This window comes from Vipera ursinii (assembly GCF_947247035.1).
Source record: "Vipera ursinii genome assembly, chromosome: 4".
NCBI classification, from domain to species: Eukaryota; Metazoa; Chordata; class Lepidosauria; order Squamata; family Viperidae; genus Vipera; species Vipera ursinii.
The window spans coordinates 80,393,385-80,465,473 of record NC_139514.1 but is presented as its reverse complement, the minus strand read 5'-3'; positions in this window follow the sequence as shown (position 1 = coordinate 80,465,473).

Sequence of the window (72,089 nt, the reverse complement as noted above, 5' to 3'; positions counted from 1 at the left end):
AACCAATAAAACAAGAAACTGGGAATACGCTATAATTCAACTGAAGTGTACCTGCCGATGGAAAACTTCACTGATGCAGATTTAGATAGGCAGAATTCCAACTCATTTGTCTTGGTGGATCTATATTCCATCAATTCTGAAAACAATGCCTTGGCTGCTTCTGAGCCAAATCAAGACACTGTGCCAGCTTGTAACACCAGCTTGTAAAGATAACTTCTTGTTTCCTCTTTGCCCATGCATTTAGAATGTTAGTTGAGGTGCTTTAATATGAGCTTTCTGTAAAAAGTGCATGACTACTAGCTTCAGGGTTGAATTCATTTGAGTTCTAGTTCAAAAATGCTTCTAGGTGCCTAGCTGTTTAAAAACTTAATTCAAGTTTATTTAGGTTGAATTGTTTTGAAATGGTTGCTAGTGTGTTTCATTTTATTTCTGTTTTAAATCAATACTTTAATATGATTGATTGATTTTATACTTTCAAGTTTATATATTACCTTGAAAGTCAGTTTGGGAGAACAATGATCAAGATATGTAGATAGTAAAATAGAAGCATTTTGAGATCAGTATCTTGAAATAAAAAGAACACCTTTATTTATTTATTTATTTATTTATTTAATTTGTATTTTATTGAGAATCAGAGACCCATTTTCAGTAAACAAACACTGCCATTCCCACAATCAATATCATAAGCAAGTTTAGATAAATCAATTATTCTCATAGATTATAATTGGGTAAACCAATGGTTCTAACTGTTATTTACAATTTCCTGTGTTTGTCTGATATATAATTACATATTTTTCCGACCTTGGAAGGATGGAAGGCTGAGTCAACCTTGAGCTGATAAGAATTGAACTGATGAGTTAGAAAAACTGAAGAAGGCTTGGTAGAAAGAAGTCCACACAAATGTTACTTGCTGATAGTAAGACTCTTTTATTAGCTGGAGCACAACATTAAAGTGAAGTTTACATTAAACTGAGTATCTCTGTTCAATAAGTACATAATCATTGTACATCAATCAGGATAATAATCTGCTGCTTGGACTAACATTGCTATTACTTTTGATCTAGAACTATGCTTTTCTCCCTAAAATGCAGCTGTAAAACTGCAACACTCTGGGCGGATAAGTAAGAAATACAGATTGATTGCATATGATATTTAGAAACAAAAAGCAGAATGCATGGCATGTAAATCTTTATACAACAAATCCAGATTAGAGACTGTGGAAAACCTCTAGGTAGCCTCAGTACGTGCCAGCATAGCTAGTAAGATTAGAGAGCTGCTCTTGAAATCTAATAGCTTATAAAATGCATTGATGGGAGAATATGGTTTGAGCCAGATAAATATTCTAAGCTCTGTGTCAGAAAAGAATGACTGGAAAATAGCTGGGCTGATGTGCTAAGAATAGGAAAGTAGAAATCTGATGATCTGTGAGTTATCACAAAAATCATATTTTTCTAAGAAGTTAGAACCAGAGGTATGTACAGTGCAAAAAAAAATATTTGATTTACCTGCGCATAGAAAAAATACTGTGCTCTACAATTTCTCTAGATTCATTTCAGAATGGAAAATTTCAAAATTTTAAAAGGGGTGGTGATTCCACTATTTATTTATTTAAGCAAATGCCTGCTCTGCTGTAATCAAAGTAAACTCTACAATATATATATAATAAGAATTAAATATCCATGGTTAGATTCAATGATCTCATATACAGGAGTAACATAAAATTCCCAATACAAAAACCATACAAATTCAGTTGTAACATTTTCTGAAAATCTAGCAAGGATGGGACAACTTTATCTTTGCTGCAAGGCTGTTCTACATCGTCAGTGCTGCCACAGAAAAGTACTTCAAGACCTTCTTAAATATGTGGGACTATAAGAAGTTGCTCCCTGGGAATTCTGATAGGTCTGGCTGATACTGGTTGAAACACGTGGTACTGTAGATATTGGATGCCTAGACATAAAGGGCTTTAAGTCAAAACCAGCACCTTAAACCAATCAGTAGCCAGTACAGCACTCTCAGAGCTGATATGCTTACAAAGGTGATTGCCTGTAAGCATATAGACCAATCCAATAAAACCTTGCATTTCTGTTACCTGGATGTGAACTTCAGGACAGTTGGGACTGCACATATACACATTCACACCACTTGGGTGCTCTTTAAGCTTCATTTGCTTTTGTTTTGTAAGCCATATACAATGGCTTACAAAAGAAAAGCAAATGAAGCTTAAAGAGTATACATCTGAAGTCCAGCGTCTCCATATAAATCTTTATTACTTTTAAGCAGTATCATACATTCCTAGCAATTATTTAGGAATAGCATGAAGATTGAACATGGGGTAAAATATTGTAATCTTTTCTTCTCTCTGGGTTGTGCAATTGGCCATAATATTGTTTTCATGCTGCAGGTATGCTAGGAAACCATGGGGCCTCAGAATACCTATTTGACCCAGTTGGATTATGAATGGGCCTCAGCTATATCATAGTTGGGCATTCATACAAATACACTAGTCAGGGCGCTACAATTGAAGAAAGGTGGAGAGCTATGGGAGAGCTGTTGCTATTCAGAAAATGCAGAGATATAATATTAGGCAGCAGTTGACAAACCTGACCAGATCTGAGTACCATTTTCCAAAATGGGAGATGATATACCTCCTTACATTTCCTCTGGGTTACTCATGTAACCCATAAGACAACATTCTGCACAACTTACAAAGCCAAGAAATAACACATCCATGGCAATGGGCAGCTTCCTTATGTAAACTAAAACAGTACATTTAGGTCTGCCAAGGAGCATCCAAAGCCAGAATCAACCCTCTGGTTGCTGCTTTTAAGGAAAGACCCTCTGCTGAACAACCTAACAGCTTTTCCTATGGGGCTGTACTCTTCCACAACCTACATTAAAGTAGCCATAAGTGTTAGGATATACTGCTACTGAGAGTCTTCATAAATCCTTCTGCATTATTTCAGTGAGTGAGTGCATAAGTGATGTATGTATGTATGCATGCATGCATGCATGTGTATTTCTTGGCTTATTCCAATCCTGAGAGGTTATGCAGTGTCCAGTCAGAGGAACTAAAGCAAGATGGCAAATATGAATATACACATACTTGTACACATTCGTGTGTGTGTGTGTGTGTGTGTGTGTGTGTGTGTGTGTGTGTGTGCATTTCATCTAAAGCATTGTATTTTTGGATTTAATCTGAGTCCAATCTGAAATTGTTCCACATTGCAGGCAGAGCAAACCATCTGGAGCAGACATGTCAAACACAAGGCCCGGGGGCCGGATCCGGCCCGCGAAGTGGTTTCATGCGGCCCGCGAAGCCATCCTGGAAACAGTGAGGGAACGGCCCCCACTGCCTTGGCCCTGGCCCAGAGACCCTCCTCCTGCCAGAGACCCTCAGATCTGTCCCACTCCTGCCCAGGCCCCCATAGGCACCCTTGATGCGAACGATATAGAGCTGGCCATGCCCACCCAGTAGGCCATATGCACTTTAGCCACACCCACCCAGTAGGCCACGCCCACCCAGGCCACACTCACCCGGCCCCCTGAGGGCAACCGCAATGCTGATGCGGCCCTCAATGAAATTGAGTTTGACACCCCTGATCTGGAGCATACAGTATCTGAAAGCAATTGTTCTATGCATGGACTAATTTGTGCATAGAGAGGTTTGCACATTACCAGTTAGGAATACATTTGCATATCTTAATATGGAGACTGGGGGTGGGAAGCATATCTCAGCCTTGTATTCAGCTGACCTCAAGCATTGTATCCATGGAGATTCTCAGTCATCCAGGTCGTGTTTGTCCCAAAGTTGCTTTTTCAAAAGGCAACTGGATTCTGCTTTTCCTTGAAGACATTTTGCTTCTCTTCTAAGAAGCTTCTTCAGTTCTGAAGAACTGAAGTTCAGAACTGAAGAAGCTTCTTGGTTGAGAAATGAAATATCTTCAAGGAAAAACAAAGTCCAGTTGCTTTTTGAAAAAGCACCTTTGGGAACTCAAGCATTGTAGTGATGCAAAATAAAATCTTAAATGTAGTGTTTCCTTGACTTCTTTTAAAATAAAGTTCTTTGTCTGAGGAGAGCAGATTGTTTGCATGTCTCCTACTCTTTAGTTTCTGATTGCAGAGACTGAGTTCCAGTGCTCAGAACACATACTGCAGTGGGATTGCAGTGCAGAGCTGCAGTGGGCCAGCTTTGCTTCCTGCTGGGGGTGTCTCACCCAACAGACTGTAGTGTGGAAGGAATCACGATTTAAAAGATTGTCTGTCTTGTAAAGTGCTATGGTAGCATGATGTACTTTTTACAAATGTAAAAAAAAATAAAGATTTTTTGACAAATATTATATTAAGAAATAAATTTATTAAACATGGCTTGGAGTTTAGTTTTGTAATATAATGACTCCTGAAACAAAGCAATTGTTGTATAATTGTTCTTACTGGAAATTTCCTTATCTCTCCCTGTTTCATACATATTCACATTCACCTGAACATACACATTCACATGTACACAACATACACTTGCAATATAATACAGCATAGCCTATAAAAATGAATGAAGTTGAGAATCCATATGAAAATTTCTGCAGGATTCAATCATTTTCACAGAAATCACTGTTGAGATTAATCAAAACACCACCCAATTTAAGAGAGTTCTGAAAATTAAAATAAATACTTCACAAAAGCAACAACTTTAGCTAAATAAGGAAAACCTATATAAACTGGGCAATATAGAAAATTGCTGCAATAAAGAACAAAAATTGCTGCAATAAAGAACCAATTGTTATAGTACAGTTTATTTTTTAAATACAGTTTTGGAACTTTTGAATAAACACAATCAGCTTCTATACCTTCACAAACTAATTTGTTCTTGATTTAATACTGTTGAAAAAAAAATTATCAGGTCCAGTCCAAGCCAGGAATAAATAAAATGGAGGCTGTTTGGAATGAAGGTTCTTGTTTATTTGGTTGCATGGTGACTTTATAGCGGGTGGCTGGATCCAAACCCAATTCCCTGACTCAAATGAATGGAGGCAGCATCTGGGTCAGTGTACTCTGATTCCAAAGGTTGCGGGGGTGTCATCTATGCAGGGCTGAAAGATATGAGGACAGGGTCCCCTCCCCCCCTTTGTGGGTGATTCTCCCAGGAGAGGCATTGCTGGTCAGACAGGAGGAAAGAAGAACAAAGGATAAGAATTGGAGAAGTGGAATGGGGGGGGAATAGTTTGAAGGCAGGTTTTGAAAAGACATTAAAGTTAACATTGCAGGTGTTAAGTAGACAGCTGAAACCCAATTAAACACAAACCGTAAATGCAAGAATGAAATGTTTCCTGCAAATGAACTTAAAACATTCCCTCCTGATAACTTTGGGTTGTTCTCAAAAGCACAGAGAGGGAAGAAAAAAAGAAGGGAACATAGTTCTGTTCACCCTGTTTTGCTGGCCAGGCAAATTAGGATGAAGGTATTTTCCTTTCTTTGCTTATTTTAACATTTTCTAACAGAATTTTAAATTCTTTTCTCTTTGAATTAGAGACATTTAACAGTTATATTTATCTAACACACAAAGACTTTGACATACACACAAAGACAAGGGAAAGAGAACAGAAAAGGAAAACAGAATTCTCAGGTTTTCACACCCTGAGAGTCATTCTTACCATAATCTCAGTTAACTCAAATTAGGGAAGGCACAAATCTTAGCAAACATATCATGTGCTTGCATAGAAGAGATGGAAGAAACCAACGGTCCTATATTTTATTTTCCTTTTAAGTACCTTTATTTAGTTTTCCAGCTTTGTCCCTGACCAAAGCCCATTCCTTACATATCTCCCTTGCTCACTTTCTCTTCATAACAGCTAGGATGGGCACTCGCCTCTCATCCCATGCCATGAGCAAGTCGCCTAGAGGGGATACTGTCATGACCTTTGAGCTAAGCTTCCCATGTTCCCCTTCTGATGTGGGGTCTTCCCTTGCAGCCCAAACCTGCTGCTCGCCTGTCAGTTTTCAGACAAAAAAAGAAATCTGGGAGGAATCTGGTTCCCTCACAGAGTATAGTCGCCTTCTTTCAAGGGAACACTGCCAATGGTTTTCGGACCAAAAAGGGGTCTGGGAGGACCTGCTGCTCCCCAACGCAGTGAGTACAGGCACCTCCTTCCAACAGCCTTTTCCTGTTCACACTTTTCTTGCTCACACTTTTCCTGCCCATGTTTTTCAGACTCAGGAAAGTCTGGGAGTACCTGCTGCACCTTTTAGCAGTGAGTATGGGCACCTCCTAATCCGGGCTTTGCTCACTGACTTCCCAGCTGGTTGCCCAAATCCAAACTCACTCATTTTTCCCTTCCCATCCATTTTCACACAGCCTCTCCCTTTTCCCTAACAAAATATCCTGTGCTCTGGCCAAACTCCCTTGCTTTCCAGAATATGTCATTTAAACACATCCTTTTTGTGGTTAGGAAAGGCCAGAAGGAGCAGGATCCAGCTGTGATTGGGAGAAGGGTCCTCTCACTCAAACACACAAATACACACATTTCCCCTTACTCCCCTGGTCTCTAAAAGTTAAAATTTAGAGGTACTCGCCTTTCTAAGCAGCCTTTGAGCTCAAAAACTAAAAGCTCTCTTTACTACCCTTGCTCCAAATGGGCAATATCTGGGAAAGCCACCCACACACACAAGGGATTTGCTGCTGGCAAGATGGAGGTTTACCCAAGCCTGGTCCATTGGTGAGGTTAGCTTGCAGTCCCATCTGGGGTTGTTGAAAGAAAAAATAATCAGGTCCAGTCCAAGCCAGGAATAAATTAAGTGGAAGCTGTTTGGAAAGAAGGTTCTTGTTTATTTGGTTGCCAGAAGCTTCAGTGACACAACATGTTCCTGGGGTGGCTGACAAAATGGAGCTGGGAGTGGTAGGTTTTTATACCTTCTTTTTTTAAAAAAAAAACAAGTTTTATTAATTTTCTAATTTTACATCCAAATATTTATGAAACAACGTGGTGATTGGATAATCAAAAGTCCAATAACAATTTTTTTGTACACAGGTCAAGGTAGATCAACAAAAATTCTCTCTTCAATTCTCTTAATCACAATATCAAAATCAAATTAATACATTTCTGGTTGTAGCAGAATCAATTTGAACAATTATCTATACATTTTCACATATACTTTTTCATGTCCTGTTTTTAAATTTTATCTAATTTCAATACAGTGCTCCAAATTAGCCTGTAGTATCTAAAAACCTTAATTTTCTGGTAACCCACATTTCCCCTATTTCATTATATAGTAATTATCATATCTGAAATACATACATTGTTCATTTAAGTGTATTCTTCTTATATTTCAAAAAAATATTCTATTTGTCATCTTTGCAATTCATCAATAATTAACAAAGTATGTTTTATTGTGTCATTCCAAGTTCTATAAATAATTCAAAGTTATGCTCTAGTAGCTAATTTTCATTCCCTTAAATATCTAGATCCTAAATATAAAATCAGTTTATATCTTTTAATAGTTCCCCTTCGCCCATTAAAAGAAAAATTAGGCTTTATTATTACAAATCCCAACATTTACAAAAAAGAAAAAAAACCCTATTTTTCAAATCTAACTCTAGCTTTCTTCTTGTGGCAGGCAGGCTTCCATATCATTGTCTTTAACTTCTCAAATGTGTCTCCCTTTCTTCCTACACATGTTGTTTGAATCTAGGGAGACCATCCAGTTATCTTTTTTTCAAAGAGAGTGACCCCTTTATAGTCATTAAATTTTCATTCTAATAAATCATATCTCCATGTTTGGCATAATACAGTTGTCATTAATTCAGTCTGGTCTTCCTCTCCTTTCAGTTCCATCTGGCTTAGGTAAGAGGTCATGTCTGGTGTTGTAGCTATTGTTTGGTTGGTTAAAGTCTTAATGTACTGTATTTGAAGGCCTTTAGCATCCTCCATCTTAGTATTGCTTTCTTCAGCTTCTGTTATTTATTGAATTGTAGGTTTTATAGTTGAAATCGAAGTTTGGGCATCAAGGCTTTCAGTGGATTGTACTTGTTGCTCTTTAGAGTTCCCTATTTTGTTGTTGATTTCCTCATCCTCTGTTAGTTTTTGGGTTGTCAGTTCGTCAATTGAAGTCACAGTCTCATTAGGTGAGTTTATGCTGTCAGATTTGTCTTAAAGTCTGGCTTTCATTTCTTCAGTCATTGCCAAAATTGTTTCAAGTATGAGTTTATAGTCATGGTGGAATATATTCTTCCATTTCTTTAGTATTTACAGATAGGCCTTTAGTGGAAGCTATTTTAATAAAAGTTACTAAATGTCCACCTCCACTATTCCTAAAAGTTGTTTTCAGTGCCAGGTGTTCTCAATTCTTATCTTTAAAGATAGTGTCAAGGACAAATCTGTTACAGCCAGATCTGAGAGTAAAAAAAGGTTTACATGCTATACCAGGTTTCACCACAAGATGTCCCTAATAGCATGTAAAATCCTTTTCCAGACTAATACAAGGCTTTTATCCAATTAATCCATTTTTAGCAGTAAATAGGGTAGTAGGTCCCCGCAGAAATAAGCAATAAATTTTTTTAGTGGCCCCAAAATTCCAGAAGTACAAATAAGGTTGCTTAGTTATTTAGCTTAGTCATTTGATTTCTTTTTCCCCAAGTAGGCAGTCGCTGATTTTTCAAGAAGGGGGGAGAAGATTTTCAGGAAAGTCCCACAGGGAAGTAATTAGGGAAGTAAGAAAGGTAAGGTCTCACCCCAATCCTCCAGATTGCTTCATTGTACTTGATAGTAATTTTGGCTTTCAGCAGGGAGTGGCTTAGTGATTGGCCATGTTCATCTTTGGGCTAGAGGAGCTGCTCCAGATCAAATGGAGGGCTGCCACCCTTCTGCGATTGCAGGGAGAGCCTCCTCATGGTGGTTGCCCCACCAGGGCGACTTTTGACTCTTTTCAGGGTTCTCCGAGGAAGAAAGACCGGACAGGAGGAAGAGGCTTCTTCCTGAACGTCCGCCGGTGCTGCACACGCAAACCAGAAGCCACCTTCTTTGGGCTTTGTATTTGACGTTCTTTCTGTTCCTTTGGCATGTACTTTGACCTGAGCTTGAATGTGTCTTTTGGTATTCTAATAGTGGTGGGATAATCCTATTGTGTCCTAAAGATCATGTCTTTAGATTTTGGGTGGGGGATGTAGATTTTAGGGGTTTTTGTCTTTCTAATCCCATCAGCTTCAAGCTTCCTGGCCCCAGTCTTCCTGAATGAATAACCAAATCTGCATTTCTAAAAACTGGTTTCTGCTTGGTGCAGAGAAACTTGCGGGGAGGATGGTTTCTGCCTAAGATTTTTCTATTATTCCTTTGAGGAAATGTAATATTCTTCCTTTTTAATATCCCCCAAAATATATCCTTCTCTCTCTCTCTCTCTCTCTCTCTCATTTTATTATGCTTAAGGTTGATGTTAGTAATATTGATATTAGTAGTGATACTTTGTAATCATCTTTGTTTAGGTGCAAGCAGCTTTGTAGGTGCTTTATATTGGGAAATTAGTTATATAAAAGCAAATGTTTCATGCTTTAGGTACAGGGGATTGCTTACATGAAAAGAGCATGGTGAGGGGAGGGGCAAAAGGAGTTATGGTAGAACCTGGGTTGTTGTGTATGAGTCATCATCTAGGAATTATTTTTCTGTACCTTTTGGTTCCTAGTACCAAGACCAGATCTCTTTGTTCTGGAAAGGTATAAAAGGTGGAAGACATCTTTCCTGGTTGTTGCCTTCATCTCTCTACCAGCCACGAAGAGAGATGTGGCCACCCAACTCTATTTTGATTAAAATGAAAGTTGTTTGCTTGCTGAAACCTCAGCTCAGGAGTTTCTTTTGGCTCTTTTAAATTCCTGAGTAATGCTGGGGCAATTGTGAGGCTCAGTGTAAAACCTTACAACCTATTAAAATTTAAGATAACTGATGATGATTTCTCTCTTGCACTCTTTCTATTTTTCCAATTGTCCAGATTTTGCTTACCTGGTGATTTTTGTGAGTAGTACAATAAAGCTGTTTGTCTTTTGAATTTTGGAAGATAAACAACATAGTTATTTCCATGCTTCAGATCAGAATCCCTGATGAATTTCCATAGTAATTAGCCCCATTAGTTTAAAACATTCAGATTTGGTTCGTTAAAAATTTACAATAAAAGAATAGCAATGTGAATTTAATGCAAATGAGGAACAGTGTAGATTTCTAAGTTCCCATCAGCCCTTTTTATCCTCTGTTCTTTTATAACATGCAATTCAAAATCTTTGTTTCACTTTTATGAAGTAGAAAACAATAATTTTTTTCCTCGAAATTAGAAAGATCTCTTTTTGAATAGTCACTAATGGGACATCATTTTGCACATAGAAAAAATTATCTGTCCAGGATGCTATTAGTCTGCATAATACAACAATTAGTTTCTCCATTTATTATCATGACTTGAAAGACTGGAACTAGTGATTTCAGGAATGAAAGCATGTTTTAATCAAGTCACAAGTTCAGAAGTCTGAACTTTATTATCGATTAAAAATATGAAAAGGGATTTTCTCAATAAAGCAAACCACATTTCCTTCTTTCTTTCTTTTTCTTTTATATATTCATTTAGGAATTTAATATGTCTGGATTTTACTTTATATTGTGCTTCCTTTTTATTACTTTTTATTACTTTGCTTTGTTCATAAACTCCATGATATAATTGCCTTTTCCTGGGACAAAGTGTGCTTTGGTAATAATTTGAGACACTGCTCATTTTTCATATTGAAAGAAAAATTATTAAAAGAGCTTGTAAAGTATGACCCTTATTCTTCTCTTAAAAATTTACTCTTTATGTAAAGGTTTTCTTTCTGTTCTTCACAATCTGAGCAAAATAATTTGGGAATATATATGGACAGGTTACTCTCATTCATTTAAGTAGATGGTGACCACATACAAACAAATATTATAAAACTATCTGAGATATATTGCAAGGTAGGCAGCTATAAAAAAGCCAACTTAGTAAATAAATTAATTAACTAATGACCTTTCCTGCATGCTGGTACAAAATGTTACCAAGATCTCCTGTACACATAGCACTATACAAAGAATAAGACAATAAATCACAGCTAATTTTCTTCCATTTTAAAAACACACACACAACTCTAACATTTCCAGGTTTCATTTGTCTAACACTAAGGCCACACACAGTCCCCCAAAAATGTTGTATTTGGTCCCCAGAAAGCCTTCAAAAATTGCCAATAAATTAATATTATATATATTTGAGGAATTATTATGTTACTATTATGGGCTATATATTAGAAACTATGATATATATTGCTCTTATTATTTGATTATTATATGTTAGGTTTTCAGTTGTATTTTTTGTTCAACTAAAACATGGTAAAATACCTTTTCATATATTTATATTTCCAGCATTGATTAGAAGTACCTATAATACATTTTAGATTTAGATAATTTCTCTGGTATTATCTACTAAGGATACACCATTTTGTAACAGGTCTCTCTTAAATTCTAACATAATGTGAATTTCAGTCCCTTTAGTCACATTTTCTCTCACTGGTCTATCTGTATATTATAACCAAATTCTTTATCCTTTTTATGCATCCTCCTCCTTCTCCTCCCCTCCCTCCCTCCCTCTCTTCCTTTCTCAATAGAAGCTTATACATTTAGCGATCACATGTTCATCATTTGTATATAATCCTGTCTTTTCTTTCTATTTAGAGTGCAATTTATCATGCCTCCCAAAAAGAGAAGGAGAAGCAGAGATGACATAATTGGCTAGAGACCAAATTGAAACATAGTAGTCAGCTAAGGTGATTTTTTTCTTCATGTTGTATCCATTGATATCCATTAATTAATACTGTTAATAGCGTTATTTTATGCATTGCTTTGCTTTTGGAATTAGACACATAACTATGAATGTACATGGTACTAAGCAAATATATCACATTTGAATGTATGACAATATCTTTGACCCCCACCCTTGTTTTTGACAATATAAAACTTAGATGAATTCCAGGTCTTTTGTCTCTTCATAATTGAGTGTAGGCTTTGTTTAGATAAATCAACTTTTAAAACAACCCTTAACGAGGAACTTACAGTTCAGCATGTGTTCACTTATAGTGTAACAGTGATCTGGCAGAAGAAGTGGAATCCTGATAATAGAATTGCATTTAAAGGGACCTTCAATAGGTAGATTGGGATTGCTGTAAGAGAAGCAGGAAAAAAGAATTCATAATGGCTGGTGTAGCTTTAGTTTATGCTAACAAGACAATCATTTTCTTAGTGGGAGACTTTTTACATGTATAAAATATAAATAAAGTTACCTGAATATCTTTGAGCTGAATTTCTGACAGGTGGTACTTGTTTTATTTACTTCTCTTACAGGATTCCTATACATGACTGTACCTTGTGCACAGTCTAAAAACATCAACATGAAAATTTATTCTCAAAATAACCAAACCTACCCACCCTCCTGCATCAGAATCAGGTTGGAAAAAAATGAAGAACAAAAGATGGGTGGGTTTGGTTAGTTTGAAAGAGCAAACTACATATTACATATGGTAATGAGCACCATCTGGTGGATTACGAAGGGTTTTTAAAATAATAGAATACAGGTCTTGCAAAGAAATGTTTGTATTTAGTTCTTGCTAAAGAATAATAAATACATCCTGAACCCAAATAGAAGAAGACTGAGGAAATTCTGTTTCTTTCCTATTTTAGCATTAGTTAAGAATGAAATTCAATGGTGAATTTTCTAGGCAAGAAAAGCCAAATGCACAGGTACAGTATAGGTCAGGGGTGTCAAACTGGCATCCTGCAGGCCGAATGTTTCTCGTGCAGGTGATGTCCCCCCCCAGCTCCGCAAAGGCAAAAAAGTCACTATATGTCACAATACATCATGTGACACAATCGAGTTTGACACCCGTGGTATAGGTGGTACCTTGCTCAACAGTAGTAACTGTGAGAGGGATCTTGGAGTCCTAGTGGACAATCACTTAAATATGAGCCAGCAGTGTGCTGCAGCTGCCAAAAAAGCCAACAGGGTTCTAGGCTGTGTTAACAGAGGGATAGAATCAAGATCACGTGAAGTGTTAATACCACTTTACAATGCCTTGGTAAGGCCATACTTGGAATACTGCATCCAGTTTTGATCACCATGGTATAAAAAAGATGTTGAAACTCTAGAAAGAATGCAGAGAAGAGCAACAAAGATGATCAGGGGACTGGAGGCTAAAACATATAAAGAATGGTTGCTGGAATTGGGTATGTCTAGTTTAATGAAGAGAAGGACTAGGGGTGACATGATAGCAGTGTTCCAATATCTCAGGGGGTGCCACAAAGAAGAGGGAGTCAAGCTGTTCTCCAAAGCATCTGAGGGCAGGACAAGAAGCAACGGATGGAAACTAATCAAGGAGAGAAGCAATCTAGAACTAAGAAGAAATTTCCTGACAGTTAGAACAATTAATTAGTGGAACAACTTGCCTCCAAAACTTGTGAATGCTCCAACACTGGACGTTTTTAAGAAGAGACTGGACAACCATTTATCAGAAATGGTATAGGGTTTCTTGCCTGAGCAGGTGGTTGGACTAGAAGACCTCTAAGGTCCCTTCCATCTCTGCTATTCTATTCTATTCTATTCTATTCTATTCTATTCTATTCTATTCTATTCTATTCTATTCTATTCTATTCTATTCTATTCTATTCTATTCTATTCTATTCTATTCTATTCTATTCTATTCTATACTATTCTATTCTATTCTATTCTATTCTATTCTATTCTATTCTATTCTATTCTATTCTATTCTATTCTATTCCTCCATATCTATCTGTATCTTTAATGTCACTTTCTGATGTTATTTTCATTTTAGCTTTCAGTAAACAATATTGCTATCCTTAGTTTACAACCATTGTTATATGAGGGACAGAAAAGATACAATCCTATTAATTCTAGAATTTTTGGCAGCTTTTACATCCTACTGGATCCAGTATTGACATCCTATTGGATCCAATATTGCTCTTAGATTGCTAGGTCATAGTGATGACTTACAGTGTTGTATATATATTCATAGAAATGATTTTCACTGATTTGTATCCCAAATATAGGGTTTCATCTTAGGTGGATATGCCAGCTTTATCCTTTTTTTAAAAAGAAGCAATGGTTTAGATATGGCTTTTTAGGTTTCAAATTTAAACAAGACATCTCAATCCTAAATCCATGCCTAAAGCCAAGTTTAAAGGAATCCAGATAATTTCATTCCTGAATTCCTGATAATAGAGCACTAAAGTACATTACCCTAAAATGTGAAAATTGACACTAATGATTATTGAAAAGAGTGGATCCTAAAGATATTTTTAAGAAAAAATAAATCACTGTTATATGTATATAGATTGGAAAGAAGACCTGACACCTCTGTGCACACTTAAGAAACCAAGATGGTCAGTGTTGAATAGAGATGGCTCTTATCCTAAATCTTGTCCATATCTTCAAATTTAACATGCTGAAGAAAATTTTTCATCACTGGAGAAGCAATTGCTAACAGTACTAAATCTAGAACTTTGAGGCAGTAATATGAGAAGAATTAGGTTGGATAAGGCACAGATCCATCCAATCCAGCACCTAGTAGCATTTAGTGGCCAACTATTTTTGAACGGTTATATACACTGCTCAAGAAGTTGAACTAGAATTTTAATTTTTCTTTATGCTACCTAGAACTAACACTATTAGATACGCACTTTCTTCTGGAAAAGGTATTGGTTTATTATAGTAATGCTTAGCTATCTTTACATTTCCTTGAGATTTAAGTATTCAATATTTAATGAAACTTCTCATCTTAGGTTATGTCTGTTTTGTTTTTTTCTGGATTCTTATCTAAATTAACCACTACTTATAGTTTGCATTGTTAATTTATAACCATACAATTATTCATCTTATTCCTCCAGTGACTAGTTAATATAGTTTAATTTAAGCAAAGGTCATACATATTAGATAGCCTGCTGGAATCCAACTGTTCATTTAGTGTTAAGTTTTCTTTAATATTGCTGTAATATGATTTCTATAATAAGAAATAAATATAAATAAATTAGGAACATAGTTTCTCCTCATGAACTGAGGAAGGAACAAGATAATTTTCTTATATTGTATAAAATGCAACTTAAAGCAGATGCATGTCTTGGCATAAATCCTGGTAGATTAAAAGTGCAGGATGAAATGAGGTTGTAGAGGTAATATGTGAAACAAATTCAAACTCTTGTTCTGATAATTCTGTTGTCTAGGTAAATTACAATCTTCCAATACTGGCTGATCTACATGATTAGGGATTTCTGAGATCTGTTGCATCAGAATTTAGATATGATTGTACAATTGAAATTTTCACTCTGTTGGTATGTATTGTTTCCTTTTGAGGTTGAAGTATATATTTATAAGAATCATGTGCTTTACCCTAAAAGAGAAGAACCCAAGCTAGAATGGTGCTGCAGATAAATAATTTTATGGGGAGGCTTGATTATGTCTCTGATTACCTAGCTTTTCATAGGTCTAGGTCAATGTTCCCCAACCATTCCGGGTTGGCAGCCTGACAGGGGGAGGGGGAAAAAAGAGAATGGTTTTATGTGAGGGGTAAGCCTGTTTGTGAATGCCTCTGAGCTTCATTTGTGTGAATGGCGGGCATGGGTACCCAACGCTTGCATGAATATGGCAGTGAGTGCCAGTGTTTGCTGCTCATGTGAGTCCACCGGCCCACCTACTTTAGCATTCCAATCCCCCATGATGATAAGGACATCATTTTTTGGTGTTAGTTCTATAAGGTACTGTAGGGCTTCATAGAACCGGTCAATTTCATCCTCTTCAGCAGCGGTGGTTGGGGCATAGACTTGGACTACTGTGATATTGAATGGTTTTCCTTGGATTCGAACTGAGATCATTCTGTCATTTTGGGGATTGTATCCCAGTATTGCTTTTCCTACTCTTTTATTGACTATGAAGGCTACTCCATTTCTTCTGAGGGATTCTTGCCCATAGTAGTATACCTGATGGTCATCTGAATTAAATTTACCCACTCCTGTCGATTTTAGTTCACTGATTCCTAAGATGTCAATGTTCAGTCTTGTCATCTCTTGTTGGAAAATGTCCAGCTTTCCTTGATTCATGGATCTTACATTCCAGGTTCCGATGGAGAAAAAATCTTTACAGCATTGGACTTTCCTTTCACCACCAGATGCATCCACAGCTGAGCGTCCTTTCAGCTTTGGCCCAGTCCCTTCATTCTTTTTGGCAGTTCTAGTACTAGCCCTCTGTTCTTCCCCAGTAGCATATTGGACACCTTCCGACCTGAGGGGCTCATCTTCCAGCGTCATATCTTTTTTGCCTTTTGGTACTGTCCATGGGGTTTTCATGGCAAAAATACTGGAGTGGGTTGCCATTTCCTTCTCCAGTGGATCACGTTTTGTCAGAACTCACTGCTATGACCTGTTCATCTTGGGTGGCCCTGCACGGCATAGCTCATAGCTTCATTGAGTTACGCAAGCCCCTTTGCCACGACAAGGCAGTAATCCATGAAGGTGCCATGGAAAGTACCAAAAGGCAAAAAGATATGACACTGGAAGATAAGCCCCTCAGGTCAGGGGATTGGAATGCTAAAGTAGGAAAGCAAATGTTAACCTGAATAACAGGCAAGTTTGGCCTTGGAGTACAAAATGAAGCAGGGCACAGGCTGATAGAATTTTGTCAAGAGAATACGATGGTCATAGCAAACACTCTTTTCCAACAACCCAAGAGTTGGCTCTACTCATGCACATCACCATATGGTCAACACAAAAATCAGATTGACTATGTGCTCTGCAGCCAAAGATGGAGAAGCTCTATACAGTCAGTAAAAACAAGACTAGGAGCTGACTATGGCTCATGAGCTTCTTGTTGCAAAATTTAGGCTTAAACTGAAGAAAGTAGGGAAAAGCACTAGGCCACTCAGGCATGAACTAAATCATATGCCTGATGAATATACAGTAGAGGTGACAAATAGATTTAAGGAATTAGATCTGATAGACAGAGTGCCTGAAGAACTATGGACGGAGGTTCGCAACATTATACAAGAGGTAGCAAGTAAAACTATCCCAAGGGAAAAAAAATGCAAGAAAGCAAAATAGCGGTCTGAAGAAGCTTTGCAAATAAATGAGGAAAGGAGGGAAGCGAAAGGCAGGGGAGAAAAAGAAAGATACACCCAATTGAATGCAGAATTCCAGAGAATAGCTAGAAGAGATAAGAATGCCTTCTTAAATGAACAGTGCAAAGAAATAGAAGAAAACAATAGAAAAAGGAGGACCAGAGATCTCTTCAAGAAAATTGGAGAAATGAAGGGAACATTTCATGCAAAAATGGGCATGAAAAGGACCAAAATGGCAGGGACCTAACAGAGGCAGAAAAGATTAAGAAGAGGTAGAAAAATTACACAGAAGAAGGACATTATCACATGGCTCGCCTGCGGTATTCTAGTACGGACTTGTATGCCCTCAGGAGGACCCCCCTCCTGGGTGCGACCCGCCGCCCTTTCCAATGTTTCCCTTAAGGACGGGCCCAATTGCTGGGACCCCGAGAGGTGGTTGGGCATAGACAGGGGCCTCTGGTGGAAATATATTAAGAGGCCCCTGGTATGTTTTTAGCTGGTTGTTTTAAGGGGTTAGGGAGGGGGGTGGATGGTAGGGTTGGGTTGGAATTGGGGGGTGTTCCACCAACTGTTTGTCAGTCCGGGCCTGAAATGGGTCCCGGCAGGATGGGGATGGGGTTGGGGGCCTCTGGTTTCCCTAGCAGTGGGAATTGGGAATGGCAGCAGGCGGTTACATGGAGGGCCACATCAACATCTGGGGGTACGCCCCCGCTGTCTCCAAGTGGTGGCACGCTCCAACCCTCCGGTCAGGACCCGTTTATCTGGGAGTGAGGGGGATCAGGCCCCTGAGCTCAGGCTAGTGTACTTTAATGCGAGGTCCATTGTGAATAAGGCTCCCCTCGTTCGGGATCTGATCGAGGAGGAATTCACGGACCTGGCATGCATTACAGAAACATGGTTGGGCCCAGAGGGAGGTGTCCCTCTGACTGTACTTTGCCCTACAGGTTTCTGTGTGCTTCACCGGCCTCAGGCTCAGGGCAGGGGTGGGGGGGTGGCAGTGGTTATATGGGAGAACTTATGTCCGTGGGAGGCCACTGTTGTACAGATAGCCGGGTGTGAGTCACTCCTCCTGAGGTGTGGCCCTGGGGCTTAGTTGGGCCTGTTGCTAACATACCAGGCACCCAGCTGCGTGGCAATGGCCCTGCCCGAGCTTCTTGATGCCCTGTCAGGGTTGGCGGTTGAGTCTCCCAGACTTATAGTTCTGGGTGACTTTAACCTGCCTTCCCTGGGGGGGGTCATCAGAGTTGGCTCGGGAGTTCATGGCCTCCATGATGGCCATGGACCTGACCCAAGTAATTCAGGGTCTGACTCATGGAGGGGGTCACACACTCGACCTTGTCTTCTTATCTGGACAGTGGTTTGATGATCTGGGAGGGGGTTCTCCAACTATTGTCCCCCTGTCATGGACCGATCATTATCTCCTGCGGTTGGTCTTCTGCTTTGCCACCCCTCGCTGCTGGGCTGTGGAGCCAACCAGGTGGTTCCACCCCAGGCGCCTAATGGATCTGGAATGGTTCCAGACGGCGCTTGGGTCTATACCTATCTCCCTCACTCACAGCCCGGCCGACGCCCTATTGGATGCCTGGGAAAGGGCGGCCACTGAGGCGCTCGACCGTGTTGTACCCTTGCGACCCCTGACCCAGCACACATCCCGTTGGGCTCCATGGTTTTCTGTGGAGCTCTGGGAGATGAAGAGCTGGAGACAGGGTCTGGAGAGCTGTTGGAGATCCAGCCGGTCCGAATCTGATCGATTGCGGTTAAGAACCTCAATGAGGTCTTATCTCACCGCGATGGAGGCAGCGAAGTCTAACTACTTTGCTGCCCTCACGCAGCTTCCGCAGATAATCACCCGGCCGCCCTGTTTAGGGTCACTCGCTCCCTCCTTAATCAGGAGGTGAGGGAAAAGCCCTTGCAGGGGTGGGCCGAGGAGTTTAGTCAGCATCTGATGGATAAAATCGCTCAGATCTGGGCTGGTCTGGTCTCCGACTGGGCAGAGTCGGACGGGGGGGAGACGAGCGGTCTTGGAAATATTATCTGGGATGATTTAGATCCTGTGACTCTGGAGGAGGTGGACAGGATCATGGGGAGGTTGAGTTCCACCACATTTTTGTTGGACCCATGCCCCTCCTGGCTGGTGTATGCAGCTCGGGAGGGGACATGAGGCTGGATCCATGCAATAATAACTGCTTCCTTGAGGGAGGGTAGCTTCCCTGCCACCTTGAAGGAGGCAGTGGTGAGGCCCCTCTTCAAGAAGCCTGTCCTGGATCCAGCTGTTTTGAACAACTGTCGTCCTGTCTCCAACCTTCGCTTTGTAGTGAAGGTTGTTGAGAGCGTGGTGACACGTCAGCTCCCTCTGTTCCTGGAGGAAACTTACTATCTGGACCTGTACCAATTGGGCTTCAGGCCCGGGTACAGCACAGAGACGGCATTGGTCGTGCTGGTGAATGATCTCTGGTGGGCTCAGGACAGGGGTTGTTCCTCTGTCCTAGTCCTATTGGACCTCTCAGCGGCTTTTGATACCATTGACCATGGTATCTTGCTGCAGTGTCTCAGGGGGTTGGGAGTGGGGGGCACTGTTCTACAGTGGTTCTCCTCCTACCTCCTGGGCCGCTCGCAGTCGGTGTTGGCAGGAGGGCAGAGGTTAGCCCCGAGGCCTCTCATTTGTGGAGTTCCTCAGGGGTCAGTCCTCTCTCCCCTCTTGTTCAACATCTATATGAAGCTGCTAGGTGAGATCATTCATGGTTTTGGGGTGGGGTATCATCAGTATGCTGATGATACCCAGCTTTTTCTCTCCACCCCGAACCAACCCAGTGATGCCCTTGACGTGATGTCCCGTTGCCTGGAGGTGGTATGGGTCTGGATGGGGAGAAACAGGCTTCGACTTAATCCCGCCAAGACTGAGTGGCTGTGCATACCGGCATCTCGGATTCACCAGTCTATTCCATCGTTAATTATGGGGGGTTGAGGTGTTACCCCCATAGATAGGGCCCACAACTTGGGCATCCTCCTGGACTCATGGCTCAGTTTGGAAGATCTTATAGGAGCCGTAGCCAGGGGGGCTTTTGCCCAGGTTCGCCTGGTGCGACAGTTGTGACCCTATCTGGACCAAGACGCCCTACGTACAGTCACTCATGCGCTTGTGACCTCCCGGATAGACTACTGCAATGCTCTCTACATGGAGCTGCCCTTGAGGACCACTCGGAGGCTTCAGCTGGTGCAGAATGCGGCCGCGCGAGTTGTGATGGGGGTTTCCCGATACTCCCATGTAACACCTCTTCTCCGCGAGCTGCGTTGGCTTCCAGTTGCCCTCTGGGTGAGATTCAAGGTGCTGGTGATGACCTATAGAGCCGTAAATGGCATGGGTCCGGACTATCTTCGGGAGCACCTGCTGCCAGCATCGTCTTGTGCGCTCCCACAGGGAGGGCCTCCTCAGGGTGCCACCAGTCAGGGAGTGCCGGCTGGTGGCCCCCAGGGAGAGAGCGTTCTTGGTGGGCGCACCTGCCCTTTGGAATCAACTGCCTGTGGAAGTCCGGATGGCCCCCAACCTTCGCTCGTTTCGCTGGGACCTAAAAACTTGGCTATTCGAGCTTGCTGGCCTGGACTGAGGGTTTTGGGTTAAGGTTTTAATTTTTAATTATTTGGGGCTTTTTAATTTAATTTAATTTTAACCTGTATATATTGTACTGTTTTAATTTGCCCTGTAAACTGCCCTGAGTCCCTCAGGAAAAGGGCGGTATATAAATTGAAACAAATAATTAAAATAAATAAATAAATATACAAGAATGCACTTAATGTCCCTGATAACCATGATGAGGTGGTCACTGACCTCGAGCCAGATACCCTAGATTGTGAAGTGAAGTGGGCCTTAGGAAAGCTGAGCAACTAGAAAGCTAGTGGAGGTGACAATATTCCAGCTGAGCTATTCAAAATCTTAAAAGACAATGCAGTAAAAGTGCTAGATGATACCACTTTAATGGCAAAAAGTGAAAAAGAACTAAAGAGCTTCTTGTTGTGGGTGAAGAAGAAGAGTGCAAAGTTGGGTTGAAACATTAAGAAAACCAAAATCATGGTATCTGGCCCTCTCAATTCCTGGCAAATAGATGGGGAAGAGGTAGTGACAGATTTTATTTTCCTGGGCTCCAAGATCACCACAGACGGGGACTGCAGCCAAGAAATTAAAAGACACTTTCTCCTGGGGAGGACAGCCATGGCAAATCTAGACAGCACACTAAAAACCAGAGACATCACCCTGTCAACAAAAGTGCGTATAGTCAAGGCCATTGTCTTCCCAGTTGCAATGTATGGCAGTGAAAGTTGGACCATAAGAAAGACTGAGTGCCAGAGAATTGAGGCCTTTGAATTGTGGTGCTGGAGAAGACTCCTGCGAGTCCCTTGAACTGAAAGACGATCAAACCAGTCAGTCCTAGAGGAGATCAACCCTGACTGCTCTTTGGAAGGCCAGATCCTGAAGTTGAAACTCAAATACTTCTCTCTAATGAGAAGGAAGGACTCACTGGAGAAGAGCCTAATGCTGGGAAAGGTTGAGGGCAAGAGAAGAATGGGACAACAGAGAATGAGGTGGCTGGATGGAGTCACTGAAGCAGTAGGCATGAGACTAAATGGACTCCAGAAGATGGTAGAGGACAGGAAGGCCTGGAGGAACATTGACCATGGGATCGCAATAGGTCGGACACAACTTTGCAACTAACAGTACAACTGTCCATGGGATTATCATGGCAAAGATACTGGAGTGGTTGGCAGCAAGACTTTTAGTAGGGCAGTATTGGAAGAAGGAAGAACTGCCGACTATAGAAGAATGGACTTTAAAAGTTTCCAACCTGGCGGAAATGGCAAAGATCTCAGCGTACTTGAAAGACCATTCGCAACAGAGATATATTGTGGAGTGGAAAAATGGATTGATTATATCCAGAATAAATATGGGACTAAAAAGTTTCACTTAGCATTTGAATAAGTATTGATGTGATATTTATATTGCTTGTAGTTATTTTATAAGAGTTAAAGTGCGATAGATTTAATAGTTTATTGTTGTTTGCATATGGTAGACTATGATTGTTTGTACTTTTATACCTTGTATTTAGCTCTGGGAAGTCGGGGAGGGGGGAGGGGGAGGGAGGGAGGTGTTGGGGAGGGTTGGGAAGAGGGGAGGGGGTTGGGAGGGGTTTTGTTTTGTTTTGTTAAAAATAAAATGTACTGTAAAACTTTTCAATAAAAAAAAGATACTGGAGTGGTGTAGTATGAAAGGAGACTCACATGAATCTTGAGCAGCTGTGTGTTTATTGGTTAACATTCACTCATATATGTGTGTCTTAAACAAAAGCTTTAGCAGTTAAACATTAACAGTTTACATGCCATCCCGAAATTGGTTGTTTTTCCTTATCTATTGCTTATCCCTTTCAATTAACACAAGGATTAATATATGATCCAGTTTCCTGCATTCCATAAGCTTATCTTTCTAATTTATGATCTCGTTTCTTGCATGTTATCTCAAGCCCACTCTGTACACATCCTTTGCAGTCCCTGTCTGAGGTTTGCCATCCAAAACACGAACGTGCAAAATATGTACTTCAAGATGGACTCAGGAAACATGCTACAGAGTGGGTTGCCATTTCCTTCTCCAGTGTATCACGTTTTGTCAGAACTCTCTCCTATGACCTGTCTGTCTTGGGTGGCCCTGCATGGCATAGCTCATAGCTTCATCGAATTATGCAAGCCCCTTTGCCACGACAAGGCAGTAATCCATGAAGGGGAATATACATCTTACCATCCTGAAAATACATGTGTACAGGTAGTCCTCAACTTATTACCACAAGTGAGCCCAAAATTTCTATTGCTAAGCAAGACATTTGTTAAATGAATTTTTCCCCATTTTATGACCTTTCCTGCCACATTTGTTAAGTGAATCACTGCAATTGTTAAGTTAGTAATATGGTTGTTAAGTGAATCTAGTTTCCCCATTGACTTTTCTTGTCACAAAAGGTGATCACATGATCATGGGACACAGCAACCATCATAAATATGAACTACTTACCAAGCATCTGAATTTTGATCACATGATCATGGGGATGCTGCAAAGGTCTTAAGTGTGAAAATGGTCATAAGTCACTTTTTCAGTGTTGTTTTAACTGCGAACAATTAGTAAACAAACTGTTGTAAGTGGAGGACAACCTGTATTCAATTTTTGTTTTTAAATCATATCAGCTGCCTTGAAGAACCAGTTTGGTATGGTGATTAAAGGCAGCAGACTTGGGAAATCATGACTTCTAACCCTGTCTTGGGTATGGAGCCAGTTGTGTGAGGTTAGACCAGTCACACTTTCTCAAGCCAAGCAAGAAGATGAGGACAAACCACTTCTGAAAATGCTTCCAAGAATATTACAGATATGGGCACTACTTGACTAGTGCAAGCAGCAGTCAAGATTAACTGGAAAGTAGATGCAGATACACACAAGAACACAGATTCATACATACAAAGTTGCCTTGAGTGCTCATCTATACCAACAGCTGAAGTCTGAATCAATCACTCAATTAATCAGACAAACCAATAAAGCCAGACAGCAGGGGGCAGCCTCTTTTGATCTTTGGTGATAAACCATGTAATTCAGATTCAATGTGTCAGGCAGAAATAACAGAAAACAGATGGGGTATTTTGAAAATTAAGTCTTTAAGCAGCCCCTTTTCCATATACAATGCTTCCTTACTTGAGCTTAGAAAATATCAGTGAAACATACTAGAATTACTAATGGGCAAAAATTAATAATAATTAAAAAATCAGTTTGTTCACAAAGAAACAAGAAGACTGGAAGCTTGTACCCAGGAGACAGGCTAACGGTTTCTGTAAGAACCTGCATCAACTAGATCTCCCAAGAAAGCAGAACTCTTGAAACAAGCATTGTCCCAAAAGGAACTTTTATTAAGAGTAAGTGATGGCAAGAGAGCAAAGCAAGGTCTAAGGATTTGGCTTGTAAAGGATTACATCAAAAAGGCAATTCAAAATTCCTCCCCCCAGTGTTCAACTGTCCAGTTGAAATCCAGCCAATGCACAGATGCCACAGTGTTATGAGAAGCTGGAGATATAGTGCTCATCTAAAAGGTGTCTCTTGGTTCCGTTTTCCCAATGGTCCCAGGCTCCATTGTCTGGAGATAAGGCAGATGTTTTCAGGTCACATTCCTCTTCCTCAGAGGGAGGGCACCTCATACAAAGCAGAGTATAGCTAATAATAATCCCCATGCAAGCACCCTCCCCCAACAGTATGGAAAGCCCTGAAAATACATAGGCAAAAGCAAGAAAGGGGGAGAGTGAAGGATTAAGACAAATATATTTGAGGGACTCTGACATTCACCCCCCTCCCCAATAGAAAGACAAATCCACCTGTAAAAAAAGAGGAAGGGGAAAAGGAGAACAAAAAGAAACACATTAATCAGATTATCAGGACAGTGTGTATGGAAGCATTTAAACAATATAGGGGCTGGACATGTTTCTTATAAACCCACTCATTCTGTGAAGCAGGCTAGTCTTTTCAGGCCACTAAGTACTGTGTGGACCAGTGATGTTTTCAAAAATCTAAAATATCTTTAATTTCAAAGTGTTGCTCACCCTCAACCATAATAGGTTGAGGGGCCAGAGTGGTAATAGGTTGTAGTTTGGATGTGACCTCTGGTTTCAATAAGCTACAATGGAAAACTGAGTAAATTTGTCTCAAACTCTTAGGGATTTCCAGCTCCTCTGTAACAGGGTTAATAATGTGTTTAATAGGAAATGGACCAATAAACTTTGGCCCCAGTTTCTTAGATGGCTGCAATGACTGTAAAAATCTACTGGAAAGATAAACTCTATCTCCAACATGGAAAGGCTTAGGCTCCATTCTCTTTTTCTCATCCTGTGCCTTATAAGCTTCCCTAGCCTCATCCAAAGCTTTTCTAACTACTGGCCAGATGTTCTGCAACTGATGAACCCACTCCTTAAGGGAAGGAATGCCAGGTTTGTTGGCAGGCAATTCAGGCATAGAAGGGAAACTCTGTCCATTAGCCACTTGGAAAGGAGTGAACCCAGTAGTGGAGTTTATTGCATTGTTGTAACCACTTCAGCAAATGGCAACATATCAGTCCAATTGTCCTGCTGATAATTAATAAAACAAAAGAGGTATTGTTTTAGAACTGAGTTCATTTGTTCTGTCCCCGCATTCGTTTGAGGATGATGACTAGATGACAGTCCCTGATCTGAACCTAAAAGGTCCAGAAAGGCCCTCCAGAACTTAGAGATGAATTGAACACCCTATTGGATATTATGCATTTAGGAGCACCATGAAGGCAATAAGTATGGTGCACAAACAGCTTAGCCAAAGTCTTCTGACATGGGATAAAATGGGCTTGTTTAGAAAATAAGTCAGTGACAACCCAAATGATAGCATTTCCTATGCTGTTGGGCAGCTCCACAATAAAATCCATAGAGATCTCCAGGGTACTGAAGGGCTCATTACCATCCTTCTACAGCACCTTCTTGAACTCTAAAGATGAGGGTTTCTTAGTCTGTGTCCTTGTAGTGGCTGGGGCAGCCAATTGCTGTGGGGAAAGAAGAGGTTTAACTACTTCTGCCTTCACACTGTTATATTGTGGCATTCGTGGCAAAGCATCTGCCAGGAACTTTGCACCCCCTGGCAGATAGTGGATGGAGAAGTTAAAATGATGGAAGTGCTGGGCCCAGTGTGCCTGTTTGGGGGACAACCTCCTGGTTTTTTTCCCCCCAAAGCTTCAAGATTCTTATGATCAGTCCAGACCTGGAAAGAGATTTTACTCCCTTCTAGGAAATGCTTCCGGGTTAAGAGGGCCCATCTCACTGCATAGGCTTCCTTTTCCCAAGCTGCCCATTGTTGTTCAGTCTCTGACAACTTTTCTGATGTGTAAGCACAGAGCTGCAACTGGCCCTGCTGGTTTTTCTGCAGCAACACCACCTCCACTGCCACATCACTAGTGTCCACCTGAATCACAAATGGCTTTTCTGGGTCCAGGTGTTTCAACACTGGTTCCACGAAAAAAGCCTCCTAAGTTTCTCAAATGCGGCTTAGCATTCAGCTGTCCATTTTAGTGGTGGGCCAGGTTTTGGTTTACCCCTCCCTTAGTTTTCAATAAGTTTGTAATAGGGAGTGTGATCTGAGCAAATACGGGGATAAATTGCTGGTAAAAGTTGGTAAATCCCAGAAAGCTCTGCAGCTGCTTCCTGGTGTGGGAAGGAGTCCATTCCATGATAGCCTGCACCTTTTCTGGGTCCATCTCCACCCCCTTGTGAGAAATGTCATAGCCCAGATACTCAATTCTATCTTTATGAAATTCACACTTTGAGAGCTTGGTGTATAGTTCAGCAGCTCGGAGTGTTTTTAAGACTGCCCTGACTAATTTCACATGTTCTGCCTTAGTTTTGGTGTAAATCAGGATATCACCAAATACACCAGGAGGACCTCATTGATCAGTTGCATGAACACTGCAGGGGCTCCCTGTAGCCCAAAAGGGAGCACTCTGACCTGGAAGCAACCTAAGGGACAATTGAAAGCAGTCTTTCATTCGTCTCCCTCCTTAATCCTGATGTGATAATAGGCTTCTCGCAGGTCTAGCTTAGAAAAATTGTTCCCTTTTGCCATTGGGCTAACATGTCCCTCATGAGTGGCAGGGGATACACATTCTCCACAGATACCACATTCAGAATGCTCTGAAGCTCTTGCTCGCAGCACGGAGGCTATTTCCTGCTTCGGACCCTCTGTTCTATTTCCAGCCAACCCCAGGGGAGGCACTCTCTTCCTTGGGAACCTTAGCTTCCCCTCTCTCCAGTCAATTAAGGGGTTCCATTTCTTTAACCAAGTTATCCCAAGGACCAGGGGTCATTCCATGCCAGGAGTCATGATGAATACTAAAGTTTCTGAGTGGCTTCCCAGGGGTTCGGTGACAATACTTGCAGGGTTACCCCCTGCTATGGACCTATCAAGCTGGCAAAAAGCAATGAGGTCCTTGAGTTTTCTTAGGGAAGGCCCCAGTTTTCCAACTAAGTTAGGACTTATCAGGCACTGTGTGCAACCCAAGTCCAACAGAGAGGTTAGGGCCATTTTCCTGCCCCTGCCCAGAATCATCAGTTCTATGGACATGGGTATGGGTTCAATTGGCCCGCTTACCAATGGGTCATCATTGTAATCACTCTCTGATGTCCCTGACTCATCATCTGGTGGGGTTAGAACTCTACCCCACACCTTGGGGCTTGGGGGAGCTCTACGACCTCTGTAGACTTCAGGGCTGTGTATTTTGAGTGCTGGGTGGACTTGCTGCTTAGCTTCTCCCTAGAGTTGCAATCCAACTTCCTCACTGGGGTCTTGCTATGGTACTCTGTGGTGCAATGGCCCTCCTTTCTGCACTTGAAGCAGGTGGTAGAACATGGTTGGGGTGTGGAGGCTTTGTCATTTCTCCCTTTCTCTCAGGCAGGCTTCATCTTCCCTGCTTCATCTTCCCTGTACAGGTTTTGTGTCTGGTCAATTTGCACCTCTTTGGCCAGGAGACACCATTTGTAGAAACAAGTGGGTGCTCCATGAACCACACAGGTGTTGTACAGGTTGTCATGCAGCCCATCCTAGAAACAGTTTATCAGGATGTCCTCGGGCTACTCAGGTGACAAGCCAAGTCTTGAAACTCCTCTGTATATTTGGCTACTGGACAACACCCCTGTTTTACAATTTTGATGTGATCCCTAGCTTTCCGGTCTGCTAGGCAATGTTCAAAACGATGTCTCAGTGTGGTCATGAAGCGGTTAAAGCTCTGAAGCTTGGGAGCATTGCAGTTATATAGGTCACCATCCCCCAGGGCTAGGGTGATGACCTGGATCTTGGCTGTATCATTGGGTGAGGACATGAGCCAGGAAGAAATCCAACTGCTGGGGATCCCCATCGAATTTGACTCCCAACGGAACCAGCTTTGATTCCTGTGGGGGAGTTCTCTCTTTGGGTGGTCATGAGGTCTGAGCTTTCTGGGGGCTTGCTCACTGCCACACTGCCAGAGTAGCCTCTACATCCCTGTTGTACCTGCAGCCCCACTCTGCCATCTCCACTAATGCCTCCTCGCCTTCTCCACTTCCAACCTCCTCTGCTGATTCTTCCTCCTTTTCTGGGAGGCTCAAGGATTTGGTTTTTAGGTCCTTGAAAGCTTCCACCATGTACTGAATGGCTCTTCAGAATCTCCTGCATTGGGTACGAATGTAGGTCCAGATCTTCATCATTGGACAGCGGCCCTATCTTTTTTTGTGAGTCTTTTCCCCACCACCTCGGGTAAGAGTTACTGTTTGGGATCTTTCTTCCCAGTCTTCTCTGCTCCCAACACTGAGTGACCATCTTGGCCTTGAGGGGTCTTCTAGGGCAGTGGCTTCCTCCACCCAGATGGAGGTGGCTTCTCCGGGATAAATCTGAATGGCTACCTCACTGCAGTTTTCAGTTTCAACTTCTCCTGTTTTGCTGCCATGCAGAGACATGCTGTGCACAGCTCCCCTCGTTAGGGCAGATGCCTCTCTGGGTTGGGCACTACTGCAGACCTTATGTAAGGACCTGCCTCAAATACATCTCCCAAGAAAGCAGAACTCTTGAAACAGGCATTGTCTCAAAAGGAACTTTTATTGAGAGTTAGTGATGGCAAGAGAGCAAAGCAAGGTCTAAGGATTTGGCATGTAAAGGATTACATCAAAAAGGCAATTCAAATCTGCTCCCCCCAGTGTCCCACTGTCCGGTTGAAATCTAGCCAATCCACAGGTGCCACAGTGTTATGAGAAGCTGGACATTTAAGACCCATCTCAAGGTCTCTTTCGGTTTCATTTACCAATGGTTCCAGGCTCCATTATCTGGAGATAAGGTAAATGTTTTCAGGTCACATTCCTGTTGCCCAGAGGGAGAGCAAAGTTAATAATCCCCATGCAAGCATCCTCCTCCAACAGTATGGCAAGCCCCGAAAATATATAGGCAAAAGCAAGAAAGAGGGAGAGGGAAGGATTAAGGCAAATACACTTGAGGGTCTCTAACAGTTTCATTACTATAGCAATGTGGAGGCAGCCTGTGTATCTTGGTTTTATGGTACACCTGGGAGCACATCATTTTTTGCCACCTTTGTTTATTTAACAGTATTTTATTTGGGGGGGAAAAAATAAAGAAACCTGGCAACATTATACAACCACCATTAGATGGCAGCATGATCTTCTAATAGAATACTGTAACTCAGTGCAGTTTAGGGCTGAAAGCATCATGGATTCATTTTACTTTTGGGGAGGTGGGGGAGGGTTAGTGATTTATAAGCAGAAGAAATGTCATTTTTAAACTGCCTCTAATTAAATATTTTCCATGACAAAGCATGCATAGAAACAAGAGCAGCATAACTTGGATAAGACAGTTAAACCTAGAAAATGACTTGTGCTGGTTGAGAACCTGCAGAATATACTTTTAAATAGCTTGCTAATATTGCATTCATAGTGATTTTGTATAATTTGACTGAATTTTCTGTCTGTGTGAATAGCCTGACAGAAGAAGGGTAATTGATCAGAACAAAAGCCAGCATGTTGCTAATCCTACAATGTCACCTTTCAAGGGGGCTCTGTAACCGGAACCAAATTCTCCTTCAAATAGATATCTCATGAGCTGGAGAACTGTAGCTGATTTGTGTGCTTTCGTGTATACATAATTAACAGAAAATGGCATAAAAGCTGCATGAATATGTTGGACATGTTGCACTTGCATCTTAGCAGTGTGCTTGATAAGACAGGAAGGAGGTGCTCTTAGACTGTGTGGGAGAAATAGAGGCTTAGTCAATTCCTGGCAAGTTTAACAAGCTGGAACATAAAAGCAAGCAACTTTTTATGTTGCTGAGCGATTCTAAGGCATCAACCACATATGCAAATATGAACGATGGGCAGCTTTGCTTAAAATTATTGTGTACTTCTAAAGCACTGTAGAAACCCCTTTGTGCTTTGGGACTTCTAATTTCTCCAGGTTCCTTGGTGCTTGTATCTTTCAAGTTTTCAGGGAGTAATGAATTGTGCACCCCAGATACAAATGTTGAGAAGTAATAATGAATAGAAAAATCAATATTTCTGCCAATAATTAAACTACTTGGATACTGGGATTTCGATTGCCAATGTGCCAAATTAGGCCTTCTGTTTCAAGATGACACATAAAATCAAGTCATGGTTTGTATCCAAGAAAAATTAGCAAGGATGATACAGAGAATATATTTTGTGTAATAGAACAGTCATGTCAAACTCGCAACGTTGCATGACGTTGTGTGGGCGTGGTTTCATTGTGATGCGTTCGGCCTGTGGACCGCAGTTTGACACTCCTGATTTAATAGATCATCTATGTATCCAATTTAGTGATTTTTCTGATTCTATTTTGAGATCTACATCTTCATTTATGGAGGGAGAGCATGCTAAGGCACTGGAAAATGAATGAATTTTTGTACTTATCAATGAATTTCCTTTTTACTTGTCTGTCTATTTCTATCTATCTATCTATCTATCTATCTATCTATCTATCTATCTATCTATCTATCTATCATTTATTTATTTATTGGCCACCCATCTTATTATCGGATAACTCTGTGTTGGTTACAATTTCATCTTAGTTAAAACATAAAATGTTAAGCCGTTACAACCAAGGACACATGGGGAGGGTCGGAGCAGAGTGGGGGAAGGTGGGATCTGTTATTACTCAATCAACCACCTCCATTATGCTTATCCCCCATTGGCACAACCATGTCTTTAGGCCCTTACGAAAAGATAAGAGGGTTGGGACCAATCTCACATCAGGGGGCAAGATGTTCCAGAGAGCAGGAGCAACAGCAGAGAAGGCCCTCTTCCTGGACCCAGCCAGCTGGAATACTTGGGCTGATGGGACCTGCAGCATATCTCCTCTGCTGGCCCAAGTGGTGTGGGCCAAACCCAGTGGGGTAAGACGGTCCCTCAAGTAACCTGGACCCATGCCATGAAGGACTTTAAAGGTGATCAGTAATACTTTGAATTGTACCCAGAAGCATCCTCGAACAGATGTTATGAGTCCAGGAGAACCCCCCAAGTTGTGGACTGGGTCTTTCTGGGGCAGTGCCACCCCATCCAGAGTCAGAGATGACAAATCCGTATGAAGAAAGAATGCTTGCTGAAATAAAGCAAAAGAAATTGTGGATGAGAAAAAAACTGCACATAAAAGAATGTTTGTGGTAAAAATTACAAGAAAAACTTTATAGTGCATATAGAAAAAGATAGAATGTATTAAAACAGAGCAAGGAAGTTGAATATTTAAAAAGCAGAGAAATTAAAGAATGATTTTGATGGGCATTTTTTTAAAAAAATGTTTTGGGAGTATGTGAAAAGGGCTACCCAGGAAGTCTCCAGGAAAATGAAGAAATTAAAACAAAAGTGATCACATGGCTTGGGATGAAAATGAAGGCAGAGTACTTGATGGAGTATACCTGAAAGGGTGGCTGAGAATGATATGGATTATCTGTACAGAGCAGAACTTACATGAATGCTAAACTCCTTCTAAACTGGTGAATCTATGCATGAACTATAGTGACAGTGTTGGAAAAATGATATCTATGCAGGTAAAGATACATATTGGGGGGTGCATTAAAATATAGATATTCTACAATTAATCCTTTACCATTTGTTTAGTGATCATTCAAAATTACAATGGCACTAAAAAGAGTGACTTGCAACAGCTCCTCATTCTTATGACTGTCATAGTATGCCCGAGGTTATATGATCAAAATTTGGGTGATTGGCAACTGGCATGCATTTATGACAGTTGCAGCATCCCATGGTCATGTGGTCAGCATTTGTGACCTTCTTAGCTGGCTTCCGACAAACAAAGTGTCAGAGCACTCACAGTCTTATTGCGCAGAGATAACCTAGAAGTAAACACAGTAAGGTAAAAGGTAAAGGTTCCCCCGCACATGCGTGCTAGTCGTTTCCAACTCTAGGGGCCGGTGCTCATCTCCGTTTCAAAGCCGAAGAGCCAGCGCTTGTCCGAGAACATCTCCGTGGTCATGTGGCCGGCATGACTAGATGCCAAAGGCGCACGGAACGCTGTTACCTTCCCACCATAGTGGTCCCTATTTTTCTACTTGCATTTTTACGTGCTTTCGAACTGCTAGGTTGGCAGAAGCTGGGATGAGTAACACTCTGCTACGCGGCACTCGGGATTCGACCCGCCAAACTGCCGACCTTCTGATCGACAAGCTCAGCGTCCTAACCCACTGAGCCACCACATCCCTCAAACACAGTAAACAGTGGTCCTTCATGGATTACTGCCTTGTCATGGCGAAGGGACTTGCGGAATTCAGTGAAGCTATGAGCTATGCCATGCAGGGCCACCCAAGATGGAAAGGTCATAGCAGAGAGTTCTGACAAAACGTGATCCACTGGAGAAGGAAATGGCAACCCACTCCAGTATCTTTGCCATGAAAACCTTATGGACAGTACCAAAAGGCAAAACGATATGACGCTGGAAGATGAGCCCCTCAGGTCGGAAGGCGTCCAATATGCTACTGGGGAAGAGCAGAGGGCTAGTACTAGTAGCGCCAGAAAGAATGAAGTGACTGGGCCAAAGCCGAAAGGACGCTCAGCTGTGGATGTGTCTGGTGGTGAAAGAAAAGTCCAATGCTGTAAAGATTTTTCTCCATAGGAACCTGGAATGTAAGATCCATGAATCAAGGAAAGCTGGACGTGGTCAAACAAGAGATGACAAGACTGAACATCGCCATCTTAGGTATCAGTGAACTAAAATGGACAGGAATGGGTGAATTTAATTCAGATGACCATCAGGTATACTACTGTGGGCAAGAATCCCTCAGAAGAAATGGAGTAGCCTTCATAGTCAATAAAAGAGTAGGAAAAGCAATACTGGGATACAATCCTCAAAATGACAGTGATCTCAGTTCGAATCCAAGGCAAACCATTCAGTATCACAGTAGTCCAAGTCTATGCCCCAACCACCAGTGCTGAAGAGGATGAAATTGACTGGTTCTATGAAGCCCTACAGCACCTTATAGTACTAACACCAAAAAATGATGTCCTTATCATCATGGGGGATTGGAATGCTAAAGTAGGAAGCCAAAAGATAACTGGAATAACAGGCAAGTTTGGCCTTGGAGTACAAAATGAAGCGGGGCACAGGCTGATAGAATTTTGTCAATAGAATACGATGGTCATAGCAAACACTCTTTTCCAACAACCCAAGAGACGGCTCTACACATGGACATCACCAGATGGTCAACACAGAAATCAGATTGACTATATGCTCTGCAGCCAAAGATGGAGAAGCTCTATACAGTCAGTAAAAACAAGAGCAGGAGCTGACTGTGGCTCAGACCATGAGCTTGAGAGGTAGCAACTAAAACCATCCCAAAGAAAAAGAAATGCAAGAAAGCAAAATGGCTGTCTGAGGAAGCTTTGCAAATAGCTGAGGAAAGGAGGGAAGCGAAAGGCAAGGGAGAAAAAGAAAGATACGCCCAATTGAATGCAGAATTCCAGAGAATAGCTAGAAGGGATAAGAATGCCTTCTTAAATGAACAGTGCAAAGAAATAGAAGAAAACAATAGAATAGGGAGGACCAGAGATCTTTTCAAGAAAATTGGAGAGATGAAGGGAACGTTTAATGCAAAAGTGGGCATGATAAAGGACCAAAATGGCAGGGACCTAACAGAGGCAGAAGAGATTAAGAAGAGATGGCAAAATTACACAGAAGAACTATACAAGAATGAGCTTAATGTCCCTGATAATCACAATGAGGTGGTCACTGACCTCGACCAGACATCCTAGAATGTGAAGTGAAGTTGGCCTTAGAAAAACCGAGCAACAACAAAGCTAGTGGAGGTGACAGTATTCCAGCTGAGCTATTCAAAATCTTAAAAGATGATGCAGTAAAAGTGCTACACTCAATTTGCCAGCAAATTTGGAAAACTCAACAGTGGCCACAGGATTGGAAAAGGTCAGTTTACATTCCAATTCCAAAGAAAGGCAGTGCCAAAGAATGTTCAAACTATCGCACCATTGCACTCATTTCACATGCTAGTAAAGTTATGCTTAAAATCCTACAAGCTAGACTTCAGCAGTATGTGGATCGAGAACTACCAGAAGTGCAGGCAGGATTTCGAAGAGGCAGAGGAACTAGAGATCAAATTGCCAACATACGCTGGATCATGGAGAAAGCTAGAGAGTTCCAGAAAAACATCTACTTTTGCTTCATTGACTATGCTAAAGCCTTTGATTGTGTGTGTTAGGCATATGGTGTTAGCCTACAATGTTGGGTTGAAAATATATTAATATATATTAACCATAATGCTATGACTTTAAGAAGTTAATTGGCCAATGGGTGTGTAAGTGTTCTCATGGCCATAAGAGGAAGCTAGGAACGTAGCTTCTCTCTCTCTCTGAATTCACTGATCTCTACTATTACTGTTTTTGCTCTGCTGTCGGTTTACTACTGTTGTAAACCTGAACTGTGTATTGACCTCTGGACCGGTAAGAAGACTTTGTAGTTTGGATTACTCCTTGGACTGTTGCCATTGTGTATGACCTGGACTGTTTATTTTTGAATGTGCATTTTTGTTTTTACACCACCCTCAAAGTAAAATACTTTTTGCTTTTACAACTCGGTGTACTCCTGTGTGTGACTCTTACTTCTCTCAGTACTCTTCCTTGTCTGTGCAATTCCTTGATAGCACAAGGAGATCTCTGCACAACAAATTCCTTAACAGTGTAGATCATAACAAACTGTGGCAAGTTCTTAAAGAGATGGGAGTACCAGACCATCTTATTTGTCTCTTGAGAAACCTATATGTGGGTCAGGAATCAACAGTGAGAACTGGACACGGAACCACTGATTGGTTCAAAATTGGGAAAGGAGTCCGGCAAGGCTGTATACTGTCACCCTGCCTATTTAACTTATATGCAGAGCACATCATGAGAAAGGCAGGGCTAGATGAATCAAAAGTTGGAATTAAGATTGCCGGAAGAAATATCAACAACCTAAGATATGCAGATGATACCACTCTAATGGCAGAAAGTGAAGAAGAACTAAAGAACCTCGTTTTACATGTGAAGAAGGAGAGTGCAATACGTGGGTTGAAACTTAACATTAAGAAAACCAAGATCATGGCATCCAGGCCTCTCAATTCCTAGCAAATAGATGGGGAAGAAATGGAGGTAGTGACAGATTTTATTTTCCTGGGCTCCAAGATCACTGTAGATGGGGACTGTAGCCAAGAAATTAAAAGACGCCTGCTCCTTGGGAGGAAAGCAATGGCAACTCTAGACAGCACACTAAAAAGCAGAGACATCATCCTGTCAACAAAAGTGTGTATAGCCAAGGCTATGGTCTTCCCAGTTGCAATGTATGGCAGTGAAAGCTGGACCATAAGAAAGGCTGAGCGCCAAAGAATTGAGGCCTTTGAACTATGGTGCTGGAGAAGACTCCTGCGAGTCCCTTGGACTGCAAGGCGATCAAACCGGTCAGTCCTAGAGGAGATCAACCCTGACTGCTCTTTAGAAGGCCAGATCCTGAAGCTAAAACTCAAATACTTTGGCCACCTAATGAGAAGGAAGGACTCACTGGAGAAGAGCCTAATGCTGGGAAAGATTGAGGGCAATAGAAGAAGGGGACGACAGAGAATGAGGTGGCTGGATGGAGTCACTGAAGCAGTAGGCGTGAGCTTAAATGGACTCCAGCAGATGGTAGAGGACAGGAAGGCCTGGAGGAACGTTGTCCATAGGGTCGCGATGGGTCGGATAGGACTTCGCAGCTAACAACAAAAATATTAAATGGTGGTCTATTTTACACTATCTACAATATCATATACCATGAACAATATACATATATGTGTTAATACAGCAGGTTCCAACACACCACAGTTACAGCAGGAAACAGAAGAGAGAGAACACATTTGCGGAGCCTTCTCCTTTATACAAGGCTCTTAAAGAAACACAGACCCAGCTGGCTCTTAAAGAGATATAGACCCTGCTGAGTCATTCCCATCATTACATCATACATCTTACATCAGCTGTTTAGTTTCTAAATCATTACCTTGACACAAAGTCAAAGGGGGAAGCAGGATTGCTTAATGACCTCATCATTCACTTAACAACTGCAGTGATTCACTTAACAACTGTTCCCAAAAAGGGTGTAAAATTGAGCATGAGTCACTTAATAGCTGACTTGCTTAGCAACAGAAACTCTAGTTACAATTGTGGTTGTATGTTGAGGACTACCTGTATGCTAATGGAGAGTCCACAAAACTTATATAAATTTGAAGAATGCACATGTGCTTGCCAATTTGAAAAATGCCATACAAAGGGAAAGAAAAACGCAAAAAGTATACGGAGATTAGTTGATTATATATGCGTGGCAAAATCTTTGGGAAAACAATTAAAACACTTTAAAAGATTCCCTGGGGTGCCAGAATTTGTAAAAGAAAATCTCTTGTTGAATTAGTCTCATCTGAAGATCATAAGTAACATGCTTACTACTTTTAAGACTATTAGGCACTGATTTATTAATATGGGATATTCCAGCTCTTTATTGTAATTATTGCAAATAACAATATCCATCTTATCTATGTAATATTTATAATATCATTTAGAACAATACTTTAACTTAGAATAAATAAACACAAATTAATAGTACAGCATTTTAAGGAGATGATCATATATCTGGATTAAATTGTGAAATCAAGAGGTACTTTAGTTGAGTAAACTTCCACTTTCAATTTTGATGTGAATATTGTGCAATCTGAATTATTACTACCGTACTTATGCACAACTTCCTCCCCTCAAATGGAGTCCAAAGAAATGGAGTCACAGCAATTTTATAGTCTTAATCCCTGGCATTGCACATAGAAACTGATCAACATTAAGATCAACAGCCAGACTATAGGGTAATTAATGGAAAATGTTATCTTTCCATCGTAGTAATATCAATCTTTTTTATAGCTGCAAAAATCACATGATATCTATAGTATTCATACTATGTGAATTTAATTAAGAACAGTGTAAATATCCAAACAAACCCCATCAGTTTTTCAAAATAAGATTACAGTATGAGATCACCTTTAACCTAATCTCACAGCACATTCACAGATGGTGTGTTTGGAGTTTTAAATGAGTATATAGATAGGAATAGGAACAGTTTTAGAACTGATTTCAATGGTTGGGGAAGGGGTTTGGTATATTAGCATGAGTATTTATGGCTTTATCTCCCATTATAATTCTTGCTAATAGTCATTTAGGTGCTGAATTTTACCACAGCATGTTAGTCCATACATAACTGTGGGTAATGCATTCAGCTTTAAACTGTTAAGAAGACAACAAACTGCTGAAATTTTGAAAGCGTATGGTTGAGTCACTGAAACATATCATTCAAACTGCTTCTGTGCTTTTTTATTCAGATGATTTCTACAAAATTCAAAGGAAGTTTGATGACTTTAATTTCAAGCCATATTTGGTGAGGGTTGGATTTATAGTATATGATACAATAAATCTGCTACTTTGTAGAGCTATTTTGAAGATATTTGATATCTGTATCTGAAGTGTTCATCTGAGGAACTACATTAAATTATATTAAATAGGAGATATGGGGTAAAAATGTTTAAGGTTAACTACAATGAAACAAAGAACAAATCATACCTGAACATACAACTGAAGGAAGATCTTCTAAAATTATACACGATGTGGAGCAAATAACAGAATAATGGAGTAACATAGTTGGAAGGGACCTTGGAGATCTTCTAATCCAACCCACTGCTCAGGCAGGAAACCCTATACCATTTCAGACAAATGATTGTCCAATCTCTTCTTAACAACTTTCAGTGATGGAGCACTCATAACTTCTGGAGGCAGGTCATTCCACTGATTAACCTTCCCAGATAAATTAAGAGATATAAAATAAAATAGGTGCCAGAAAATATACTTTATCTCTCAAATAAACTTGAGAAATTACCAAAAAAGATATATGGCAATAGCCTACAGCGGTAGATAAACTCATAAAGAATTGGCTGATCTCTGACAAGTAGCTATGATAGTGTAACACCATTTCCATGCCCAGAGGCAGTATGCATCAAACAAAAAAATTGGTGAGGGGAAAAATATGGGGGAACTCTTTTGCCATCAAATAGTGCTTATTAGCTTTTATGAAGCACAGAGTTAGTGTTGGAAACCTAAGCCTGGAAATCTAATTGGAAAAGTTGTTTGATCCTAAGTGGCTCTTCTTGTGGTCCTACAGGATGTACTCAGCAAATAACTGAATATATCTGCTTGGATTTTCCCTACTTTTTTGTTTTCACAGCTACAGTTCTATGTCTTAAAGTAAAGACATACATCCTCTTACTCCCAGCACTGTTGTAATAATGTTAAAAGCTGGCTGATCCCACTCTACCTGGCCTTGACAAGCCAAGAGCGCAAGTGGGTCAGAAATGATTGAATATCCCATAATGCTGAGTGTCATGTCCCATTTTCTTGGTGAGTTAAGAATGAAACTTGCAGATCGAAGAGCATGAATACACGCACGCACGCACGCACACAACACACACATGCAGTCAGTTGCTGACAAGTCTATAATCCCCATCTGAAAAAACAATGTATACCAGAGAAGATGTGTTTTAATACAAACATTACACAGTAGCTGTATCTGCCTGAAATTATGCTACAGTTTGAGTCAAAATTACAACAGAAGAAAACCTCTTGCATTGTTTATGGTATGTTAACAGGAATAAATGCATTTCTTTGAATTATGGACCAAATATAAAAGGAGCATTTAATTGAAGACGCAGAGGAAGCAAATTATAACTGAACCATATCCTGATGGTTAAAAAAACTCATCAAAATTACAACAAGTATCTGTCTGGTCACTTTTAGAAATAAGATTTTAATCCATGAGACAGGTGCTAAGCAGTGTCCAGTATATTTTCCAAACAAACAACACAGGGAGATAAATATAAAACACCCATCCCAAATTTTTCTGCCAGGACTTGACAACCACAGAATATAGCTGAACATGTATCAGTTGCAGTGCCTAAATCAAGCTTCTGCTGTGTCAGGACCCACCACAATCCACGTCTTAGGAAAGAAGAACTCTTGGAGACACGAGTTCCAAGCAGGAACTTTTACTAAAACATGATTGTCAGTGGATAATCTAGACAGGATCTGGAAACTGTGTTGCAGATTGATACTTTTAAAGTGTCCCCGAGTAAAAACCCCTCCCTTCAGTCCATTTGGTCAGTCCTGGATCAATTAAGGTTCAGGTGTAAAAACCTTCCATGAGAAAAGGGATCTTCCATGCCTTTACGACACTTACTTCCTCCCCTTCAGATTCCAATCGAAGATACAAACCAGAATCTCCCTCCCCCCTCTTTCTTTGTTCTTCTCAGTTTAAAGGTTCTTCCCCTGGTCTTTGATGATGGCCTCCAGGCAGGCTGAATAAACAACCTTGCATCTAATGGATAGGGATGGCCAATTAACATCTTCTCTCCTCCTCCTTGGGAATGGCAGAATCCAGTGAGGGGTGAGATTTAGGGTTGCACAGATAGGGATTTAGGAATGGAATATAAATGGATTCTGACAAGCTGCCTGCTTGACCATTGATGTGTTGATAGCAGGCCAGTACTTCCTGGCATTAGAGTTTATGGACTATCCTTCAGGGATAAAGGCAGTGGTCAGGAGTCTATTCCACAAAATGGCTGCTTTTTTCAATGTTCAAGAGAGTGTCATTGTTAAAATATTGGAGTGGAAATTGTGAAAGCCAGGGTCAAATTTAGCTTCAGCCATGGAAGCTTACTGATATTTTTGGATAAGTCACTCTGTCTTGTTCAACTAGATGTTTGTTGCAGGAAAAATTGGAAGAAGGAATATTAAGTATATATCATTTGCTTATGGATGTAAGTTGGGATATAGACATAATGTAAACATATAGATTTATATTACATGAATATATTTATTAATATTAAAATATTTTAAAATAAACACTAGTATATTACTGTATGTGAACTCAGGTCTAATATAAGTGCTGTGCAGGTTCTGAGGTTTTGCTTGATAAAAAATACAGGAAACCAGAAGTTGCATTCAAGCTTTATGTTTTTATTCAGCTGAACAAAGACAGGCTTCTCTAAAAGAGAGAAAAAGCCTCAAATATCAGAAAAGCCTTATTTTTATACCTTTTTGATTACATAAGCAATTCATCCAGCAAAGCTGACACATACAAGATAAAGACTTCGCCCTTTAAGGCTGGCATGCTGTAGATAAGAAGGAAGAAAGCAGAAGTAGCTAAAAATGTTCCCTTTTTGGTGTTCCCCTAAGACACCATATGTTCCCGGGTGGGCTAGCATAGGGCTTTTCAGCCAGTGGTACGGGTACATTGGTACCTAGCAGGTGGTATGCAACCATCCTAGAAAAGTGGTAGCAGGGGAGGGGAATGAGCTGAACTGGTGGCAGCACTACACAAGACTGAGTTAGAGATGGCTGGAGCTGCAGGGCTGTCAGGGCTCAGTGGAAGCACCAGGATCAGCTCCAGGCTCCAGCTGGAGATTGGCGCTGATCCTGGTGCTTCTGCTGAGCCCAGAAAAAGTGCCAATCAGCTGGAATGTTGCAGCATCTCCAGAGTCTTGTGATTTACATTCAGATGCTTGCCAACCGATTCATATTTATGATGGTCACAGTGTCCCAGGGTCATGTGAAGTGACCAAAACCTGCTGCAACCACCTGTCAAACCTCGTCCGGAGAGCAGGAGATTCAAGCAACCGAGACGAGTGCTGAGTTTTCAGGAACGGTTTATTAAGCAAAAGCAAACGAACTCCAAACGCATCCGCATCCAACGCTGTTAAATACACGTTGCATGTACACGCCCACGGCCCACCCGGCCGCACCCACCTCTGCCCATCCCCTACTTAATGCCCGTTCCTCCCAAACACCTCCCTTTGCGACACGCTCTGCCACCTGGCACCCTCCACCCCCCAGGTGAGTTCCCTCGCGAACGCTCACCCCGTCGCCGCCAAACGCTACCCCCACACCCGTCCCTAGACCCGGCACCTTTCCTTCCGATGCTTCAAACACAGCTTCACCCTGCTGCTTGCCCCCCCTTCGCAGGACTGGCGAACCCCCGGTTCCTCTTGTCTTGGAAAAGGGCTCTGCTGCCCTGGGCCCCGCCCGCCAGCACCGCAAGGGCCAAGTCCACAGCTGGTCTGGGCCCAGGACCCTGCGAGGCTACCGTAGCCGGCAGGACGAGGCTGGGCCCAGGACTCTGCGAGGCCACCGTAGCCGGCAGGGCTAGGCTGGGCCGCACGGCGCGCACGCGCACCGCCGAGGCTCCAGCTGGCTCGGCGCGCACGTGTGGAGGCGCGCAGATGTCAGCAGGCCACCGTTGCTGCCGCAGCCAGTGGGATGTTGACTAGGCCTGGGCCCCGCCGAGGACGTCAGTGCCAGGAGCAGGTGAAGCAGGTGCAGGTGAGTGTCGCGCCCGTGGCGCCGCCGGGCGTCGAGCCCGCGGGATGTGACACCACCCAGAAGAGCACCCCCACCACACCCCTGCTGCCAATCCTCAACAGAAATGCTCACAACAATAAAAACCTCAGACAGGATGAAGAGTGCTGCCGGGTGGGTAGGCAGGTGTATTGCTTGGCTGTGGCTTGGGGGGCACTTTTTCGGTGCCATTGTAACTTTGTACAGTCACTAAGCGAACTGTTGTAAGTCGAGGACTACCTGTACTTCATCACCTTTTTCCTTTTTTTTGTCATCAAGTTTTTGACACCTTGCTAGGCGACTGGTGGTACTCAGATGTTGCCATATCCTAAAAGTGGTAAAATGGGTGAAAAGGTTGAAAAGCCCTGGGCTAGGATATTGGGTGTTTCCTTTGCTTCCTTTTATGACCTTGCATTCATGGTTCTGCAAGTGGCCAGAGGTAGTGGGGCACTCTGCACATATTCATTATACTTCCTATACTGTCCCCTAAGTCCGGGTCAATATAATCCCCCCTTTCATATTTCGAGCAGTGCGCAGAGGTATGACCATCAAACTGAAGAGACACAGGATAAGCTTCTGCAGTACGTTGTCCACATTGCTTAGGACAAGCAGAGGTGATTAGGGGCAAGCAGTGAATGATACAACAGGAAAAGAGAACAAAGAACACTACAAAGAGATGACCAATGAATAGTTCCCTAAACCAACCCTGTTATGTTGCGTGACTGGACCGATCGGGAACAGATGACAGGACAGTGGGTCAATAACTCCACTTTATTGTGGTTGAAGCAGACTGAGACTCCCCACAGCTCAATGCCCTTTAAATACTGTTGCCAGCAGGCAGGCGGCCAATCGAGCGCGCTGAAAGTCCCGCCATAACTGCCTGACCAATGATGGCAGGAGTTGACACCACCTGTTGTTGCCGGGAGTGGCACAACTGATGCCGGGCTGAGCTGTCACTTAACAATTAACATTATGTATATAACACCCCTTCCCCCCCCCAAGAAAGAACAATAATAATAAACAACAACTTAACACTTATTGTAGGCTCTTAGCCTTGCCACTGCAAGTGACCTATGACCTTATGAAGTCTTTCAGATACACTGGGGGTTTTCGCATTCTGCTGGAACATCTTAATGGCAACTCCACCTTGTCTGGAGACCGGCTAAGTTCTTCCTCTCCTTCACAGTTCATGGGATTGGAGTCCATAAGTTGGTCCTCCGGGTTCTGTGGTGCAGAAAAGGCCTCAAGCCTCTCCATATTTTGAGCGGTTGGAATATGCACATCTGGGGGCCCTTCTGGTGTCAGGGTGACCACAGGAAATGCTGTAGACTGGTTGTCCATGGCCTGTTCCCCTTTTTGGTTTTCTGGGGCCCGTTTCCTCAGCTGATCTATATGCCTTCTAACCTGTCGGCCCCCTTCCCCCTCAATGATATATTTTATCAATCACCACCCCTTGAACCCAGAAGTCCCCAGAGGCATAGTTCCTGGCCCACACATGGTCCCCCACACACAGCTGCCGGCCGGCAGTGTGCTGCTCCCCCTCAGCCACCACACGGTCAGGGTGCAGTCTGTCCAATTTTGTAATGAGGCGCCGGTCCCAGCGCAGTTCAGCTGGGCTTTTACCGGTGGCCGTTGACGGAGTGGAATGTTGACTTAGTAGGAATTGTGCCAGTCTTTGATGCCAATCACTGATGACGATGCGCTTCAGGGTGTCCTTGGTTGTTCTTACCATTCGTTCAGCAAGGCTGTTAGTCTCCGGGTGAAAAGGGGCGGACGTGCCGTGCCTAATCAAGTTGGCCTGGAAATCAGCAGATGTAAATTGTGGACCATTGTCTGATACAATTACATCCGGCAGGCCATGTGTGGCAAAGAGCCCCCTAAGCACCTGCACAGTTCTGGTAGTGGTCATGCTAGAAACAGGAACTACCTCCAACCATTTAGAATAACTGTCAACCACTACAAGAAAAAGCTGACCTTGGAAGGGGCCTGCATAGTCAATGTGGATTCTTGACCATGGTGCATATGTTGGTTCCCATCTATGAACTGGGGAGCGAGGTTGCTCAGGTCGGGTTTTCTGACACTGGTAGCAGCCAGCAACCTGCCCCTCTATTTCCTTGTCGAGGCCTGGCCACCACACATAACTGCGGGCCAAAGCTTTCATCCTAACAATACCGGGGTGCCCCTCATGCAGAGCTTCCAGAACTGTAGTCCTTAATTTCTCTGGAACTACGACCCTGCTACCCCATAAGAGACAACCTTTATGTGAAGACAGTGATTTAATTCACAACTTGTCCCAAGTGTGACTCCCAGTGTCCAGGGTAGCGGACATCGATCTCGCGGATGTGTCCGATTTGGGTCATTCTGTTCAGGTCCAGGCTACTGCTTTTTTAGATGGGAAGGAATCTATTGGGAGAATTTTCTCTTCCCTCCTTTCCCACGGAACGCAAGCGCTTCAGCTCTAGTGACTCAGCTAGTGCTTCAGCTCCTACAGCAGTATCCCATCCTCATCGCCACTGTTATGTTGCGTGACTGGACCGATCGGGAACAGATGACAGGACAGTGGGTCAATAACTCCACTTTATTGTGGTTGAAGCAGACTGAGACTCCCCACAGCTCAATGCCCTTTAAATACTGTTGCCAGCAGGCAGGCGGCCAATCGAGCGCGCTGAAAGTCCCGCCGGACCTGCCTGACCAATGACAGCAGGGGTTGACGCCACCTGTTGTTGCCAGGAGTGGCACAGCTGATGCCGGGCTGAGCTGTCACTTAACAATTAACATTATGTATATAACAATCCCTATCTTGCGAGCTAACTGGTTTGAAACGAGAATATACCATTGAAGACCCCCCATACAGCATCAGTGGAAATCTTCAGAACTTTAGGGTAATTCTTCATTCCTTCTTCCATGAGATGTATGGTGTGACTAATATTAACTTGATAATCAGTTATAAAGGTGCAGTAATGTGAGTGGACTAAAGCACACACTCCACCCTTTGTTGCCAGTACCATATCCAATGCTTGGCGATTCTGTACCACTACCTCCCATATTTCTCCCTGTTCCTTATTGAGTTGTGTAACAGCCTGTATGGTGTGGTTAAACATTTCCTCTGTCCAGTCACCTAATTCTATAATAGATTTATAATTCAAACCAACTCCCATAGCTGGAATTAATGCTCATGCAATGGCATTTCCCAGGCCATGAGGTACAGGATGTTGTTCAATATGTTCTTCATGCTCAAGGTGGTCCTCGTCCCACCCATTGCAGCGAAAGTTCCCATCATTATGTTAGATGATATGAATGGAGGGAAAGATGATTCCTGTGGTGCATGTACCAGACCAGTAATCTGGCAAAGATTTATAGGCAAACCAACCACAAAGGAACCACCAGTCTGGTTGGTTAGCAAGATAAATGCCTTGTTTGCTTTCCAACCCCTCAGGCATATAAGCTTTAATACCAGACATATAAACCATAAGTCCCATCAATAAGTTCCATCTACAAAGAGCAGAGGGGTCAAGACCAAAGGTCTGATGACATCAGTGCCATTCATTCTACATGCTGGTACTAACCTTCCATGTGACTGTGTAAGGTGCATAGATCCCTAACTTATATCTGGAAGAGGAATTAAAATGGCTAAGGCAAGCTGCTGCAGGGTGCTGTATACATGCCCCTAGTTTAGCAATCCACAACTTTCCTGCCCCAAACACAGGAAGTGCCCAGCCCCTTATTGCATTATTCATGTTGAACATAAAGGCCCCTAAGGGTGTAGCTTCTATGACCAATCCATGTATAGCAGTGGGGGGGGGGATATGTGAGTGCATATCCAGCGATCTGCTACATTCAAAAGCTTAACCCACGCTTGCATATTCTGTATGTGAGTGGTGGAGCCCCAATTTCCTAAAGAGGGACTGGGAAATTAGGGGCCACCTTGACCTTCTATTTTACTGGGAAAGATGGGGAATGATGTTTGTAATTCCCCAGACTGTTCAGGCATAGACTTAGGATCCCCAGAATCAGAAGAAGGTGGCTGTTGTGCTAACATATGATTAATCAAAAATGTCAGGACCCCCTCCTGATGTCTGGTTTCACCCAGAGGTAGCATGTCAGATGCTGCTTTACTTTGAGCTTTAACATGTAAAGTGCCCCTTTTAGGTCCAACATCAGTATTATGGAAAACATCTGGCTGAAGTTCTAAAACTATCTTTCCAGGGTGAGATACATGTGATGGGGTCTTTGGGTTTTCCTGGCCAGCATCTGGAGTCTCCTGACTATGGGTAAGAGGAGACCTTTTTCTCCAAGACATAGTAGGAGGACTCAATTGTGGCAAAGTATCAAGGGAGTCCATGTCTGGAGGGTTTGTGCCCGTAGCCATGTCACATACCTCGACCATGGCCAGAACCTGGCCACCCTTTCCATAATCTCCCCCGTAAGGGTAGATCAGGCTCCACAAAAAAGAAAGTGAGAAAACATGGAGTATGGAAAAAACAAAACAAAATAGAGTACCGTATTTTCCGGCGTATAAGATGACTGGGCGTATAAGATGACCCCCTACATTTCCTGTTAAATTATAGGGTTTGGGCTATACTCGCCATATAAGACTACCCCTCTTCCAACGCACACCAAATAAAAATTAAAAAACATCAGATTTGATTTTAATATGGTAATTTTAATTCAAATGCTTATGACATGCAGGTACTTAGTAGGAAAACTGTCACTTATAAACATAAGGCTGTTTGTCATCAAACATGTAAACATAAAACAGTGCAAGTGGATTAAACTTAATAATAATAATAATAATAATAATAATAATAATAATAATAATAATAATAAGAAGTTGGAAGGGACCTTGGAGGTCATCTAGTCCACGGGTCGGGAACCCGCGGCTCCGGAGCCGCATGTGGCTCTTTGAGCCATCTCCTGCGGCTCCCAGTCACCCGGTGCGCACGCACCTCTTCGAACGGGCAGTGGTGCACACACACCTCTGCCTGAACGGGCAGTGGCGCTGCTTGTTGGGAAAGCTGCTGCGGCCCGTTTGCACAGCTGCCACATTCGTCCATGTTTGGTGAGCGCGGAAGGTCTCCCAACAAGTGGCGGTGGTTTGGAGAGTGCGTGTGCACCTCTCCAAACCGCCGCCGTCCCGTTCGGAGACCTGCCGCACTCGTCAAACACGAATGAATGTGGCAGGTCTCCAAATGGGACAGCGGCAGTTTGGAGAGGTGCGCGCGCACTCTCCAAACCACCGTCGTCCCGTTTGCACAGCTGCTGCGTTCGTCCATGTTTGATGAGCGCGGCAGGTCTTCAAACGGGACGTTGGCGGTTTGGAGAGGTGCGCGCGCACCTCTCCAAACCACCGCCATCCCGTTTGGAGGTCTGCCGCGCTCGTCAAACATGAACAAACGCGGCAGGTCTCCAAATGGGACGGCGGCGGTTTGGAGAGGTGCACATGCACTCTCCAAACTGCTACTGTCCTCTTTGCACAGCTGCTGTGTTCGTTCATGTTTCTTTCAAACACGGAGGAATGCAGCAGCTCTGCAAACGGGGCGGCGGCGGTTTAGAGAGCTGCACAGCTCCCCAAACCTCCGCCTCCACATTTGAAGAGCTGCTGCATTCATCAAACACAGAGGTCCCGGGAGAGGGGGAGGGCGCTCGGGTGGCTCCGGTGGTGCCCGGGCTGAAGGCGCCGCTGCAACCCAGTACCCGTCACCTGCGAGTCCGTCTCTTCCCCCCCGCGTAAGCTGGCGGCACTGGGAAGCTCAGGATGCAGTGCAGGCATAGGGGGTGGTGTATTTTTTGCTTGTTTTGCGCATGCGCATGCGTGCCCACATGCGCGTACACATTTTGCAGCTCCCACTTTTTTGTGTGTATGACGGAACTGGTTCCGAGTGGCTCTTTTGCTGTTTTGGGTTGCTGACCCCTGATCTAGTCCAACCCCCTGCTAAGGCAGGAAACCCTATACCATTTCAGACAAATGGCTGTCCAGTCTCTTCTTAAAAACTTCCAGTGTTGGAGCATTTACCACTTCTGGAGGCAGGTTGTTACACTGGTTAATTGTTCTAACTGTCAGGAAGTTTCTCCTTAGTTCTAGGTTGCTTCTCTCCTTGACTAGTTTCCATCCATTGCTTCTTGTCCTGCTTTCAGGTGCTTTGGAGAATAGCTTGGCTCCCTCTTCTTTGTGGCAGCCCCTGAGATATTGGATCACTGCTATCATGTCACCCCTCACCCTTCTCTTCGTTAAGCTACACATACCCAATTCCAGCAACCGTTTCCTATTTTCCTAATTCACTTTTTCACTTTTCCTAATTCACTCTAAAGCTTTCCCTGCGCAGAGCCTTAAGTAACACCAGCTGCCTGCAATTAGTGCAGGTTCTCATCCCACCAGGCTCAAGGTTGAGTCAGCCTTCCATCCTTCCGAGGTAGGTAAAATGAGGACTCAGATTGTTGGGAGCAATAAGCTGACTTTGTAATAATGCTGCTTGTGGGTTGGGGGTGGGGGTGAAAGCTCTAATAAGCAGGCATATACATAGAATGAAGGCTATTGCTAAGCACATTGATTTGTGCTTTAAATTGTAAGCTGCCCTGAGTCTTCGGAGAAGGGCGGGATATAAATGAGATTAAAAAAAAAAAGACCAAATGGGAGATCCGCTCCAGGTTTTCCAGCCAGCCCGCCCAGTTCCTGAGTCAAATGTGTCCTTAGAGCTAAGCAGCTGCTCTGGCTACGGCATTCCCCACCTGCCTTTCAAGTTGCTCTTGCATTCCCCACCTGCCTACAGCTGCTCTTCAACTTTAGAAGGAAAGACACCCAGACCCCAGCCTGTAAAAAATCACAGACTGCAGCTTCTACTCCAATTGGTCCCGCTTTCCCTGCGCAGACTAAATGGAAGATCCGCTCCAGGTTTTCCAGCCAGCCCTGTCCCTAAACTTTCAGCACCCGGAGTATAAGACGACCCCTGAGTTTTGAGAAGATTTTCATGGGTTAAAAAGTCGTCTTATATGCCGGAAACTATGGTAACAAAAAAGAAAATATGAACAGAGTGCAAGGCTACTTCCACTGCAACTGCGTTAGTAGCCTGGCCAGAGACCCCTGACTACTATACATTACACTCAAGAAAGCAATCTAACAAACCAGGACACTCATGTGTGTCCTCAGATGAGGAAAGTTGAAGGGTCAGGACATGCCAGGCTTGTTCAGGGGGAACTGATAATTCAACCTGGTCCTTTTGAAACATAGTTGCCTGTAACTTAGCAAGCAAATCACGCCCTAAAAGGAGCATAGGGAAATCTAGAAGGTAAAAAAATTGATGAGTAAGGTGAGTATCATCTAAACAACATTCTAAAGGATCAAGTATTGCTGCTGACATAGATTGGCCACTAGGAAGAGCTTCCAAGGGGCTTATTTAATACTGAACATGATGCCCCTGTATCAATCAAAAAAGGTATTGTTTTCCCTCTGACTTTAAACTTTATCAGGGGTGCAGAGGGAGAATCATCCAAAAGGGCAGGGAGACAAAGACCCCCCAGCTCCTGACCCCCTAGTATTTAAAATGTGGTTGTGGAGTAACATGCCCTATAGGATGGTTGGGAAGGGAACGTAAAGGACATTCCCTGCCCCAATACAACACTGGTCCTGTCCTAGGGCAAAAGACTAGATTTATTTATTTATTTATTTATTTATTATTTATGGGATTTGTATGCCGCCCTATCTCCCAAAGGACTCAGGGCGGCTAACAACGATAAAAACACAAAATACAAACATTAAAAGGTATTAAATCAAATTATCCCATAAATAGTCCAATTAAAAACACAATAAAACAAAATTAAGAAAACCTCCCTTCCATCAGTCCAGGTCGGCCTGTTGAAAAAGCCATGTTTTAAGGTCGCGACGAAAGGAACGGATATCCGGGGCCATCTGGAGCTCCAAGAGGAGTTGATTCCAAAGGGCAGGTGCCCCCACAGAGAAGGCCCTCCCCCCGGGGGTCGCCAGTCGACATTGTCTGGCCGACGGCACCCTGCGGAGGCCCTCCCTGTGTGAGCGCACAGGGCGATGGGCAGTCATTCCTGGCAGCAGACGGTCCTGCAAATATCCCAGACCTAAGCCATGTAGGGCTTTATAGGTAAGAACCAGCACCTTAAATCTCCCCCGGAGGACAACCAGTAACCAATGCAGCTCACGCAGGAGGGGTGTAATATGGGAGTATCGGGACGCTCCCATCACAACCCACGCAGCCGCATTCTGCACCAGTTGAAGCCTTTGTGTGGTCTTCAAGGGCAGTCCCATGTAGAGAGCATTGCAGTAGTCTATCCGGGAGGTAACGAGCGCATGTAGGGCATCTCGGTCCAGATAGGGGCGCAACTGGCACACCAGGCGAACCTGGGCAAATTCCCCCCTGGCCACGGCTCCTATATGATCTTCTAAACTGAGTTGTGCATCCAGGAGGACGCCTAAGTTGCGTGCCCTTTCAACGGGGGGTAACACCTCTCCCCCCATAACCAAAGATGGAATATCCTGGATTACCCGAGATGCCGGCATGTATAGCCACTTGGTCTGGGCCGGGTTGAGTTGGAGCCTGTTCTTCCCCATCCAGACTCGTACCACTTCCAGGCAACGGGACATCACCTAGATCACAGGTCTGCAACCCGCGGCTCCAGAGCCGCGTGCGGCTCTTTCAGCCGTCTCTTGCGGCTCCCAGTCCTCTACCATGTGCAGTCCAAAAAAAAAAAGTGGGAATAAAAAATCAACCAATCAATTCAAATATGCAGGGTAGGTGCATATCTCGCCTTGGCTCCACTCTTCAGTCAAACCCTGTTCTGCGCATGCGAACATGTACGTGCATGTGCACACATTTTTTGTGGCTCCCAGTTTTTCCTTTTGTGAGGGAACCGGTTCTGAGTGGCTCTTTCACTGTTTCAGGTTGCTGACCCCTGACCTAGATGTTCTGGGGGTGCCTGGAATCTCAGTGGCATCATTTCACTTTTCTCCAAAGGGAGCCCTATTGCTCCTCACCATCCTCTTCCATGAGTCCCACTTCTTCCCCCTCCCACTAGGGGTGCCCATTGTAGAGCTTGAGCCAGCAAAACAATGCTTTGTTTTTCATCCCTTGTAACCCCTTTGGCTGTTACTTCTGGTCATGATACAAAGGTTTTATAAGCTACTTCCAATAATTTTCCAATTGTGTCAGCTGAACCCCCCTTCCAAGCTTTTGTAATTTGCGCCTAATATATGGGGCACTCTGCCCAATAAAGAGCATGTTCACCAAGCGGTAATTTTCTAGAGCTTCTGGATCCAAATCACTATATTTCTAGAAGGCTTGGGAGAGGTGCTCAAGGAAGTCACTGGGGCTCTCTGATGGCAACTGATAAGCATCATAAATTTTGCCCAAATTTTTCTGTTTAGGGATAGCAGTCTTCATTGCAGTGACAAGAATGTCTTGAAAACCCTTTAACTGTTCATAGTCTCTGCTTTCATTAATATCGATGACCCATCTAGGGTCAGTTTCAGGACAAAGGACCTTCCTTTCTTCAGCTAATTTTTGGCAGCATTTCATTCTTTTGTTGTTAAAAAGACATCCAGCATGGCTTTGAGGTCTGCCCAATTAGGGTTATGAGTTCAAATAATAGACAGAACCAATTCAGAATATTTGTGTGGGGTTGCAGTGTAAGAATCTAATCAGTCCTTCTATGCATAAAGGTCAGATGTGGAGAAGGGGGTATGAACTAGGACCTTATTGGTGTCCCCCCTTCCAAATGTTACCTTCTCTGTGAGGGGGTAAATCCCCTTATAAGGTGGCAGAGCAGAAGATAAAGCAGGAAAAGGTGGTGTTGTGGGAGGTTGCCACAACCCACAGTCTTTAAGCATCTGCTTTTTCCTTTGTAAGGTCCAAAAAAGTGCATAATAAGCTTGTTGATCATGATCCATGCCTCTTTGAGTGTAATCTCCCATAGTTTCAAAAACCCTAAATCTATGGATCCCTCTTTGGGCCAAACAGTAGGCATATCCTGATGTCAGAGGGCATTGTACTTAGTTAGAGTTTCGATTTTCATATCTTGATGGGTTTTAAACTAATCAAAGTTTCTGATAACACACTCAAGGGGGTTGAGGGCACATTCCTTCTTTTTTTTATTCCATTTATATCCCGCCCTTCTCCGAAGACTCAGGGTGGCTTACAACCTTAGCAGTAGCCTTCATTCTGTGTATATGCCTGCTTATTAGGGCTTTCACACACCCCCAAGCGGCATTATTACAAAGTCAGCTTAATTGCCCCCAACAATCTGTGTCCTCATTTTACCTACCTCGGAAGGATGGAAGGCTGAATCAACCTTGAACCTGGTGGGATGCGAACCTGCACTAATTGCAGGCAGCTGGTGTTACTTAAGGAGGCATTGTGCAGCAACCATCTTGTCCTTCCCCGAGAAGCAAGTGCGAGCCTGAAGGAGACATCCACTCCCTCAGCAGGTAGGTGTCCATCTTCTTTTCCTTCCCCCCCCCCAAGAGCTTGCGATACCCCTCACGGCCCTCACATTGCCTCCCTCCTGGGGCTCAAGAGTTTTCCCCCTCTCCTGTTCCCGATGTGCCCGACTTTACAGAGGGGAAAGCAAAGTGGCCAGATGGCATGCACCCTCCCTGAGGACTCATCCTGCGGCAGCAGGTGGGAATCGAGGCCCACGTTTTTTCCCCTGATGGGCACCAGAGCAGGTGAAGCCTTCAGAATGTGGGTGTGGAGGGAAAAATGTGCCTGCCTGACTCCCTCCCCACCACTGTTGGTGACTCCGTACAGCTGGCCCCAACCTCCCCCAACTGGAGCCTGTCGACGAAGGTCAGGGGTGGCCGTACGTAGTCGTCAGCTGATCAGCAGCCCCATATGTGGCCTCCTGGTTGCACGGCATTGCACTGACCCGCCAGGAGCTCTGGCAACTCCGTACAGCCAGCCCCAAACTCCACAAGTGGAAAGCAAGGGAGATTGCCAGGAATGCGAATCGCCACGTGCTGAGAAATGCTGATCTCGCACTCCTGCAATCTCCCTCGTTCGGTTTCAGCTTGCTTTCAAGCTGAAACCAAGTGTGGGAGATTGCAGGAGCGTGAGATAGGCGTTTCTCAGCACGCACCAATTCCCGCTCCTGGCAATCTCCCTCGCTCGGTTTTAGTAAGTATTTACTGGCCTCACTTAAGAAGCAACCTCAAGCTCCCAGAGAAGGAAGGGAGGGAAGGGAGGGACAAAGAAGGAGGTAAGAAAAGAAAGAAAGGACAATGGGAGAGAGGGAGGGAAGGAGGGAAGGAGGGCACCCAACCCAGTCCCACCCCCTCCACCAGAGACCCATGGATTCCCCCCCCCCCACAGGCACCCTGCAACCTGAGGGAGGGAGGGACAATGGAAGGGAGGAAGGGAAAGAGGAAGAGACAAAGAAGGAGGTAAGAAAGGAAGGAAAGAAGGAAGGAAGGGACAATGGGAGAGAAGGAGGGAAGGAGGGCACCCACCCCAGTCCCACCCCCCTCCACCAGAGACCCATGGATTCCCCCCACACAGGCACCCTGCAACCTGAGTGATGAGCTCCCCCCCCCGGGCCATTGACGTTGCTTGTCAAAAAGTTGCAAAAGGTGATCACATGACTCTGGGACACTGTATATATCCAGTATGAATCAGTTGCCAAGTATCCGAATGTAAATTACATGACCCTGGGGATGCTGCAACAGTCATAAGTGTGAAAAATGGTCATAAGTCACTTTTTTCAGTGCTGTCATAACTTCAAACAGTCACTAAGCAAATTGTTGTAAGTCGAGGATTACCTGTACTTTATCATTTTTTTCTTTTTGTTTTTTTGGTCACGTTTTTGACACCTTGCTGGGCGACTGGTGGTACTCGGAGAGTGCCTTATCCTAAAAGTGGTACAATGGGTTAAAAGGTTGAAAAGCCCTGTCCTAAGACACCATATATTCCTGGGTGGGCTAGGATATTGGGTGTTTCCTTTGCTGTCCTTTTATGACCTTGCATTCACGGTTCTGCAAGTGGCCAGAGGTATTGATACTTTCTATACTGTCCCCTAAGTCGGGGTCAACATAATGAGTGGATTAAATAAGATTAGGTAAATTGCGAGATCATAACCCTGAGGTCGGTGGCACTGACATTGAAAAGGATTCCTGAAGCACTGTCATTAAAGAACCATCATAAAATTCTGTCTCCAAGTTATAGTCAACTTAGGTGATAACTATCACAGCTATCAGAGTTAGAACACTGTTATAAAAATGCCCAGCTTTGTTCTTGATACTTTAAACTACAAAGATTAAAGCTCAAGCTGCACCATTCAGAAACATACCAGTTACAGTTGAAAAAGCAAAAGCCAAACTTACATGAATTGTTACTCTATACCTATAGTATCTATAGTGATCCAGAAATGAGCAATTCTATGTGCAGTTTGGCTACAATGGACCCTATATTAGCAAACTTAATTAGCAAACTTCTGTTTTCCTTCACTGAATAGAACATACGTACAGTGCACAAATATTTGGCCTCCTTGTTAAAAGGTAGTTACTGACTACTCAAATTTGGCAGAAGTGATACTAAAAAAGCTCTTTCATTGGAGTGAAAATTAGGATCTTCAGCATGGTATCAGAAGGCATATTAGTACTTGAATTCCTACAACTTTAATGGGCATGCTTGCCTACAAAGAATCTTGGGAATTGTAGTTTCATCTAACTCACACAAAATGAAATTCAATGGTGAAAAAAGTAAGGTTCTACATTTAGGCAGGAAAAATCAAATGCACAGGTATAGTATAGGTGGTAACTTGCTCAATAGTAGTAACTGTGAGAGGGATCTCGGAGTCCTAGTAGACAATCACTTAACAAATAGCCAGCAGTGTGCTGCAGCTGCCAAAAAATCCAACACAGTGGTAGGCTGCATTAACAGAGGGATAGAATCAAGATCACGTGAAGTACTAATACCACTTTACAATGCCTTGGTAAGGCCACACCTGGAATACTGCATCCAGTTTTGGTCTCCACGATGTAAAAAAGATGTTGAGACTCTAGAAAGAGTACGGAGAAGAGCAACAAAGATGATTGGGGGACTGGAGGCTAAAACATATAGGGAATGGTTGCTGGAATTGGGTATGTGTAGTTTAACGAAGAGAAGGGTGAGGGGTGACATGATAGCAGTGTTCCAATATCTCAGGGGCTGCCACAAAGAAGAGGGAGTCAAGCTATTCTCCAAAGCACCTGAAAGCAGGACAAGAAGCAATGGATGGAAACTAGTCAAGGAGAGAAGCAACCTAGAACTAAGGAGAAACTTCCTGACAGTTAGAACAATTAACCAGTGTAGCAACCTGCCTCCAGAAGTGGTGAATGCTCCAACACTGGAAGTTTTTAAGAAGAGACTGGACAGCCATTTGCCTGAAATGATATAGGGTTTCCTGCCTGAGCAGGGGGTTGGAGGTCCCTTCCAACTACTTCTTCTTCTTCTTCTTCTTCTTCTTCTTCTTCTTCTTCTTCTTCTTCTTCTTCTTCTTCTTCTTCTTCTTCTTCTTCTTCTTCTTCTTCTTCTTCTTCTTCTTCTTCTTCTTCTCCAGAGGGAGAGAGAAAAAGGCATTTAAACCAGTTTAAGGTAGTACTGTAAGGGACGCGGTGGCTCAGTGGGTTAGGACGCTGAGCTTGTCGATCAGAAGGTCGGCAGTTTGGCGGGTCGAATCCTGAGTGCCGCGTAACAGAGTGAGCGCCTGTTACTCATCCCAGCTTCTGCCAACCTAGCAGTTCGAAAGCACGTAAAAATGCAAGTAGAAAAATAGGGACCACTACGGTGGGAAGGTAACAGCGTTCCGTGCGCCTTTGGTGTCTAGTCATGCCGGCCACATGACCACGGAGACGTCCTCGGACAAGCGCTGGCTCTTCAGCTTTGAAACGGAGATGAGCACCGGCCCCTAGAGTTGGAAACGACTAGCACGCATGTGCGGGGGAACCTTTACCTTTACCTTTTTTTTTATTGAAAAGTTTTAACATACAATTTTTCCCTTAAAAATCCCCCCTCCCCCTCCCTTCTCCCTCCCCCCCTTCCTCTCCCCCCTCCCCCCCTCCCCCCGACTTCCCAGAGCTAAATACAAGGTATATATATAAAAAAACAATCATAAACAACCATATACTAACAACCATAAACTCTAAAATCTATCACTCTCTAGCTTATATAGGATAAAACAAACCTTAGTAATATTAAATATATATATAAAAAAAACTAAGATAGAAAAAGAAAAAAAGAAAGAAGACTTATTCAAATACTACATGAAACTTCTTAACCCTATACTTATTCTGGATAAACTCAATCCATTTTCTCCCTTCCATAATATAACGTTCTTGCAAGTAATCTTTCAAATAGGCCGAACTCTTCGCCATTTCAACCAGATCGGAAACCTCTAAAGTCCACTCTTCTATGGTCGGCAGTTCCTCTTTCTTCCAGTACTGACCTATCAAAAGTCTTGCTGCCGTAATTAAGTTCAACATCAACTTAGTGTCCACAACTGTAACATCTGTAATTATTCCCAACAAAAAAAAAAAGTTGCGGACAAAACTTTAACCTCCGTTTAAAAATCTTCTGTATGTTCCACCAGACTTTTATCCAAAAAGCCTTAACCTTTTTACAAGTCCACCATATATGAAAATATATTGCGTCTTCATCACTGCACCTCCAACATTTAGGCTAATAATTCAGATACATACTTAGCTTTTTAAGATCTAAATGCCATCTATAAAACATTTTGTAAAAATTCTCTCTTAGATTTCAAGCTTGTGTAAATTTTACATTCCTCACCCAAATCTTTTCCCACCTCCCACTGCTTGGCTGTAAGTACGTTGTGAAAGTTCCATAGACTTCTGCTGATCTTGTTCTTTTATCTTTTTTGATCGTTTTAAAGCAGCACGCGTCACCCTCTGTTCTCTGGGATCATCCAAAGAAGTTGTAACTTGATCTCCTCCAGCACCATTCTCCTCTGTCTGTCCATCTTCAGCCTCTTGATGTTCTCCTTCTCCAGATCCCTTTGCAGCTTCCAGAAGTGTTAATGGGGTTGCTTTTAAAACATTATTGTAAAAATCACGCGCTTGCATCACAGTAACCAGACGGTACCTTTTACCTTCATGCATCACCATCAACCCAGCTGGGATCTCCCATCTGAACCTTATATCTCGTTGCTTGAGCTCTTGCACAAGAAATGTAAAATCCTTCCTTCTCTTTAAAATCTTTGGAGGAATTTCTTTTAGAACCAGAACTTCTTGATCAGCAATCACAACTTTAGTATCATAGGCAGCTTGTATAACTTCATCTCTAATTTCCCTTTTTGCAAAATAAACCACCACATCTCTAGGCAACTTTCTCTGTCTAGCAATCCATGAGTTCACACGAAACACTTTATCCATGCCTCCTTTTATTTCAGATGCTGGCTGATTCAATATCACTTCGAGAGCCTCAGAAACCAGCTGCTTTAGATCTTCCTTAATATTCTCCTTTAAACCTCTGATTCTAATGGCAAACTGCATCTGGAAATATTGAGCAAGACTCAATTCTCTATCCATTTTGTCTCTTAAATCTTCATTCTCCAATACTTTTGCTTCTAATATGGCATTCTTTTGAGTCAAATCTTCCACTTTTTCCTCCAAATCTTCCACACATTCAGCCACTTTATACACTGAAGACAAAATGTCTACCTTCATCACACTGAACTTCTGTTCCATCCTCTCCTCCATTCTCTCCTCCAACTTCTCCAATTTCTCCTCCATCTGTGCAAATTTATCACCCATTGATTCCAAAATTACCTGGGTATGTTTTTCAAGAGCATCTTGTAAATCCTTCGATGTCAATACATCAGGAGGATGCAATGCCTGCAATGATGATTGTTGCACCAGAGAAGTTCCAGCACTCCGAAGAGTTTTAGGGGGAGGTTTAGCCGCCATCTTTTACTTTCAATTGTGACGCACTTTCACTTTAAGTTTAAAAAATCCATCAAGCTCGAGAGTAAAATAAAATAATCCTCTTCACCTTTTCCTCTTGTACCGCTCTGCCTGCTCTTTTTATTCCATAGTCCTTCCTTCAGGCAGGGGTGGTCGCAGACGCCTGGCTCTGCTCCAAGAAATCAGGAGCAGAGGCGCTGGCCAGCTGGGAGCGACCCAGGCTACGGGGGAGTTCGATCCTTCAGCCGCCCAAGCTACAAGCTCAGGCGGCCCCGGAGAACTCGACCCCTACCTGGGGACTCACCCCCTCCTCTTCTCCCGAGAAGGGGGCTTCAAATTCGCCCGAACAGCTGATCGGCACTGTTTCGGGCGAAAATCACTCAGCTGAGCTGCGGGCAGCCCGGGAAGGCTGTCTCCGGCGCCGCGCAGCCACCGGAAGTCCTAACTTTACCTTTTTAAGGTAGTACTGTAGATAGATATTCCCTGTCAGTAAGCTTTCTAAATGTCTAAAAAGAGTTGAAGCATGCATATCTTGCACATGAATGGATTCTGACTTTAATTTCCTTTTTGAAAGTTCATTATGTAAACAGATACAGGTACATTTTATCCTTTATATGGCTGTTATCTTTAAGACTTTTAATTCGTCAGCTCAGATCTTGCAATAATGCATGCAGAGTTCTGTTCTTCTTTGCAATATGCAGATTTGTGTGTAAATGAGTGTTACCTATGGTGTTCACACTGAAGTGCTTTTCTTTGATGTACATTTCTGACATTCTGAGACTGTAAAGAAGAAAATAACTTCAAAAATTTTAAGAAACTCTAATTGAAGTTAACATAAAAGAAGATACATAGTGTTAATTGGTCTGTTTCAGGCATAATTTGGGCCTTTGAGACCATGTCCCTTACCCCCTACTAAAGTGTGAAGACTCACATCTTTAATTCAACAATCTTTGTATTAATTACCTCTGGATAAGGTAAGCTTTGATTGAGAAGCCTTTATTGTAAAATTATAGTACATTGCCTGCTTTAAGATAAATAAATTAGGGCTGAACTTGAAAAATCTCCATACCAGAACTTGGAAGTGCATTTGCGTATCAAATGCCAGATGAAAGATTTTCTGCAGAGAGTTTAATTGAAGAAAAGTGTTAACCTGTTTACAAGGCCATGATCCACAAGGATCTGCATCACACATTGTTTACAAAAATCACCTTGAAGAGAAGATAGACACGATACCTATGCAGTGAGGAAGGCTATTGAAATTATACTGTATTCATTCATTCCAACAATGCAATTCAAGTTTGGTTTACTTGAAAGCAAATCTAAATATTTGCATTTTGGAAAGGTGGGAATAGTATTGCAAACAAACACCCCATTCCTATCTACCTTTGCTTAGAAGAACTTTAATAAGAAAGATTTACAACCTTCACACAACATTTTGCTTTTGGAAGAAGGAGTTCTATGGCTTACAAAGTTTTGGTTTGAATGGGGAAATGCTAGTTGTATGAATCGAAAAATATTTTCATATATTCAAATCCCATATCAGTTTGGCCACTCTATTTATTTTTGAATGTTCTAGATATTTAAAAACTATTTTCTTCTCTTTTTTATTTCTGCTGGTCAGTGAACGCAATAACATTATTTGGTTTGCTTTTAAAGTTTACAGTTTGTAAAGTATATTCTAATATATCCTAAAGATACCACTTTGAGAGTATTATAGGTAGGCAGAAATGGGCAAGATAGATAAATTTTGACTTCCTATTCTATACATTTAAAACATTATGAGTTGCTGGTCTGGATATGCTTCACTGAAGCATTGTAGGTGATTGAGTACAATGACATTGTTAGGTCATTGGACATAATTTTGACAGAGTTGTCGGATGCTATGTTTTTTTAAGTCCTCCAAAACTCCTACATCTCTGATTGCTAATACTTTTCAGTTTTCATGTCTTCCTTCAACTTGTTTTTTTAAATCCAGTTACCAATTCTTCCTTTAGCTCATTTTTCAATTTTCCCAAACATGAAGATATTTTTCAATGATTCTTCTTTTGCTTAGGTGCCCAAAATATTTAAGCTTTTTTATATAGTCCAGTAATAAAATCTTTTGTTGTTCTGGGCATCTCTTTTGTACAGTTCTTTCATATATGCACATAATTTCTTTTTTATTTTTTTTCCTCTGATATGTTTGCTTCCTATATCCTTGCTTCTAACATGAGCATCTGGGCATTAAAAAATTCTGTCCCAAAAGGAGACAGCTTGAACTATACATGAAAATAATGTATATCGAAAGCAGATCTTTTTTTGTTCAGTCAGGAAAAAAAGGAGGGTAGTGTGATGTTTATAGCTTCATGACTTCCGTATATCCAGTTGTTCTAGGAGGAGGCTAAGTATCATTCAGAAGCTTTCATTCATTGAATGGTCACATACCTTTAGCAAAAATTGGCAATATACATCTTTATTAATATATTTCTTTAATGGAGAACAAATAGAGATGATTTTCTCTAAAATGAATGCAGTTATCAATATCATAGAATTTTTTACAATGTTGTGGACGTTCTGGAGCTATAGTTATGCTTTTCATGGTGGTGTTTTATTTTCATTACAATTTCCTCCGTCTTTCAATGGCCCCGCTATAAAGGCTTTAAGTATATATTCATAGTATTTTCAGTTGCCTTTTATAATATAAAATCCTGTCAAAGCTCACACAGTGCAGCAGTAGACAACACAGTTAACAGAGGAACCGTCAGTAGCCTCAAGGAAAACATGGCTCAAGTAAAAGGCATAGAAAATTAATACATAAATATTGATCTATTGACCTTTGAACATGACTTTGGGTAGCTAACACTGGATTAAAATAATCAAAGAAAAAGCACAGTGTATCCAAGGCAATTAATTCATTGAAAATCAATAACCAGTCATTCTAAAAATGGGTTTATATAGCATCTGGTTCAAGTTTTCTTCCCTGAGGGAAAAACCAAGTTTTCAACCTTGATATCCTTCGGATAGGTGGAATACATGGTACAATCTCTCTTTGTTTTGAATTTGGCTAAAGGCAAAATGGCTGCTGCCTAGGATAACTAGTTTGCAGCAACTGCCAGACTCAGTTGCAGTCCTCCAACATACTAGCCCATCCTGTTCTTGCTGCTATTCAGTGCTCTCATCTGGGTGCTGCACTCTCTGAAATACTAAAATCTCTGAATTTCTGTCACTGCCACTGCTTCTTTGGGGGATCTCTCTCTTCTGGACACAACATCATTGCCACTGAGTTGGAAATTATTGCCTGCTTCATTACTGCTCCTCTATCTTTAACAGTGGTACCCCAGACAAGCAGCCAGCACTGATGAACAACTGATTGACAGCATGCCTCTGTTGCTTCCCCACCACTGACTCAATCTGCTTAGCCCTGCAGTCTTGTCCAGTCCCTGTTCTCTTATAGGATGCAAACAAGCCTTCTTTCTTGGTCACTTTGGGGTGGTCCTGAAGGTTCTGCCTGTTGCTATGCCTGCAGTCACTGTGAATCTTTAAGCACCAACTCATGATTCAGAGGGGAATCTGAAGACCTTCACAATCTTCTTCAGACCCTCATAATTTAGACATACTACTTCCAATGTACTTCATTACCAAATTCCTATGGTCCTAGAATTCATCCAGCCTTAGCACCACCATGCAAAAGAAAAAGGCATTATAGTTCTTAATGAAAATTTTATATTTTTACTTTTAGTAAAATATGTGAAAAATGTGAAGCAGCTAGCCATGCCTCAAGTAACATTTTTATGTCAATTTGAACCTGACATAACTGATATAATGAATATGGATTATACAAACATTGTATATAATCTAATCCTGACATGAGAGCTGGAATATTCATAGATAATGTATTACCTTGTTTTTTACTTATTTAAATCATTTTTCTGAACCTAATGTATACCATTGACTGAAGATTGGTACACTCCTTCTATCTGGGATGGTCGTCCTCTTCCACTGAGCACGCAGCTTCGGGAGGGACGCACATGGAGTGGTGAGGGAGGAAGGGGACACCTACCTAGCCAGCCAGATCAGTCGAATCAACCCTGGTGATCCATGGGGTGACAGATGTCACAGCCAGATCGCCCTCACATCCGTGAACCTAATGTGAAACCAACAGCTCATGGACATTAGGGATTAATGGGCAGAGTTGGATTGAAGGTACTTCTTTCCTCTAATCCTGATTTGGGCATGAGGTTCATTGGACTGTTAGATTACTTCACAGAGATAAAATTAGATAGCCCAGATACAGTAGACCAAAGTGTCCTAGAGAAAAGAGGAGATCATAGAACTCAGTAAAAGTCAACTTGATTGAAGGAATTCTACAAGTACTGATGTGTTACTCTGCTGCAGACAATTTAGATTGTTCAGTTACTTCTTGCTAGGGAAGCTGTTCTTAGCCTGCTGTCCCTAGATGTATGGACCATGCTGTTTGTGGAAATTAGGCATTCCTCCACCCCCTTATTTGGAAGGTACCAGGTTGGGAAAAAGCTGTCCTACAATTTTTCTTAACCGTCCCAACTATTTGTATGAGCTTGATACTTTTAGGTCAAAGAGAATGTTGTTATATCCACTTCCCATGAGTGACTTTACTAAACTCTTTTTATAGCCTCTCATCTCAGACATAAGCTGTATTTTGCTGTACATGGAATGGTCTCATTTTTTTTCTGTCATCGCATCCTATTCATGGTACCCTCATCAGGACAATAAATCTTTGGTCTATTACAATATATCCAATGTAAATGCAGGTAATTGTCTGTTTGTAATTTTGCTTCTAAATTGAGAAAGGCTGAACGTACAATACCTTCCAGGGATTTTCTTTTTAAAATGAACAATGAATGGAGGCATCTTTTTTCTTTATGGTAGCTTCACTTACCAGCATTTGACACCAAATGCATAGCAGAAGCCGACTGTCAAATTAATTGAGAATAAAAATAAATAAACATATACTACATCTGCATTAGTCATTACAAAGTGCAGTACAAAAAGACTTGCATGGCAGACTGTGCTAATCAGAAGACGTGAGTGTTTTTAACATATTTAAATGTAGATAAGCCATTTGTTAATCAAAAGTCAAAATAAAATCTGAAACAGCATGAATGCTACTGAAAAATTCCAAAAGTGGATGTAGGTTTTCTGAAAATCTACTTTATATCCAGATTTAGTATTGTATATGATGTATAATGAGGTAACAAATATATACAAGAAAAGGAAAGCATGCTAAACTATAATTATATTAGACTAGACAACTCATGACCAACTGGGTCAACTTTTCATAGATATTTTCTTACCAGACTTCTCACTGCCTTCAACATGGCAGAACTGCTAACATATTTGAAAAGTTTTTAAAAATTCAGAGAGAGTATCAGAGATATCTCTGCTTTGAAAATAACCCATGTTGAAATAAAGCAGTCAAACATAGGGGTTGACCACCGGAAATATTTTAAACTATTTTGCATTATGTCATAAAATATTTTATAAAGTTTGTCAAATTTCGATGGGAGTCACAGATTCCAGATTTTGGGTGCATTCAGTAAGTCAGTCCTCTTGACTGAAAAAGTTTTACCGTATGGGTCACTGTGTCACACAGTTAAAGGTTATAGACATGAGAGTTTTAGTAGTATATAAATAGTGCTTGATTGGGGAAAATTGTGTTATAATATGATCCTGTCTTTTGGCATGGAGAAATAAAGTAATAGATTTGTTTTCATTTTCTTTAATACATCTAGACATTACTGTAGTGGAAAAAAATCTTACCAAATTTTCACCATAATGAATAAAAGTGATTTTAGGGGCACAAAGAGATTTATTCATGTCAGAATCTCAGAAGGCAATATCAATCAATATAGCTGGAAGGAATATTGGAGGTCTTCTAGTCCCTGCTCAAGCAGGAATCCCTATATCATTTCAGACAAGTGGCTGTCCAGTCTCTCTGAAGGCAAGCTGTTCCACTGGTTAATTGTCCTCACTGTTAGGAAGTTTCTCCTTAATTCCAGGTTGCTTCTTTCCTTGATTAGTTTCCATCTGTTGTTTCTTGATTGCCTTCTGGTGCTTTGGAAAATAAATGGACCCCCTCCTCTTTGTGGCAGCCTCTCAAATACTGGATTATTGCTATCATGTCCCTCCCTAGCTCTTCTTTTCTCTAGACTGACCATTCTACAATCCTGCAGGCGTTCTTCATATGTTTTAGTGTCCAGACCTTTAATTATCTTAGTTGCTCTTCTTTGCACTTTTTCCCAAAGTCTCAATATCTTTTTTGTAATGTGGTGATCAAAACTGGATGCAGTATTCCAGATATGGCCTTACTAAGGCTTTATAAAGTGGTACTAATACTTCACGTGATTTTGATTCTATGCCTCTGTTTATACAACTACTGACTCATGTTTAAGTGATTGTCCTCTTGGACTCCAGGGTCCTTCTCACAGTTACTATTTTTGAGCCAGGTTTCACCTAATCTGTACTTCTACCTTTGGTTTTTCCTGCCCAGGTGTAAAACCTTGCTTTTCTCCACGTTAAATATCATTTTATTAGATAAGGCCCATTGTTCAAGTCTGTCAAGATCTTTTTGGATTCTGAGCTTGTCTTCTGGGGTGTTGGCTATTCCTGCCAGCTTAGTGTCATCTGCAAATTTGATAACATCCCCTTCTCTTTCTTCTTCTAAGTCATTTATGAAGATATTGAAGAGTACTGGGCCTAAGACAGAACCTTGTAGTACCCCACTGCTTACTTCCCACCATGTAGATGTAGTACCATTAAGGACGACTCACTGAGTATGGCTTATCAGCCAGTTACAAATCCATCTACTGGTAATGCTGTCTATCCCACATTTTTCTACCTTATCAAGAAGTAGGTTGTGGTCTACTTTGTCAAATGCCTTGCTGAAGTCTAAATATACTATGTCCACAGCATTTCACTGGTCTATTAATTTAGTCACTTTGTCAAAGAATAAAATAAGATTGGTTTGGCATGATCTGTTTTTAACAGTCCTGTGCTGGCTACTAGTTATAACTTCATTTGTTTTTAGATGTTCACAAATCTGTTTTTTGATTATTTTTTCCAGTATCTTCTCAGGTATTAATGTTAGACTGATTGGTCTATAGTTTCCTGGGTCTGTTTTCCCCCCACTTTTTTTGAAGACGGGAACCACATCAGCTCTTTTCCAATCCTCAGGTAGGTCCCCAGTGCTCCAAGATTTTCAAAGATATGATACAATGGTTCTGAGATAACATCTGCCAGCTCCTTCAGAACTCTGGGATGTAATCTATCAGGTTCCAGTGATTTATATTCATCAAAATAAAACAGGTGTTCTCTTACCATTTTCTTGCTTATTTTAATTTTTATTTCAAGTTAATCTTTCACAGTTATGTTTTTGGTAGGTTGACAATTAATAAATTGCAGCCATTTTACCTTTTGCTTTTATTGTGCTTTGTCTGCTGTTTGAGATATTCAGAAGGAGGGATGGGGGAATGCTTGAGCTTTTTCAGTTAGCCAAAATAATTGCAGCTGTGTGTGAACTCAAGGTCAGTGTTAGATAAAGTATTGGTGGGTTGAGAAGTTGGGAGCCCACATTTTGGAATAATTGGTGAATGTGATTTATGACAGCCTTTCTGGGGTGGTGTTCTGTACCAGCCAGCTACCGGCCCTGCAGAAAAGGCAGGGACAACCCCTTTACAAACGGCAAGAGGCTGGAATTAAGCCTGCCAAATTTATTAAGATAAAACAGAGCAAAACAAGACACCAACCATGAAACAGGAGCTATGAAACAGGAACTAATCAAGCGGTTGCCTTCAGCAAACTAGCCCTCCCACGCATTTCCCTTTTATACAGTTTATTTTTATTTATTTATTTTTTATTTTTTATTAAATTTTTATACCGCCCTTCTCCCGAGAGACTCAGGGCGGTGAACAGGGCATATGATAAAAATACAAAACTACAAAAGTTAAAATAGAATTAAATTAATGCCCAAGATAAAACTATAAAATATACAAATATTTAAAACCCAAATTAACTCCCCATCAGGCCAGGCCAGCTTGTTCAAACAGGTGGGTCTTTAACCCGCGTCGGAAGGAGCGGAGATCCGGTGCCATCCAGAGCTCCACCGGCAGTTGATTCCACAAAGCCGGGGCGCCCACAGAGAAGGCCCTCCCCCTGGGGGCCACCAGCCGGCATTCTCTGACTGGAGGCACCCTGAGGAGGCCCTCTCTGTGGGAACGCACAGGGCGGAGGGGAGTTGACGCCGGCAGTTGACGCCATGCCATGTAGGGACTTAAAAACCATCACTAAGACCTTGAACCTCACCCGGAAGACAACTGGTAACCAATGTAGCTCGCGGAGCAAAGGTGTAACATGGGAGTACCGGGAAACTCCCAAGACAACTCTCGCGTCCGCATTCTGTACCAGTTGGAGCCTCCGAGTGGTCTTCAAGGGAAGCCCCATGTAGAGAGCATTACAGTAGTCAAGGCGAGAGGTCACGAGCGCATGAGTGACCGTACACAGGGCATCCCGGTCCAGATAGGGCCGCAACTGGTGCACCAGGCGAACCTGGGCGAAAGCCCCCCTAGTCACAGCTGCTACATGATCTTCCAAAGTAAGTCGTGAATCTAGGAGGACTCCCAAGTTGCGAGCCCTATCCACGGGGGGTAACAGCTCACCCCCCATAGAAAGAGATGGAACATTTTGAATGTCCCGGGATGCCGGAATGTACAGCCACTCAGTCTTGTCTGGGTTGAGTTGAAGTCTGTTCCTCCCCATCCAGACCCGAACCGCCTCCAGGCAACGGGACATCACAACGAGGGCATCACTGGGGTGGTTTGGGGTAGAAATAAAAAGTTGGGTATCATCAGCATATTGATGATACCCAACTCCAAAACCACGAATGATCTCACCCAGCGGTTTCATGTAGATGTTGAACAGGAGAGGCGAGAGAACCGACCCCTGAGGAACTCCACAAACGAGAGACCTAGGGGCCGATCTCTGCCCCCCTGCCAACACCGACTGCGAACGTCCCAGGAGATAGGAGGAGAACCACCGAAGAACTGTGCCTCCCACTCCCAATCCCCTGAGACGCCGCAGCAGGATACCATGGTCGATGGTATCGAAAGCCGCTGAGAGGTCTAATAGGACTAGGACAGAGGAACATCCCCTATCCCGAGCCCTCCAGAGATCATTCACCAGAGCGACCAATGCCGTCTCCGTGCTGTACCCGGGCCTGAAACCCGATTGGTACGGATCCAGATAATCCGCTTCATCCAGGACCAGAGGAAGCTGATGCGCCACCACACTCTCAACAACCTTCGCAAGAAAGCGAAGGTTGGAGACTGGACGAAAGTTGTTCAACACAGCTGGGTCCAAGGCAGGCTTCTTGAGGAGGGGTCTCACCACTGCCTCCTTCAAGACGGTGGGGAAATTACCCTCACTCAAAGAAGCAGATATCACCGCCTGGAACCAGCCTCGTGTCCTCTCCCTAGCTGCATAAACCAGCCAGGAAGGGCACGGGTCCAATAAACATGTGGTGGAGCTCAGCCTCCCCATAATCCTGTCCACTTCATCAGGGGTCACAGAATCAAACTCCTCCCAGATAACATTGACAAGACCGCCCGTGTCCTGATCGTCAGACTCTGCCCAGCTGGAGTCCAAACCGGTCCGAATCCGAGCAATTTTATCCAACAGATGCTGACCAAACTCCTCGGCACGACCCTGTAAGGGATCCCCCCTCACCTCCTGATTAAGAAGTGAGCGAGTCACCCTAAACAGGGCGGCCGGGCGATTATCTGCGGACGCGATGAGGGTGGAGAAGTAATTACACCTCGCCACCCTCATCGCAGCGAGATAAGACCTAATATAGGTTCTTAACCGCAATCGGTCGGATTCGGATCGGCTGGACCTCCAGCAGCTCTCTAGGCCCCGTTTCCGACGCTTCATCTCCCGGAGCTCCGCGGAGAACCATGGAGCTCGTTGGGATCTGCACCGGGTCAGGGGCCGCAAGGGTACAACTCGGTCCAGTGCCTCAGTGGCTGCCCTTTCCCAGGCTTCCACTAAGGCATCCGCCGAGTTGTGAGCGACGGAAGCAGGTGGGGATCCCAGCGCTGCCTGGAACCCATCGGGGTCCATTAAGCGCCTGGGGCGGTACCATCTAATTGGTTCCGTATCCCCACGGCGGGGGGTGGTAAAACGGAAGACCAGCCAGTTTAAGGCGTGGCTTCTCTCTGCCTCCTTCCGAGATGCCCCATTGCCTTCCTCTGTTTACTCCTAATTGACTGCCTCCTGCGTCGGGCGTCCTTGAACAGGGCCAGCTGTGGGTCATCTTCATCCACACTGTCAGGGTCACCCAGCTGGGTCTCCGTCACGACCAGGTGGGAGGGGCCTGGCTAAGGGCTCTCATCAGCAAGATCTTCAACCACCTCAGCAAGTTCTTCAACACCCCCCTCCTCCTCTGAGTCGTCCGACCCAACTGCCGAACCCACAGGCTGACCCTGAATCACAACAGGTGGGAATTACAACTTGTTACTTTGTATCGGGGGGAGGGAACTTCAGTCTTGGGTACAACTATATAAGTGCTGATACTTTGTTTCCTGAATAAAATGTTCTTTAAGGAAGAAATCTTTGCCTCGAAGTTCTTTTAATTGGTTTCATCTATTGGAACCATGACATTAACTCAAGACTCCCTTTTTCCTTAATTTTACGGGGTCCTGAGCTCCAGTCACCTACCCGAAGGAGAAGGGAGGCTGACAACAATCAGGAAAGGTCCCAAAATGGAGAACGAGGAACCTGTCACCAGCACCACAACCACAGCTACTACATCAGCAGATGGAGTGCAGGCCATTGCACCAATGAGAGTGTGGTTTCTGAGACTCCAATGGCAGGATTGAGACCAAAGACCTGAGAGCACATCTGGTCATCAGAATGGACCCTGCCTAGTGGAGACTGATGGCATTCAGAGATGGCCCAGCCGAAGAAGAGTTCTTCAAAGGCTGCTGAAGTTAAATTTCCACTGATTGCCTCCCAGGAGTCATGCTCTCCTGATGGTAGAGCAGCTAAGTGGGTGGTGCCATCAGAGGAGTTGGGTGAGTGGAAGTATCTGTCAGCAATCCGAAGCCAGTCAATTGATTGTCTAAGGGAGATATTCGAAAAAGTAGACATGGAAAGCAAGGAGCAGACCACCTGCCCATTGCTAACCAGCGAGTGAGATGACAGGCGCCTCTGAGACATTCCCAGTCCAGGAGAAGCCCCAGTCCCATTGTTGGGGCTAGCGCTGCTTCTCCATGAATGAAGCCACCAGCTTTAACCTCAAGCCCAGTGTGGAGAAGCCCAGGTTGTCAGGAGCAATGTGCTAGTCCCAACCATCATCGGCAGTTGCTGAGTCCTGACTACCACCAGTGACGTGACAGCCCAAGGCATCAATAGCGGTATGTTAGCCCCAAGTGGCATTGCCCCTATGCGAGCCCCAACTGGTACCCACACCATCATAGCCCAGACTATCACTGGTGCATGGAGAACTCTGATTGTCACTGATACCCGGACAGCCCAGGCTGTCACTATCACGATTGAAGCCCTGAGCCTCACTATTGGCAACACAGCCCTGAATACTGTCACTGATGTTACACCAGTCCAGGGCCCATGCCAAGGTTTGATCAGGCAGGTGGCATTCAATATGGCCTGATGCAACAGTATGGACGGTTGCACACCTTCCTAGACAGGCAGCAACCCGTAACACCCCCACCTTTTAAACCCACTTTTGATGGAGACCCTGAGAAGTTAACTTTCTTTTTGAACCAAGTGCAATCCTACATGAACTGAAATGCCAACACCTTCCCAGACCCTGCCACGGTGATTGATGTCATAGCGGCAAACCTGGCGGGAGAGTCATCGGAGTGGCTGAATAGTTTGTACAATGAACAGGCACCAGAGCTATGGGACTATAGCATTAGGATACTGTTCCACAACTGAGTTTGCAGATTCAGCCACCCCATTGGTAGATGGGCAAAAGGCCAACGATAGTCCTTGAGATAAGCCAATTAGTTTAAGAAAACTCCTCCAAAACTTAGCTGTAAACTGCACCCCCCGGTAAGAGATTATTCATTTAGGTGTGCCATGTAGTCTGTAGATATGTTTCAGAAACATCTTGGTTAGTCACTGGGTGGACAGGAGCCCTTTGCAGGCAATAAAGTGAGCCTGCTTTGAAAACAAATCTATCACAGTCCAGATGACTGTATTTCCCCTACTTTCAGGTAGATCTATAAAATCCATAGCAATTTCTTCCCATGGGAAGAGTCCGCCATTGGTTGTAATAGCCCAGTGGGTTTCCTCGGAATTCTTTTCATGGTGGCACATACAGCACAACTCTGGACATGTTCTACGTCCCATTTCAATCTCAGCCACCAAAATTGCCAACAGATGAGGTGTAGTGTTTTTAAATATCCAAAGTCCCCAGCCTGTTTTACATCATGGTCGTGCTGGAGTGCGTTAAGGTGGAGGGTCTTGGGCAAGTACAGCTTTCCCCCTTTGTAAGCCAAACCATCCCTGCATGTTAGGGAGGTTTGATAGTCTTTGAACCATTGGTCGGTGAGGAGCTCTCATTTTATTTTCTTTGCCCCAGGTTCATCAGGGTTTGTGGCTCTTGAAGATGGGACTCTGCATGGCATGAGTTGAGAAGCAGTTTGTGGAGTGGAAATAATTGCTTCATTAACCTCTTTATGCTGCTTTTGTATTGGGGCAGTCTGGATAAAGCATCAGCTAAGAAGTTTTTTCCTCTTGGTATGTACTTTAGGGTGAAACTAAAATGGTTAAAGTATTGCACCATTGTACTTGTTTGGGGGACAATTTGCAGGGAGTTTTCAGTGCTTCTAGGTTTTTGTGATCAGTCCATACCTCAAAAGGAACCTTGCTCCCTTTTAGATAGTGTCACCAGTTTAATAGAGCCCAACGAATCACAAAGGCTTCCTTCTCCCACACAGCCCATGTCTTCTCACATTCTGAATTTTTTTGAGGTGTAGTCTCAGGGTTGTAGAATCCCACTCTGGTTCTTTTGCAGTAGCACAGCTCCAACGGCCATGTTGCTGGCATTGGCTTGAATCACAAAGGGCTTCCCTGGGCAAGGATGCTTTAAGACCGGTTCAACTGCAAATAGTCTTTTTAAATTCTCAAAAGCATTTTGACAGTTCATAGTCCATGTTAGTGGTTGGCCTGGATGCAGATTTCCTCCCTCTTTGCCTGTTTTCAGTAATTCTGTGAGGGGTAAGGCAATTTCAGCAAATGAGGGGATGAACTGGTGGCAAAAGTTGGCAAATCCCAGAAAGCTCTGGAGCTGTTTGCAAGTCTTTGGGGGCTGCCATTCAATTATGGCTTTCACTTTGGTTGGGTCCATTTCAATGTCCTTGTGGGAAATTCTGTAGCCAATATAATCTAGTCCAGTCCAGTCCAAACTGGGAATAAGAAAATGGAGACTGCTTTAGGAAAGAAGGTCCAGTTTATTCAGTTGCAGAATCACAACTGCATGTGGTTCTGGGGCAGCTGACCAAGTGGGATTGGGATAGGTGGGTTTTTATACATTCTTTGGGGTTTTGTGTTTGGAATGCTCCAGGGGGTTGTGCAATGAGATGGTCTTTTGTGTTCTAAAAGAGTGTTGGGCAACTTCTATTGTGGCTGATGGCTATGTCCTGTGTTAGATTTTTTTGGGAGAGAGGTTGCGGGTTCTAATCCTTTCACTTTGCTATAGTCAGCTGTCAAATCTTGCTCCAAGAGATTTCAAAAGATCCTGTCTTGAATGGGCTTCTGCCCAGTATTTGTTTGCTCATGAATGGTGCCTCAGTGTTTCTGAATAGATTACTGAATCTGCATTTCTAAAAGGTGGCTTCCTGAGTTTCTGCTTGGGGCAGGGAGTCTGGGGCTGGTTTCTGGAGGCTGGTTTCTAAGATTGTTCTATTATTACTTTGGGGAAATATAATATTCTGCCTTTTTTAATATCCCCCCAAAACATTTACTTCTCTAGGAGGGTGGTTGGGTGTTGATTTCAAACAGATCATTTTGATGTCTTTCATTGTCAGGATATCCTTTTTAGCTACTTGGTTCAATCCAATAGATTTTCTGGTTGAATGAAGAATTAGTGGAAATATAATGAGAGATACTGTATATCAATGAACTAATAAAAGCAGGACAGAAGGTGATGTGTGAAAAAATATTTTACTGTATTGAAGTGGGGGGTGCCTTTCAGTAAGTTTTTGACTCCCAGCAAATTGCCTGACTAGTGTCTGGATTTTTCTTGACAAGATTTCAGAAGTGATTTGCCATTGCCTTCCTTCTAGGGCTGATTGTCCCAAGAGTTATAATGCCACAATCTTATCCTATGGGGTACTAAGATCTGGATGGGAAGAAACAGTTCAGTCATAATCCCAACTAGACTTGGTGGTGGAAAGATTTTTAACTCCAGTGCTTTTTTTGTAAAAAAAAAAAAAAAAGGTGCCGGAACTCACACACAGCTCTGGC